Source organism: Heterodontus francisci, chromosome 40 (genome assembly GCF_036365525.1).
Source record: "Heterodontus francisci isolate sHetFra1 chromosome 40, sHetFra1.hap1, whole genome shotgun sequence".
NCBI classification, from domain to species: Eukaryota; Metazoa; Chordata; class Chondrichthyes; order Heterodontiformes; family Heterodontidae; genus Heterodontus; species Heterodontus francisci.
The window spans coordinates 3,572,632-3,644,720 of NC_090410.1; the positions used below are offsets into that span (position 1 = coordinate 3,572,632).

The 72,089-nt window shown below is 44.5% G+C and overlaps 2 protein-coding genes across 2 annotated transcripts; one reads left to right on the top strand and one right to left on the bottom strand.

The window, feature by feature from the left end:
- Positions 1-1,262: 1,262 nt before the first annotated feature.
- Positions 1,263-5,766, top strand: LOC137352980 (enhancer of rudimentary homolog). The gene is made up of 4 exons (XM_068018822.1): positions 1,263-1,347; positions 2,988-3,075; positions 3,991-4,111; positions 5,027-5,766. The coding sequence occupies exons 1-4, from the start codon at positions 1,345-1,347 to the stop codon at positions 5,127-5,129; spliced, it is 315 nt and encodes a 104-aa protein (XP_067874923.1). The 5' UTR covers positions 1,263-1,344; the 3' UTR covers positions 5,130-5,766.
- Positions 5,767-9,492: 3,726 nt separating this feature from the next.
- Positions 9,493-48,435, bottom strand: LOC137353146 (zinc finger protein 541-like). The gene is made up of 16 exons (XM_068019192.1): positions 48,392-48,435; positions 45,810-47,043; positions 45,413-45,587; positions 45,162-45,331; positions 43,247-43,311; positions 40,388-40,562; positions 38,887-39,156; positions 38,076-38,421; positions 32,992-33,055; positions 30,862-31,004; positions 29,853-29,956; positions 28,301-28,376; positions 21,947-22,035; positions 16,012-16,218; positions 14,045-14,229; positions 9,493-10,538 (listed from the first exon to the last, which is right to left on the bottom strand). The coding sequence occupies exons 1-16, from the start codon at positions 48,433-48,435 to the stop codon at positions 10,328-10,330; spliced, it is 3,558 nt and encodes a 1,185-aa protein (XP_067875293.1). The 3' UTR covers positions 9,493-10,327.
- Between the last annotated feature and the right edge of the window lie 23,654 nt (positions 48,436-72,089).

Here is a 72,089-nt window from a genome sequence, read left to right on the forward strand (position 1 = left end):
CTTTTGCCAATCTGTGTCCTCTGGTTACCAAACCTGTAGTAAAACAGTTTCTCCTTATGTAATAAAAGCAAAATACTGCAGATGCTGGAAATCTGAAATAAAAACAAAGTGCTGGAAATACACAGCAGTCTGTGGAAAGAGAAACAGAGTTAACATTTCAGGTCGATAACCTTTCATCAGAACTCCTTACGTACTCTTGTCAAAACTGAACACCCCTATTAAATCTCTCCTTAACCTTCTCTACTCTAAGGAAAACTATCTGAGCTTCTGTAGCCCCTCCACACAACTAAAATCTATCATCCCTGGTAGCATTCTAGTACATCTCTGCCTCCCCTTACAAAGCCTGAAAATCCTTCCTGCAGTGTCTTGTCCAGAATTGGACACAATGCTGCAGCTGAGGCCTAATCAAGTGATTTTTTTTTTGATTTTTAAAGGTATAGCCCAGGATTCTATTTTTTTTTAACTGCCTTCTTAACGTCCTGTCAGCTTCAAAGATTTGTATATGTGAACCCCCAGGTATCTGCTGCAGCTCCCACAAAGATTGTACCATTTCTTTTACAATGCCTCTCCTCATTCTTCCATCCAAAATACATCACCTTTCTGCATTAAATTTCACCTGCCATGTGCCTGCCCATTTCACCAGTCAGTCCTGAAGTCTGCTACTATCCACCTACTTACCAGTTCTGAGTTTCATGTTATTTGCAAACTTTGAAATTGTGCCTTGTAAACACAAGTCCAGGTAACAGCTATCAAAAAGAGCAGTGGTCAAAATGCTGATGCCTAGGGAACACCGCTGTCTATTTTCTGCTGGTCTGAGAAAGAACTATTTATTATGGTACTCTCTGCTTTCTGTCACTTAGCCGGTTTTGTATGGGCACTGCCAATGTCCTTCAACTCCATGGGCTTGAATTTTGTTACGAGTCTATTATGTGCTATGTTGTCAGATGCCTTTTCAAAGTCCAGATACACAACATCAACCGCACTCCCCTCATCCACCCTCTCCATAACTTTATCAAAGAACTCGATAAAGTTGGTTAAACAATTTGCCTTTAAAAGACTTTTCCAAATTCCAATTTATTTTCCCCTGGATTATTCTCTAAAAGTTTGAAAAAGCTTTTTGTAAGAAACAAATGTTGCTAAAGTATCTGTGAAATGTCAAAGATTTTCCAATATAAAGTTATTTTCAACGTGAAACATCAATGAAGTTTCAGCAAATTCAAAACTTTTATTGAACTTTTATTCCTGAAGTTTTTTGGCCTGACGTCACGATGTTTCCGGGTTAAAGGTCGCCGCTTCCGGTCTCCATCTTTTTTCTCGTGAGGCGAAAAACAGCGAAAAAAAAACATGGTGAGAAATTAAAACCCGGGAGAGAAAAGGGGGGAAACCGGGGGCAGGGGGCGAGACTCCTGCCCGGTGGGTGGGTGAGTGAGTGAGCGGGCGGGCGGACGAACAGGCTGGGCCCCGGGGAGAAGCTCCTGATCCCAGGCCCGGAGTTTCGGAACAAAAGCTGCAACAGCGGGAAGCGGGGCTGAGGCTCAGAGCCTGCGAAATAAACCCCCCAATAACCCCCTCCCCATAAACCCCCCAATAACCCCCTCCCCATAAACCCCCCTCCCCATAAACCCCCCAATAACCCCCTCCCCATAAACCCCCCAATAACCCCCTCCCCATAAACCCCCCTCCCCATAAACCCCCCAATAACCCCCTCCCCATAAACCCCCCAATAACCCCCTCCCCATAAACCCCCCTCCCCATAAACCCCCCAATAACCCCCTCCCCATAAACCCCCCAATAACCCCCTCCCCATAAACCCCCCTCCCCATAAACCCCCCAATAACCCCCTCCCCATAAACTCCCCAATAACCCCCTCCCCATAAACCCCCCAATAACCCCCTCCCCATAAACCCCCCAATAACCCCCTCCCCATAAACCCCCCAATAACCCCCTCCCCATAAACCCCCCAATAACCCCCTCCCCATAAACCCCCCTCCCCATAAACCCCCCAATAACCCCCTCCCCATAAACTCCCCAATAACCCCCTCCCCATAAACTCCCCAATAACCCCCTCCCCATAAACCCCCCAATAACCCCCTCCCCATAAACCCCCCAATAACCCCCTCCCCATAAACCCCCCAATAACCCCCTCCCCCATAAACTCCCCAATAACCCCCCCCATAAACCCCCTCCCCATAAACCCCCCAATAACCCCATCCGCATAAACTCCCCAAAAAACCCCTCCCCATTAACCCCCCCAATAACCCCCTCCCCATAAACTCCCCAATAACTCCCTCCCCATAAACTCCCCAACAACCCCTTCCCCCAATAACCCCCTCCCCATAAACTCCCCAATAACCCCCTCCCCCAATAACCCCCTCCCCATAAACTCCCCAACAACCCCTTCCCCAATAACCCCTTCCCCCAATAACCCCCTCCTCATAAACTCCCCAACAACCCCCTCCCCATAAACTTCCCAACAACCCCCTCCCCATAAACTCCCCAATAACCCCCTCCCCCAACAACCCCCTCCCCATAAACTCCCCAGTAACCCCCCAAAATCCCCCTCCCCAATAAACCCCCTTCCCCCTCCAATAACCTCCTCCCGCAAATAGCCACATTCTCACCTCTGGATAAGGAAGTTTCTCCTGCGTTCGCCATCACTGAGGGGGTTTTGCAGGATAACCAGTGAAGAACCTGCCCCTCTAACAGGAGAAACCCAGAACTAAGAGACAGTAGCTTTAAGAAGTGAAATCAAATCAATTAAAAACAAATTTAGGAAAATGTTTTCGCTCAAATTGTTGGAAGAATGGGCCACACTCTCTCAGGAAGCCATCTGAGGTGTTTAGAAGGATGTTAGGGATACAAGGAATGGAGAAAAGGTTGGAAATTGGGATTGGAACGATTGAACTGCTGTGGCTTTGATGGGCTGAGTAGCTTCAAACTGTTCCCACAGCTTTCTATTAATCTGTCGCCTATTTATTTTGTTTCAGTCGCACACCATTTTGCTTGTACAACCTACAAAACGCCCAGAGGGAAGAACCTACGCAGACTATGAATCTGTCAATGAATGTATGGAAGGTATGGCCCTGGAATCTGAATTAAAATACTGGACACCTCTACCATATTAATTTCAGTATTTTAAAATGAATCTTCAGGACCCATTTGTCTATTCAGAAATGGGACATTTGAGTTGGGTTAGTTGGTATCTTGAGAAAATGGTTTAACCATCTTGGACCTTTCTATTATTTACCAAAGTCTGCCAGCCTGCTTTGCAGTTGCAAAGTTATTTTCTTTCCCATCTCAAGGCAGCTCTTGTGGTGGTTTGCGTTTCAAGGGTACTGTTCTTAATGTGTGAGCCAGCACATTTGTCAACAGGCTGTTCTGCAACGGAGGCCTCCAAAATCCATGTTCAGAAATGTTCCAGTCAGTCGTTCTGCAGTGAGCAGCTCAGGAAGCTTGGCTAGTTTCTCTTTTCCCACTGCTTGTACCTGCTTGAATGAGATCAGTGCAGACTGCAATCGGACCTGAGCTATTGATTTTGACTAAGATGTTCCTTAAAACCTTCCTCTTTGACCAAGTTTTTGGTCATCTGTCCTAATCGCTTCTCTTGTGGCTCGGTGTCGGATTTTAACACTACTGTCAAGCACCTTGGGATGTTTTGCTATGTTAAAGGCACTATATAAATGCAGGCTGATGTAGTTTTATCTAGTTTTGCGTGGCTTACTCTGTGCGGCAATTTCCAATTGCTCTAATTTTTTTCCTTTGGGCATGGAGTGTCAGAGGCAAGACCAAATCATTTTCCTTTTGAGAAAACTAACAAATACGTTGTGGCGGGGGGGGGGGGGGGGGGAGGTGTGAATGTGGTGTCTGTTTATCGCTCTCCTTTTGGAGAAATTGCAGTTCAGCAGCACCCAGTGCCGATGTACGAGAGGCTTCAAACTAAAGTTCAAATGTATTGAGGCTCATGCAGAGTTTGTATTTATTCCTTCCCAGGTGTCTGCAAGATGTTCGAAGAGCATTTGAAGAGGATGAACCCAAACAGCCCGTCCATCACGTACGATATTAGCCAACTCTTTGACTTCATTGATGACCTTGCTGACCTCAGCTGCCTTGTGTAAGTGCTGTTGCTGTTTGTTATTTCCTCTGTGCATGGGAGCAGGCCACTCGGCCCCTCGAGCCTGTCTTCCATTCATTTAGATATGGCTGCTCTGTATCTTAACTCCGTGTACCTACCTTGCCTTAACAGATTTTTGGGGGGAGAGTTCCAAAATATCACTATCCTTTATGTAAAGAGTTGCTTCCTGACATTGACCCCTGAACAACCAAGCTCTAATTTGTGCATAGGGGAATTCTTGGCCACAATTGACAGCTCCCAGGATGTCTGCCAGTATTGACGCTTATCTGGGGATCCTGTCTTATCATAGAATCTTACAGTATAAGAGAAAGCTGTTCAGCCCATCATGCCTGTGCCAGTGCTCTGAACAAGCTATCAAATTAGTCCCACCCTGAACGATTGTTAGCTCTCCAAAGAATAGCATTATCATTGCAGAAAGCATTTTTACTTGGTGTATAACAACAGAAATGATTTACTAGTAAATGAACAATTGCACTGTGAATGGCCTCTAAACCCAGATACACGTGAATCTGGTGACTTCAGAACCCCCAGTTTGGAAACCGGTTATAAATTAAACATGCTTCATACTTTTTAATGTAATAATGAACCCTGTGCATAATACGTAACATTCTTGTTCCTAACGTGTCCTGTTTTTCTTGTAAATTGAGAATCATTGTGCACAGATACTGGGGCAGCCTCTGCCAACAATGCAATGTGCTTACTAATTTGGGGTTTGGTTGCAAATCACTGAACCCACTATATTTTTGCATTCAGCCACAGTTGGGAGCTGCTGACTGGGGAGGGGTTGGTGTGGCAGCGAGTGGAGGCTGAATATAACACTTGACCCATTTTTTTTATAAGCTGCAAGTCTGGTAGTGAACGATGAAGCTTTCAAACCCTTTTTCTGTTCTCCAGATATCGAGCAGACACGCAGACTTATCAACCTTACAACAAGGACTGGCTCAAGGAGAAGATCTACATCCTACTCCGCCGACAAGCCCAGCAGGCAGGGAAGTAACTGCTGCCCTGGCCCAGATCAGTGCTCTACGAGGAGAGTAATTGCACCAGTCTTTTTTTTTTAAAGCTCACAGATGTTCCTGTTCAGGTCTTAGGAGCACCTGTGTGTTGCTTCTAGATCTCAATATTTTTGTAGAAATAATTTGATTTATTCCCCCCACCTCCCATTAGAAAGCTTGCTCTTTTGTTTTTTATAAAATCATGCATTGATGTTTTAAAACAGAAACCTAGTTGAATGGAGTGAAGGGCCCTGCCTTGCTCTTATGGCCATCCTAGATGCAGATACTGATGTTGGAAACTTACCTGACTGCTTTTGTCATTTGTGGATGGACTCTTGACATAATGCTGGCCACTAGGCTTATTGGTGTTCAGACCTGAGATCATAAGTTAGTTGAGTGATTTTACAAACACTTTTTCTGTACTCTGTCCCATTGATAGAGCAGTGAGGACAGAACAGAATATTTTGGAAAAGCTCTTTGGGTTAAACATTTTTCCAGAAAGTTAAAACTTCTTGACTGATGTGTTGTTGCTGCAGAGTTGTTTCTATAGGACCAAGTTCTGGTTATCCAGTAGTGGTTTTTTTTTTTTCTTCAGGTTATGGTTTTTGCAAATTAAATGTTCTTGTTTTAATATGAAAACTGCATTTCATCAGCTTCATTTATACATTGCTGTCAAAATGGGATGTTGGCCCGAGTGTGGGCTGAAGGGTCTCTCTCGCTATGCTATCAGGCGCTTCCTCAGAGGGGACATTGCCCAGCGATTCACTCCTTCCTACAGCATGTCAAACACGTGTTCACTGGAGAGGGGAGGAATCTGGCTACATAGTCAGTACTGGTTGTGGAAAGACTGTTTTGCTGTGGGAATTACAGGAAGTTAATGAAAGTGAAAAACAGGTGTTATGAAATGTAAAGCTAGCTCATTTTGGTATAGGTTATGTGGCTGGGGAGCCAGTAAAATCCCCAGCTTGTTCAGAGTTCTGATTTCAGCTGGAAGGCAACAGGGAAGCTTCAGTGGCAGGATTCCTACTTGTAAAGAAATAATAAAATTGCATTTTTATAGTGCCTGTTGCATCCTCTGGTGTCCTAAAGCAATTCACAGCCAATTAAGTATATTTCAAAAATTCAGTAGTTAACTTGTGCATGGCTAGGACCTACTAAGCCGTAAATGGCAAGATAATCTGTTTCTGGTAGTTTTGGTTGAGGGATAAATGTTGTCCAGGACACTAAATGCCTTTGTATGACGGAGGATTTTTCTATGTCCACCTGAGAGGGTAGCATCTCCAATAGTGCAACACTTTCTCAGTGCGGCACGAGAGAACGCACCTGAATTGGGAACTTGAACCCACAAGCTTAAGATTGTAAGTGGTACCATTCACCTGCTTAATAGGTCTGGGTGTCTGATAAGGGCAGGATCAGACTTCTTGGTTTATATAGCCTGCTTGCAGTCACTGCTTGGGGGTCATACTCGAGAGAAAATGCATCCAGTCCCAAATAACCTGAAGCAGTCTCAGCAGAGTTATCTCCACAGCAACACTGCACAATTGGCTATCATTCAGTTCTGCTCAAGCTGGCATCATGAGCACTTTTAGGATGTGTGAATAGTGGCAAATTTACAGGACTGTGTAGCTGTAACTAATTATTTCCAATAACAAGGCAACTTTTGTCTTTAAAATTTGACCAGTAAAAGGTTTTCAGACCACTAATAACTGACTAACCACATTGATGCCACTGCATAAAAGGTCAGTCAGCACCTGAATTGAGACCATTGGTTTTGTGATTTCAGGTGTAAGGAATTGTTGCATTTAAGATGCTAACTGACTGCAGCGTATTTCTAGCAGTTTCTGTTTTTAGACCTGGCTAATCGTTGTTGAGTAACTTGCTTGTGTTATTTCAGGAAGGGAAAACCAACCAGTTGTGCCCTTTCCCCACATGTTTACACGCACACTGCTTTATGCACAAAACTGAAATACTCCAACAGTCAACATCACATTTAATGAAACAATACTGCATACTTTTAAAGAAAGGTAACTCTACAGGGCCTTGTGTGCTTACAGCATTGGTGGGATTTCACCTAATTCTTAAAGATTTTATTTTCCACACAAACAAAACCCCAACTCGATGAAACAAACACTTCAGTGCTGCTAAATAACACTGGCACCCTGCTTTGAGGAGGAATTGAGGTAATCAGATCAGAGAGGGCATCTCCACTCCCTCCTTTTACCAGCTTCTCCCATACAAATGCAGAAACATGTGTGTGGAGTCTTTGTATAAATGCTCTTGTATACAAATGAAAACTGCACTTAGCAAAAAAAAAAAGTTAAATACATCCATTCCTATTGCAATTTTCCAGTAATCTATGAACTGCCTTTTGGATTTGTATCTTAAGGAAAATATACAGCAATGTACAAATATGAAATTAAGAGATACAACTGATATATGAAAGCAAAATCTGTTCCATTTTAGATCTTCCAGATTACGAAAGAGCTGGAAACAAAGTCTGAGTTTGTTTTGTTTAAAACTATTAATTTGGGTGAATTTATGAAGGAAACCAATGGACCATATTCCTGATCTCACCTGTCAAACAGAAATGATTAGGTTTCCGATACTTTCTAGTGCCCAACCCAACTCAACTCAATTATTTTATCGCACATTTTAAAGAGCATTCACATTTTATTATAAACTGTGACTATAATTGAGAAAATGAAAAAACAGATATTGGTTGCTCTGGTGCTTAATATACTCCCAATCTCACTTGTATCAAACATTGCCCTTTCAACCAGTAAAGACCTGTGTTTTAGTCCAGTGTAGACTAATAGGATTCAAATCTATGCTGGCTGGCTGGAGGCTCAGTTTACAGATAATGCTTGGACTGCACAGCATGTCTTAACATATGCAAAGTGTCTCTGTATAGATGCTGATGTTTCCAAAACATACTGGTTTTATTTCAGTGTTTGGCATTTTATTAGTTTTTTTTTAAGGGTTCCAATTTGAATGGATTTGGAACAGCAAGTCTAGTTCTTAGAGAATGGCAGTCTATAGCACAAAGCAGTCTAAATTTGACATGAATTCTGTTGTCTCACACGACATGAACAGGGATGAGGGAACAATAAGACATAACTCAGTAGGAGGCACTCGAAGTTAAAATACCTGGGGTTACTTTCAATCTAAAGTAATTGCCCCTCTCCCATTAAAAAAAAACTTTAAAAGAAATTCTCCTTTGAGGAAATGCTGCCCCCCCCCCCACTTTGAGAAAAGATTTTACAGTGTAATATTGGTTTATAATTTTGTTACATGCCCTACAGCAGCAATCTTCCCTAAATGAACATTAATATGGCAGGCTGCATACATGTTGAGTCTTGCCCACTCCTAGATGCATAGCCAATGGTAGGGCACAAAGTTTGATGCCTTTAAGTCCAGCCACATTTCAAACACAAAAAATAGTCTGTACGTGTAAATCTGACCCAGAGATTTGGCATAAACGCATCTCGGTGATTGTCCTCAATTAAAAAGTACCTGCTGTTCATTCTTGAAGTGACACTCTTGTTGACCAGAGACTGGGAGAAGAGGGCACAGTCTCACACTGGCCCAGCTCCACTTCCTATTTAAAACAGTTCAAACTTCCTGCAAAAATCTTCATCTTAAAAAGGCATATAAAATATGACTGGGGCAATTACCTTTACATTGCCACAAACAAAGTGAAAATATCACCAATATGTCAAAAATGCACATTAAAAATGCAAAGCAAGAGGATAAAAACCATTAAGCATTTTTCAGGGCAGGACAACAACTGAAATGTTACAATTACCCTCAGCAACTCCGAGCAGGAGAGTTAAAGTATTGGCCGTAATTCCTGCTTACTATCTAGGTATTCCTGCTGGAACACTTGTGCACCTCCTAGTAACACTGGGCACAAGTCTTAAACAGGTAGTTTCCCCCATCCTCTTGGTTGCAGTTGGTGCACATTCCCTGGTATACAGCAGAAAAGCGAAACAGGAAACCTCGTCAAATTTAAAAGGAACAAAAACAAAATCTTCTCTGAGGGGCACAGTGCCAGAGTGGAAGATCACATCTGTGCCCCTGGCACACTGGCAGAGGCAAGGATCTTACTCATGACAGGAGATGGCTGAAGTCACCCGTTTCCTCTCTAATCAGCTGGTTACAAGGAATGCTCACCTGCTTACCCATCTTGTGCAAATCTCAGCTCATGGAGACCAAAAATAACTCAAAGCCTTTTTATACCACATAGTTACAGATTGGACATTGCACTGGGTACCAGTTTAGTTAATGCAGTTTATCTACTCAACACTGACCACATCCCCCACCCACCCCCCACCCCCACTTGTGTCGCATTTCCAATGGGAATTTTGAAATGGTGAGTGATGATTACTACTGGCTGTTTATAAACCATACTTGGTTACCTTATGCGATGGTACCCCTGTGCCAACATTCCCCAGGCTAATTGTCTTCCTTTTTCCATTATGCCGTATTTTCTGTTTTGGGAGAATGGATTTCTTTCCTTTAACCCTGTATTTTTCACCATGTCTCTATTATTTCGCTGATTTGGATCACTGATTTTACTTTAAAATCCAGGGTATCCCAGCTTCTACATGTCCATTTCCTGGTTCATGGGACAGCAATAGAACCTAGTCCAATGGTGACTGAAATACAGTAGTTCTGGTGTTTCATACCAGAAATTGTATTTACCTCTCGACCCTCTTTATCTCTACACCAGACCGAGGTCATTATGAGTTGTGGTTTACTGCAACCTTAGCATCTCAGTGTGGGATTAAGCTGGTATCGATCTGACACTACAGGTTTACGGTGTCATTATTGAACTAGGCTTTCTCTATCCCATTCGTAAATCTTATGGCTTATGCCCAACACACAGGTCAGGAATGGTTTTCATCTTGAAAACAGTGTACAATGTAAGATTTAAAACAAAAGACTTTCAGCATTTTCTTTCTGCAGCCTCCAGAATATTTTTGTGCATCATCTGGTCTATACTGTACAAGCTGTCATGAATGGTAACGTGTATCCCATCCCCACCACCAGACAAACCAAATCAAAATACCTAGAACCAGAGATATTTACAGCACAGGGGTGGGTATTGGCTCAGGGTCTGTGCTAGCTCTTTGTACAATCCAAAACTCAGACTACTGCCCTACTATCCCCAAAGCCACCTTTCTACCTCTGCTCATCACTAGATGCTGGTAACGTCTTTATGGTGTGGTAATGTGGTAATATTCTGTAGATTGTTTGGGGTGAAGACCAGGATAGTCTCTTCTGGTTCCTCCTTTATTTCAACTTTCAAACGTATCCTTGATCGTTTCATTTCTGCCTGTCTTTCTTGCTCCTCCTGCTGCCTGTGGCATTTCATGTGAGCATTTCGACTTTTCACTTTGTCAAACACTCTGAAATACACGTATGCATAATAAGAATTAATATCTGATATAATGGGCTATTAGTTTATAAGCCAATGATTGTGGTAATATGACATACAAAGTAGCCAAAAAAAAGCTCTGCTGATAACAGAAGTGGGAAAACCTCAGCTCTTAGTCGACTATGTGACACTGTAGTGTCAAGCACAGCTGTAGAAAGGCAGAACAGATGTGACAGCACGAGATCTCTTATTGTCATTCACAGTCATCTTTGACAGTGCTAGTTCACAGGTTATACCCATATCCTGCTCTGGAAATAAAAGACTTGCATTCCTCTACCATCTTACACAATCTCAGGACATCCCAAAGCACTTTACAGTCAATTAAGTACTTTTGAAGCATAGCCACTGTTGAAATGCAGGAATCACGTCAGCTAATTTGTGATAAAATAATGATGCTGATTGAGAGATAAATATCGGCCAGGATACCGGGGAAAACTCTCCCGTTCTCTTCAAAATAATGACATGGGATCTTTTATGTCCACCCGAAAGGGAAGTCGGGGTCTCGATTTAATGTCTCATCTGAAAGACAGCACCTCCAACATTGCAGCACTCCCTCAGTACTGCATTGGAGTGTCAGTGAAGCTTTTTATGTTCAAGTCTCTGGTGTGGGACCTGAATCCACAACCTTCTGACTGAGGCAAGAGTGTTATCCACTGACCACAGCTGCCCATGTATTTCCCATCATCTGGATCTGGCAGATGCGACATGAGCAAATCCAGTGGCAGCTGCCAAAATCCGCAGGCCTTTGCTGCACTGGAACAAGGCAAGTCCGACTGTTTACATTTCTAAATACAGCCAACGGCAACAGAATCAGGTATTTTACATTCAAAAACGCTTCAGAGTCCTATCATCACGAGGAACTGTTTAAATTCAACCCAATAACAAATATACCCAACATTCATTTCAAATGGTGCAATTGGTAACATTTTGCCACTAAAAAGTACCTTGGCAAACAATGCAACTTGTTTTGCAAAATACTCATTATACAAGATTGCACCAGTATAATGGTTACAATACTTTCTTAACACGAGTCATTTTGCATCCTGTTCACTATGGCCACTGTATTTACCCTCAACTCCTAAACTGCAAACTCCTGTTAGGATGTCTGATGTGGCACCAATTGGATAAAATTGTACTTAATTGGATGGAACATTAGGGGCGAATGGCCAACACAATGTTTAGTTTAGTTTAGAGATACAGCACTGAAACAGGCCCTTTGGCTCACCGAGTCTGTGCCGACCATCAACCACCCATTTATACTAATCCTACACTAATTCCATATTCCTACCACATCCCCACCTGTTCCTATATTTCCCTACCACCTACCTATACTAGGGGCAATTTATAATGGCCAATTAACCTATCAACCAGCAAGTCTTTGGCATATGGGAGGAAACCGGAGCACCCGGAGGAAACCCACGCAGACACAGGCAGAACTTGCAAACTCCGCACAGGCAGTACCCAGAATCGAACCTGGGTCGCTGGAGCTGTGAGGCTGCGGTGTTAACCACTGCGCCGCCACTGTGCCTCAATGTATGAGCGTTAATGTCATAAGTTCTCAATCAAAAATAAGAAACTTGCGTATGTATAATGCCTCATCCAGTCTCAGAAAAGTCTCAAAGTGCATCACATAGAATCAATGACTTTGAAATGCAGTGACTTGCTTTGTGCGCAAATGCAACGGCCACTTTGTGCACAGCAAGATCCCACCAACAGTAACGAGATGATCAACCATGAGATAATTTTGCCGAGATTGGTAGAGGGAAGAATGTTCGCCAGGCCACTCAGGAATAGTGTCACAGGAACTTTAATATCCCAGCTGAACTGACAGGTGGAGCCCCCGTTTCACACTCTTCAGTCCATAAACATCACGCCCAACAGGTGTGTGCCAATATTCATGCTCCATACAAGTCTCCTCCCTCTATACTACATCTCACCCTACTACATAGCAGAGGGCACTAAAAGGGAAACAAGTGAGAAAAATGCCACCTTTTAAGAATTTTTTTTTTATTTAGAGATACAGCACTGAAACAGGCCCTTCAGCCCACCGAGTCTGCTGACCAACAACCACCCATTTATACTAATCCTACATTCCCTACCACATCCCCACCATTCTCCTACCACCTACCTACACTAGGGTCAATTTACCTATCAACCAGCAAGTCTTTGGCTGTGGGAGGAAACCGGAGCACCCGTCGAAAACCCACGCTAATAAGCCAAATTTTCAAGTCATGATTTTGTTCTATTTATCTGTCACGTTGATAAGTACAATTCATGCTGAGAGGAACGAGATAGTGGCAAAGAAATTTCACGCAGTGGACTACACTACTTTTACACTAATTGAAAATGAGTTGTGTCCGTCAAGGATGTGCACGTGAGAATTTCCAGGATCAGCTTATTTGCATATCTACTGGAGTATGGACATAAACCTCATGTTAAAAAGGGGTAAAATGCTAGAGTTGACTGAAATTAAAAGTGCAGCCTTTAAAATGCCAGTCTTGGCTAAAAATAGCAGCAGCAGGCACCAGCTCATTCTTCACTCTCTAAAACATAATGGCTGTACAACTAACTCTTCACAATGCACTCTGCTTAAAGGGGATACTGGCTTAGCATGTTATGTGCCACACATCTCCCCTCAACAATAATTAATAGCGTGCAGGAACCTAAAACCTCATTCTCAAAAGGGTGAGACTACCAACCTGAAACTCTTCTTGCCTTATAACAAAGCCACGTTCTCTTGCTGTGGGAGATGGTGAGTTCAGGGGCATGTTTCTGCTGCAAGGTTGGTAACAATGTCCAGATCATTTCTTTCCCTGAATTAGCCTAGGGTTTTTCGCCTGTCCAGATTACATAACTGCAGATGCGAGGGAAAACTGGGAGTCACATTTAGTTGGGTCATGACTGATTTTCATCCAATAACTCTCATGTTTTTGAACATTTTACTGGTTAAAAGGTACTAAACAAGTGCAAGTTGTCGTTGTTGACTGTCTTGGACCAGCTAGCCTTTTCCTGTCCATCTTTTTGAATTTCTTGCCGATCCCCCAAAACAGGAGGAGGAAGTGGGAAAGACTCTGAGCGAGAGGGAGAGGGAGTGGAGAAGTGGGTGAGGACACACAGCCTTCCTGAGTAGAGGTTAAAGAAAAGGCTGCCCATGGCTTTGGAGTCACGGTGGGACCCAAAACTCATGGGTACTCAACTAAAAAACGATATTAGAGGAACTTAATCTTGTTGTGGCATTTGCTGTGAACAAATTGGCTGCTGTGTTTCCCTACATTACAACAATGACTATATTTCTAAAGGATTTGAAAAGTAAGTGCTTTGGGATGTCTTGCGGTCATGATTGGTGCTATATAAATGCAAGTTATTTCTTTAATTATGAACCTTAACAGTGGTTAACCAGAAAATCACAACTGTTAGCAACATTACAGTATCACTCTGAACTTTCACCCAGACCCCACCACTCACAGCTCTACCTACTTCGTGCATTCTTTACACGGGAAATTCCCCACGGTGAATTTTTTCTCAGTCTTGTCCTGGACTCCCGTCTGACAGTGAACTGATGGAGAAGGACTGGGCTTAGCCCGTACGATTTTCTTCTTTAGCTTTTCCCGGTGCACACTGGTCTGGGAAGGAATGCTTATACTCTGTGAGGCTAAGAACGACTGAGGGGAGGGTGAGAAAAAAAAAAGTTTAGTTGAAAATATTTACCCACAGGTTTTTTTAAAAATAAAATATTACAACCAATGATTATATTTAATATCACTGTTACTAGAATTTCTTTCTTACAAAGGACAATGCAGGGAAAGGACTCTGCAGTCCACCTAGTCAGTTCCAGAAACAAACACCTTTCAATCGCTTGCTCCCCTCAAGTACCTCCTCAATTTTCTCAATATTCTCACATTATTTGCCTGCAGTGCCTCTCTGAATAAGAGACCCTGCCACATTTTCACCATGCTCCACAATAAAGTACATTAATCAGCTGTTTGTGCACCTCCCTCTTCTAAAATCCTTTTGAACAGGCTACAAGCACCCCAGGTTTAGCATCTCATTCGAGGGACAGTAGCTCTGACAATGCAGCACTCCATCAGTACTGCAGTGGAGTCTCAGCCTGGTTCACAGGCTTGAAGACCCAGAGGTGAGTGGCACTAAGCTGGCACCTGTCCCAGACATACAAGAAATTCACTAGCTTTCTGACATGTGCTAGTCTGCTTCTCCCAATGAGAAATTTAAAATGCCCCATTAAAACCACTGATTTTTCTACACTGTTGTCTAATCCCTGCATTTATACAATCTACAACTTCACAGCTGCTACCGGGGGTGGGGGGGGGGGGGCTGATACACAACCCCCACTACATTCTTATATTCTTTTCTATTTCTTAATTCTGTCCATAAAGTCTCCACTGCCTGCTTACCTCTCGTTATATCCTCTTATACAATTGAAGTGATTTCATCTTTAATCAATAAGTACTCCTACCCTTGACCATTTTCTCCATCTTTCCTGTGGACTTTATAACCTGGTATATTTAGTTCCCAGTCCTGATCGTCTTGTAACCATGTCTCAATAATGGCTCCCATGTCATACCTTCCACATTGAATTTGCAATTCAAATTGTTCCTTATACTCCCCATGTTTATATAAAGAATGCTTATTTGACCCACAAACCCTGAGCTGTCCTTGTGCTCTAATGTTTTCCTGATACATTTCTTATTTCTCTCTCCTGGTTTAATTACTTTACATCTTTTAGTCTTACCCGCTCCTGTGGAGCCTAGAGCACAATTTCTGACTGTTAATCTAATCTTTCCCCTTTTGTTTGTTTTCAAACTATTCACTTGAGCCCTGCCCCGATTTACTAGTTTAAAGTCCTTGTGACTGTCCTATTTATCCTTTCTGCTAGGACCCTGGTCCCTGCCCAGTTCAGGTGAAGCCTGTCCAAACTTTACAGTTCCTTCCTGTGCCAGTATCCCATGAAATGGAGTCTCTCTTTCTCACACCACTCTTTTAGTCACATGTTCATCTCCCTAATCTTCTTATCTCTACACCAATCTGCATGTGGTTTAGGTAATAATCCAGATTATAACACTTGAGATCCTGCTCTTTAATTTAGCTGCTAGTTCCTGGCACTCACCAAACAGAACCTCATGCCTAGACTTCCCTATGTTGTTGGTCCCAAAATGGATCACCATAACTGGATTCTCCCTCTCCAGCCACATCCTGAACCCTGGCACCGGGCAGGGAACACAACCTTCAGAACTCCCGGTCATGGCTACAGAGAACAGTATCTATCCCTGCTGACTATACTGTCTCCAACCACTGCCCCCACTTGAATGGTCTCCTGTACCATAGTGCCACGGTCAGTTTGTTCATCCACACAGGCAGTTAAAAACTTCATACCTGCTGTATAAGGACAAAGGCCAAGGCTCTTCCAGCACCTGGGTTCCCCTTACCTGCCTGCATCTTGTCCCCTGACTGGCCCGAGCGTAAATAGCAGCATTTCTAACCAGCTTTTTAATTTCTTTTCCATCGCTGGGACTGTCTGGTTCACATTTTATCTCCTCTTCCTCAAGCAAGTGCGTTCTTTTCCACTCGAATTTTAGCTGTTTCTTCCAGGTGTAGTAATATTCAACACACTGTGCCACGGTCTTTTGTTTTATCTGTAAAACAGCAGGTCCCATGATTGCAACAATCCTGTTCTCTTGTCAGGGCAATTTTCCAAGTGTGTGCTATTAGTGGGGAGTCTTAACCAGAACAATGCACAAAGGGAACACTGTGCATTTTGGATCCAGGACCTCTACAATTTCTCTATGTGCAGAGTGTGCGGTCCCAATGGCAGCATTTGTAAAATCAGCCCTATAATCTATATCAAAGCTGGAACTTGCTGCTCACGAGGACCGCGGGAGGATTTCAAAAGGAAATTGGATGGGCACTTGAAGGAAATAAAATTGCAGGGCTACAGGGATTGAGCAGGGGCGTGAGACTGATTGGATTGCTCCACGGAGAGCTGACATGGACTCTGGGACGAATGGCCTCCTTCTGTGCCTTGGATTCAAAGCCGCCTCCTACTATTCAATTTTAAAATCATTCCTATATTTTACATTTTAAAAAATGTTCTTGCACTTAGTGCCATCATCAGTGCAGATATCCATTGGGTTTTAAACAGGACAGTCTGCATTCTGGCCTGGCAGCTTTTCATGACACGATTTTTAAGAAAAAGATATTCTGTAATAGTGCCTCAACGTTCACTGGTTGGTCTGTCCTACATTCACCGGCTGTTCTGTCCCAATATTCATTGCGAGTCTATCTTGCTATCAGAAACTACCAGTTTTAAAATCTTATTTATAGAATTAAGCTGCCTCTGCAACTCAGCTTAAAAAAGCAGCTTCAATTAGTTACACAGACATCAGTCCTTGCAATGAACTCTTTGTGGAAAATAGTAGAGTGTACTGTGAGCTCACAGGAACGGGACTGGGACAGCCTCTAACTCATTTCATTAAAGCTCATTCCAGCTAATAAATAGGCCAGGAAAAAGGAACAGGAAGATGTTTGTGTTTGAAGGATGAGGTATAAGGAGCTGAAAGGCTTTCTTCATCCAAACCTATCTTGTGCAGAGACTTCCATTCTGTGGACTGGATTTGAACCCAAGTTCCACAAATCTTTAGATGGTGACCTGCTAAAGATCATCTTGTTGCAGCTTCACTTAAAATCCCAACAGCTGCAGTCTTTTTCTCTCATCACTAGGTGGTAGCAGCAAACTGTAGCTGGTGACAGTGAAGTACTGCAGGGAATTCTAAGAGTGAACCAAGAATCTAAAATTGTAGAAACGGAAATTTATAATACACGATTTACTTGATTATATATGCTGCGATTGTTTTTCCAAGGGTGTCCTAGATGTTTGTCTGTAAAACATTTGTAGGCAGAGTAATATTGCACCTTACACTGCTGCCAGTACATGCTGTACATGCCACCCCCACCGGTACCCCCTTCCCACCCACCCCTCCCCCTCGCAACCCCTCTTCCCCCCCCGACCCCCTTCCTCCCACCCACCCCTCCCCCTCCCACCCACCTCTCCCACCGGCATCCACCTCTCCCTGAGCAGGGGCCTTGTGGGCGTCTCGGGAGAGACCAAGGCTAAGGGAGTAAACCCTAACAGAAAATCCGGAGCGGAACCCCGAAGGTGGTCATGTGTCACCTTTGGCATGTTTCCGGCAGTTCCTGCAGCCATACTGGTGCCAAACGTCGTGCTCTGCACTCCTTTGGACCCCACTAGGAAGGCAGAGAGGGGGTTTTGACGCTTGGTCGACTCACAACCTCCATACATCCACCATGGAGAGGTCACTCCATAGTCGCCTCACAGCGACCAAAACAACACGGAAGGCAGCAGTTACGGGTTATAAGTCCAGCTCAATTGGCGTAAAAATTGGGCGCCACGGGTTGCCTTTGTCGGTGGGAGAGGTCATCGCATCTCACTGGACAGCTACCGCCGCCTCAAACCGGGCAGCCCCCGGTCAATAAGGTTTTGTCCTGCCACAGTCTGCCTGCTTCAATGGGTGCTTGCAGCTGAGGGTCATTGCCCGACAAGTGGACTGTAACACCCCACCAAACAGCATGACATAAAAAGGAAAAAGAAGGTACCAGCCCTTCGTTTTGCAAGCTGGAACGTCAGAACTGTGTGTCCTGGCCTGTCGGAAGATCTTACACAAATCAACGATTCTCGGAAGACAGCCATCATTAACAACGAGCTCAGTAAACTCAATGTGGACATTGCAGCACTTCAGGAGACATGCCTCCCTGCGAGCTGATCTCTAAGAGAGCAAGACTACACCTTCTTCTGGCAGGGTAGGGACCCTGAAGAACCAAGACAGCATGGAGTGGGCTTCGCCATCAGAAACTTTGCTCAGCATGATAGAGCCACCCTCAAATGGCTCAGAACGCATACTGTCCATCCGACTGTTCACCGCCTCTGGTCCAGTACACCTACTCAGCATCTATGCTCCAACACTCTGCTCCCCACATGAATCTAAAGACCAGTTCTATGAGGAACGCCATAATATCATTAGTAGCATCCCCAATACCGAACATCTGTTCCTGCTGGGGGCCTTTAATGCCAGGGTTGGGACCGACCATTACTCATGGCCCTCCTGCCTTGGGCGCTATGGCATTGGAAGGATGAATGAGAATGGACAGAGACTGCTGGAGTTGTGTACATATCACAACCTCTGCATCACCAACTCGTTCTTTCATACTAAATCCTGTCACCAGGTTTCTTGGAGGCACCCAAGATCATGTCGTTGGCACCAGCTGGACCTCATCGTCACAAGGCGAGCCTCTTTAAACAGTGTTCAAATTACACGCAGCTTCCACAGTGCGGACTGCGACACCGACCACTCCCTGGTGTGCAGCAAAGTTAGACTCAAACCAAAGAAGCTGCATCACTCTAAGCAGAAGGGCCGCCCGCGCATCAACACTAACAGAATTTCTTATCCACAGCTGTTACATAGGTTTCTAAATTCACTTGAAAAATCCCTTCAAAACATTCCCACAGGGGATGCAGAGACCAAGTGGGCCCACATCATAGACGCCATCTATGACTCAGCAATGACCACCTATGGCAAACGTGTGAAGCAGAATGCAGACTGGTTTCAATCTCACTTTGAACAGCTGGAACCTGTCATAGCCGCTAAGCACATTGCACTGTTGAACTACAAGAAAGCCCCCAGCGAGCTAACATCCGTTACACTTAAAGCAGCCAGAAGCACTGCACAAAGAACAGCCAGGCACTGCGCAAATGACTACTGGCAACACCTATGCAGTCATATTCAGCTGGCCTCCGACACCAGAAACATCAGAGGAATATATGATGGCATTGAGAGCGCTTTTCGGCCAACCATCAAGAAGATCGCCCCCCTCAAATCTAAATCAGGACACAATCACTGACCAACGCAAGCAAATGGACCGCTGGGTGGAGCACTACCTAGAACTGTACTCCAGGGAAAATGTTGTCACTAAGACCGCCCTCAATGCAGCCCAGTCTCTGCTGGTCATGGATGAGCTGGACATACAGCCAACAAAATCGGAACTCAGTGATGCCACTGATTCTCTAGCCAGCGGAAAAGCTTCTGGGAAGGACGGCATTACCCCTGAAATAATCAAGAGTGCCAAGCCTGCTATACTTTCAGCACTCTACGAACTGCTTTGCCTATGCTGGGACAAGGGAGCAGTACCACAGGATATGCGCGATGCCAATATCATCACCCTCTATAAGAACAATGGTGACTGCAACAACTACCATGGAATCTCCCTGCTCAGCATAATGGGAAAAGTCTTCACTCGAGTCGCTTTAAACAGGCTCCAGAAGCTGGCTGAGTGTGTCGACCCTGAGGCACAGTGTGGCCTTTGAGCAGAAATCCACCATTGACATGCTGTTCTCCCTTCGCCAGCTACAGGAGAAATGCCGCAAACAACAGATGCCCCTCTACGTTACTTTCATTGATCTCACCAAAGCCTTGGACCGTGTCAGCAGACGTGGTCTCTTCAGACTACTAGAAAAGATCGATGTTCACCAAAGCTACTAAGTATCATCACCTCATTCCATGACAATATGAAAGGCACAATTCAGCATAGCGGCGCCTCATCAGACCCCTTTCCTATCCCGAGTAGCATAAAACAGGGCTGTGTTCTCGCACCTACACTGTTTGGGATCTTCTTCTCCCTGCTGCTCTCACATGCGTTCAAGTCTTCAGAAGAAGGAATTTTCCTCCGCACAAGATCAGGTGGCAGGTGGTTCAACCTTGCCCGTCTAAGAGCGAAGACCAAAGTACGGAAAGTCTTCATCAGGGAGCTCCTCTTTGCTGACTATGCTGCATTAACATCCCACACTGAAGAGTGTCTGCAGAGACTCATCGACAGGATTGCAGCTGCCTGCAACGAATTTGGCCTAACCATCAGCCTCAAGAAAACGAACATCATGGGACAGGACGTCAGAAATGCTCCATCCATCAATATCGGCGACTACGCTCTGGAAGTGGTTCAAGAGGTTACCTACCTAGGCTCAACTATCACCAGTAACCTGTCTCTCGATGCAGAAATCAACAAGTGCATGGGAAAGGCTTCCACTGCTATGTCCAGACTGGCCAAGAGAGTGTGGGAAAATGGCGCACTGACACGGAACACAAAAGTCCAAGTGTATCAAACCTGTGTCCTCAGTACCTTGCTGTATGGCAGCAAGGCCTGGACAACGTATGTCAGCCAAGAGCGACGCCTCAATTCATTCCAACTTCGCTGCCTCTGGAGAATCCTTGGCATCAGGTGGCAGGACCGTATCTCCAACACAGAAGTCCTCGAAGCAGCCAACATCCCTAGCATATGCACCCTACTAAGCCAGCGGCGCCTGAGATGTCTTGGCCATGTGAGCTGCATGGAAGATGGCAGGATCCCCAAGGACACATTGTACAGCGAGCTCGTCACTGGTATCAGACCCACCGGCTGCCCATGTCTCCACTTTAAAGACTTCTGCAAATGTGACATGAAGTCCTGTGAAATTGATCATCAGTCGTGGGAGTCAGTTGCCAGTGATCGCCAGAGCTGGTGGGCAGCCATAAAGGCGGGGCTAAAGTGTGCGGAGTCGAAGAGACTTAGCAGTTGGCAGGAAAATAGACAGAAGCGCAAGGGGAGAGCCAACTGTGTAACAGCCCCGATAACCAATTTTATCTGCAGCACCTGTGGAAGAGTCTGTCACTCTAGAATAGGCCTTTACAGCCACTCTCTGAAGGCGCTGCTTCACAAACCACTGACCACCTCCAGGCGCTTACCCGTTGTCTCTCGAGACAAGGAGGCCAAAGAAGAAGTAGTACATGCTGTTAACCAAAATGTACTGTCTTAACTGCCATAACCTTCAATTAAACTCTTGCAAATTTCATAGTGCCATTATAAATAGTTTGCAAACTAGTATAAGATGCCAGAGTTTTAGTGCTGGCTGATAAATATTTCCAAGGCCGAGGTGATGCTGTCAGTTAGAATAGGGATCTTTCTCTTGTGTGCCCTAGATTTTCGTCCTGTGCTGATCGGTAGGATGAAATTTCCTTTCTGTTTACAAACTGTAAAAATCAAAATTACTTTCGACAGGATCCCAATATTCAGCACTAACCAAGATTGAGATGGCAGTGTAACTCAGGAAACTAGAAAGTCGGCAGTGCGGAGAATTAAAAATGAGTGGCTTCCATAACACGCAGGCATCCGACTCTGCCAGTTTACTGTCCAAGCAGTAATGTACCAGAGAAGGTGAAAATTACTCCAAAAAAAAAAAATCAATATTGTATAGAGGCTGAAGAATGGGGTTTTTAATTGCCTTTTATACACTGTCTTTGCTATTTGGTTATCTCTTACCATCTTCTGCATGAGAAAGAAATCCTTGTTGTGAAGGCAAATTGCTTTATTGAACATCTTTTTCTCTGCAGTAGTCCACTTTTCAGTACCTAAATTCAAAAGATACACACTGAAGAATTCACAACGTAGAGATAAAATGAAAACTGCAAATGTCACAAGTCTAAAACGGGAACACAAGGCGCTAGAATTACAACAGCAGGCCAGTCAGCATATAGTGAAAAAAGTCTTCAAATTTCAGTGTTCAACTCAAAAGGGTCACGTTCAGATGCTGACTGATCTTGTTATTTGCATCATTTTTTGTTTTCAATACAGAATTGTTACATTCACGTTTTCATTTTTAGCTATTTATGATGTAAATATGCATCATCTTTGTAGTACATCTGACAATTACTAATGACTTTAGTCCTAACCTAGATCACCTGCAGCATGGATGTACCACAGGAATGCACAGAAGAAAGCTGTCCCACTCACCCTGTCTGACGAAGGATATGTATGGTATCCAGGTTCACTCATTTGTTGATGCCTGCCACAGGTTGGTACAGGAATGGGGCTCCAGCACGCAGTGCCATGGAGCGGTACAGGAATGGGGCTCCAGCACGCAGTGCCATGGAGCGGTACAGGAATGGAGCTCCAGCACGCAGTGCCATGGAGCGGTACAGGAATGGAGCTCCAGCACGCAGTGCCATGGAGCGGTACAGGAATGGAGCTCCAGCACGCAGTGCCATGGAGCGGTACAGGAATGGAGCTCCAGCACGCAGTGCCATGGAGCGGTACAGGAATGGAGCTCCAGCACGCAGTGCCATGGAGCGGTACAGGAATGGAGCTCCAGCACGCAGTGCCATGGGGCGGTACAGGAATGGAACTCCAGCACGCAGTGCCATGGGGCGGTACAGGAATGGAGCTCCAGCACGCAGTGCCATGGGGCGGTACAGGAATGGAGCTCCAGCACGCAGTGCCATGGGGCGGTACAGGAATGGAGCTCCAGCACGCAGTGCCATGGAGCGGTACAGGAATGGAGCTCCAGCACGCAGTGCCATGGAGCGGTACAGGAATGGAGCTCCAGCACGCAGTGCCATGGAGCGGTACAGGAATGGAGCTCCAGCACGCAGTGCCATGGAGCGGTACAGGAATGGAGCTCCAGCACGCAGTGCCATGGAGCGGTACAGGAATGGAGCTCCAGCACGCAGTGCCATGGAGCGGTACAGGAATGGAGCTCCAGCACGCAGTGCCATGGAGCGGTACAGGAATGGAGCTCCAGCACGCAGTGCCATGGAGCGGTACAGGAATGGAGCTCCAGCACGCAGTGCCATGGAGCGGTACAGGAATGGAGCTCCAGCACGCAGTGCCATGGAGCGGTACAGGAATGGAGCTCCAGCACGCAGTGCCATGGAGCGGTACAGGAATGGAGCTCCAGCACGCAGTGCCATGGAGCGGTACAGGAATGGAGCTCCAGCACGCAGTGCCATGGAGCGGTACAGGAATGGAGCTCCAGCACGCAGTGCCATGGAGCGGTACAGGAATGGAGCTCCAGCACGCAGTGCCATGGAGCGGTACAGGAATGGAGCTCCAGCACGCAGTGCCATGGAGCGGTACAGGAATGGAGCTCCAGCACGCAGTGCCATGGAGCGGTACAGGAATGGAGCTCCAGCACGCAGTGCCATGGAGCGGTACAGGAATGGAGCTCCAGCACGCAGTGCCATGGAGCGGTACAGGAATGGAGCTCCAGCACGCAGTGCCATGGAGCGGTACAGGAATGGAGCTCCAGCACGCAGTGCCATGGAGCGGTACAGGAATGGAGCTCCAGCACGCAGTGCCATGGAGCGGTACAGGAATGGAGCTCCAGCACGCAGTGCCATGGAGCGGTACAGGAATGGAGCTCCAGCACGCAGTGCCATGGAGCGGTACAGGAATGGAGCTCCAGCACGCAGTGCCATGGAGCGGTACAGGAATGGAGCTCCAGCACGCAGTGCCATGGAGCGGTACAGGAATGGAGCTCCAGCATGCAGTGCCATGGAGCGGTAGGAAGAAAAGAAAGATTTGCATTTATATAGCACCTTTCACAATCACAGTATGCTCCAAAACGCTTTACAGTCAAAGTAGTACTTTTGAAGTGTAGTCACTGTAGTAATGTAGAAAACGCAGCAGCCAATTTGTACACAGCAAACTCCCACAGACAGCAAGGTGATAATTGCCAGATGATCTGTTTTTGTGAAGTTGATTGAGGATAAAAATTGGCCAGGATAATGGAGCTCTGGCAAAGTGATATAGAACGACAGGACAATGGAGCTGTGTATGTGGATCGTGATTGAGGACAGGACTGGACTCAGCCCCTTGACCACCATGGCTCAGCAGCCTGTTAACCCCAAGTAGGCATAGGCATGAAGGATGACCATTCTGGTGTCTGTTTTCACAAAAGCAAGGGACGATACAGATATTGCAATCAGGGAGGAGCAGTGTGAAATATTAGATGAAATTAACAGTGAGAGAATAAGTATTAAGGGGTTTAACATCTTTTAAAATGGATAAATCCCCAGGCCCAGGTGAAATGTATCCTAGACTGTCAAGGGAAGCAAGAGAAGAAATAGCAGAGGCTCTGACCATCATTTTCCAATCCTCTCTGGCTACAGGGCATGATGTCAGAGGACTGGAGGACAGGTAACGTTGTACCATTTGTTTAAAAAGGGAGAAAGGGACAGACTGAGTAATTACAGGCCAGTCAGTCTAACCTTGGAGGTGGGAAAATTATTGGAAAAAATTCTGAGGGACAGTATAAATCTTCATTTAGAAAGAAACAAAAACAAGAAATGCTGGAATCACTCAGCAGGTCTGGCAGCATCTGTGGAAAGAGAAGCAGAGTTAACGTTTCGGGTCAGTGACCCTCCTTCGGAACAAGGGTCACTGACCCGAAAAGTTAACTCTGCTTCTCTTTCCACAGATGCTGCCAGACCTGCTGAGTGATTCCAGCATTTCTTGTTTTTGTTTCAGATTTCCAGCATCCGCAGTATTTTGCTTTTATTCATTTAGAAAGACATGGATTAATCAAATAAAAGCAAAATACTGCAGATGCTAGAAATAGCAGGTCTGGCAGCATCTTTTTTTTTATTCATTCATGGGATGTGGGCGTCGCAGGCCAGGCCAGCATTTATTGTCCATCCCTAATTGTCCCAAAACTGAGTGGCTTGCTAGGCCATTTCGAGGGCATGCAAGAGTCAACCACTTTGCTGTGGATCTGGAGTCACATGTAGGCCAGACCAGGTAAGGACAGCAGATTTCCTTCCCTAAAGGACATTAGTGAACCAGATGGGTTTTTACAACAGTCGGCAATGGTTTCATGGCCATCATTAGACTAGCTTTTAATTCCAGATTTATTAATTAAATTCAAATTCCACCTTCTGCTGTGGTGGGATTCGAACCCATGTCCCCAGAGCAATACCTGGGTTTCTGGGTTACTAGTCCAGTGACAATACCAGTACGCCACCACCTCCCACTGTGGAGAGAGAAGCAGAGTTAACGGTTCAGGTCAGTGACCCTTCTTCAGAACTGGGTCACTGACCTGAAGCGTTAACTCTGCTTCACTCTCCACAGATGCTGCCAGATCTGCTGAGTATTTCCAGCACTTCTTGTTTTTATTATGGATTAATCAAAGACAGTCAGCACGCATTTGTTAAGGCAAGGTCATGTCTGACTAACATGATTAAATTTTTTGAGGAGGTAACAAGGAGGGTTGATGAGGGTAGTGCATTTGATGTAGTCTATATGGATTATAGCAGGGCTTTTGATAAGGTCCTACATGGCAGGCTGGTCATGAAAGCAAAAGCCCATTGGATCCAAGGCAAAGTGGCAAGTTGGATCCAAAGTTGGCTCAGACACTGGAAGCAAAGGGTAGTGGTCGATGGATGTTTTTGTGGCTGCAACGCTGTTTCCAGTGGGGTTCCGCGGAGCTCAGTACTGGGTCCCTTGCTTTTTTATGCTATATATTAATGATTTGGACTTGAATGTGGGGGGCAGGGGGGGGTGGGTGGTGGGGAGATGATTAAGACGTTTGCAGACGATACAAAAATTGGCCTTGTGGATGAGAATGAAGACTGCAGGAGGATATCTATAGACTAGTCAGGTGGGCAGAACAGTGGCAAATGGAGTTCAATCTGGAAGTGAGGGGTAATGCATTCGGGGAAGACTAACAAGGCAAGGGAATACACAATAAATGATAGGATACTGAGAAGTGTAGAGGAACAGAGGGACCTTGGAGTTCATATCCACAGATCCCTGAAGATGGCTGGACAGGTAGATAAAAGGTAGTCAAGAAGGCATACGGGACACTTGTATTCTGTGCCTTGACTAATAAAGGCAAGAGCTGGGAGGTTATGCTTGGACTGTATAAAACACGAGTTAGACCAAAGCTGGAGTACTGTGTGCAGTTCTGGTCACCGTACTATAGGAAAGATGTGATTGCATTAGGGAAGGTAGAGATGAGATTGACGAAGATGTTGCCTGGACTGGAGAATTTTAGTTATGAGGAAAGATTGGATAGACTCGGGTTGTTTTCTTTGAAATATATAAAATTATGAGGGTCTAGATAGAGTAGATAGGAAGGCCCTATTCCCCTTGGTTGAAGGGTCCAAAACCAGGCGGTATAGATTTAGGGTAAGAGGTAGGAGATTTACAGAGGATTCAAGGGGAAATTTTTTCACTCAGAGGTTGATGGGGATCTGGAACTCACTGCCTGAAAGGGTGTTAGAGGCAGAAACCCTCATAATATTGAACAAGTACTTGGATATGCACTTGAAGTGCCATAACTACAAGGCTACAGACCACGAGCTGGAAAGTGGAATTAGGCTGGACAGCTCGGACAGGATGGGCCGAAAGGCCTGCCTCCATGCTGTAAATTTCTATGATTTCTAAGATACCAAATGGTGCCTGTGAACCATACTTCAACATGGAGAAGGATGGGTAAGGGAGGAAAGTTAAAAACAATGAATCCTATTAAGGCTGATTAGCTTATATTTTGTACTTGGATGAATTAGTCCTGCACCCAACATTTAAATTAGAAATAAAAATGGTCAAGTTTTTCTATCCGAAATGCTTCCTCATCACTTAGTAACAGGCCAGAGGGAGATAAAGTCCAGGTGTAGAGCTGAACATAAAGTTTGGAGTGAGAAAAGAACATTCAGCCAATCAAGACTACTCCTTCTATCCATGCATGGACTCTCTTCCTATTCTCATGCAAATCAAAAGGCCTGATAATAGCTTTACACATTCATCTCCTCAACAGGTTTTGATATAATTTATTAATTGACACACAATTTTTGAAACCGAAGTCTGAGGGCTTTCCCTTACCATCTAGCAGGTAACAGACTGCAAACTAAACTTGCCCGATAAGATCAGGTTGGTTTAGATCAGAGGTGTCCAACCTTTTCACATGGAGGGCCACATTACAATTTTTGTCCTACAAAAAGGGGCCAGTGAGAAAATTTTGGAAAGATAAGGGCATTAAAAATTCATTTTACTATCAGAACAATAAGCATGCATTTTTGTGAAGAAGCTTTAAATAAGAAAACTAATCTATTGACTTACTTTCTCGTCACTACGTTGCACACTAATTTAGTGACATACCTAGCATTGTTTTAGCTTGCATATGTACTCAGTCTCTGCCTGCTCACTTGGCATAGCGATGTGGAGTATTCCAGATAGGTGTCCATCTGTCAGGAGTGATCTTGATCTCTCTCCCTTCTTCCCTGTCTGTGTGTGTGTGTGTGTGTGTGTGTGTGTGTCTTTCTCTCTCCTCTCCCTCCCTGTCTGTCTCTCTTCTCCCCCCTGTCCATCTCTCTCTCCACCCCCCTCCCCCCGGTCCATCTCTCTCCACCACCCCCCGCCACCCAACCCGTCCATCTCTCTCTCTCCACTGCCACCGCCCCCCCCGTCCATCTCGCTCTCTCTCCACCCCCCTCCCTGTCCACCTCTCTTTCTTCCCCCCCCCACCTCCCCCCCCCCTCCCCTCTGACCATTACTGGAAGCAGGAACAGCGGTTTCCGAACTGGACAGATTTGGGGTTTTCCGGCAGGTTACAATTTTTTTTTAAAATCCTGCTAGATAGCCATGAATCTGTCTGAAGTTCCGAAACAGCTGTTCCCAGTCCCAGCGCCTGTCAGATGTGATTATGGGTCCAGTTTACATCCACGGGTTGGATAGAAATCTTTGGCGGACCAGATCCTGGCCCACAGGCCATATGTTGGACAACCTTGGTTTTAGATACTAGTCAAGGTGTGACTCTGTGTACTCAATCCTGTACTCACTGGAGCCAGTGAACCACCTCAATGTTTAATCTATCTTCCATGTAAGTGGATTTGCTCTTACCAGTGTAGTGGTAATCTCCTAGGGGGTGACGGGGATCTCGCCTCGCACCTTTCATTAGTAACAAATCCAGGGCAGCCTGCGACAACAAAAAATAAGGAGCTGGAAATAAGATGAATCAGAAAACTGTGCTGTGCAGTATTAACAAATTTGTATCATTCCTCTGGAGCTATTTTGAGAAGAAGGTTAATACATCTTATAATATCAGACCATGAAAATTGATATAAACTCCTTAAGCATTTTTACGATAATAGTGCTATTTTCATGCTGTAATTACAAATGCAACTCAATTCTCCTAAATCCACACATTTTGTTGTGCGGCACTTGAAGCAGGGGCTCTATTTGCAGGGATGGGAGTTGTGGCCTGCTATTTTAAGCACATTGAGGTAGGAATTAGTAGTTTTCAGTCCAGATTCAGTGCTGTGTGCACGTCGCACATGGTCCAACCAAGGGACTCCAGGCCAGAAGGGAAAATGGGGTGGTGGGGGTTAGGACTATTGTGGAGTCAGGGAGCACTCCAGGGGCAGAAATGCATCCCTTGTACCCAGTGTTGTTAAGGCACAAGTAACAGGATATAATTTTATAACATTTGTTTAATTACAATACACCCACCCATATTTATTCTCTCTAATTTCTTTTTTTTTCTTTTGGGCCTCCTTATCTCGAGAGACAATGGATACGCGCCTGGAGGTGGTCAGTGGTTTGTGAAGCAGCGCCTGGAGTGGCTATAAAGGCCAATTCTAGAGTGACAGGCTCTTCCACAGGTGCTGCAGAGAAATTTGTTTGTCGGGGCTGTTGCACAGTTGGCTCTCCCCTTGCGCCTCTGTCTTTTTTCCTGCCAACTACTAAGTCTCTTCGACTCGCCACATTTTAGCCCTGTCTTTATGGCTGCCCGCCAGCTCTGGCGAACGCTGGCAACTGACTCCCACGACTTGTGATCAATGTCACAGGATTTCATGTCGCGTTTGCAGACGTCTTTAAAGTGGAGACGTGGACGGCCAGTGGGTCTGATACCAGTGGCGAGCTCGCTGTACAATGTGTCTTTGGGGATCCTGCCATCTTCCATGCGGCTCACATGGCCAAGCCATCTCAAGCGCCGCTGACTCAGTAGTGTGTACAAGCTGGGGATGTTGGCCGCCTCGAGGACTTCTGTGTTGGAGATACGGTCCTGCCACCTGATGCCAAGTATTCTCCGGAGGCAGCGAAGATGGAATGAATTGAGACGTCGCTCTTGGCTGGCATACGTTGTCCAGGCCTCGCTGCCATAGAGCAAGGTACTGAGGACATCTCTAATAGATGCTGGCTTTGTGCCTCCTTTATCTCTTAATTGCCCTACCTCTACCTTGACTGACCTCTTCCTACTAATTTGCCTATAGAAAGTATTTTTATTCCACTTTACGTTTTAACCCTCTGCCTGCCAGATTTCCACTGTCGGTTCAAATGAGGTTTAAATGGTGCTGAATATAGATGATGCAGAGCAAGGAACGCAACAGAACTCCAATTATGAAAGTTTAGAACAAGCACTATGCATATTCAAAACAACATGGCCAGTTACCAAAATGTCTCCCTGAGTGTCGTGCAGGCAATGCAGAGCTAGCTCCAGATTGGTACCTCCTCCTGGCAGCACACTCGAACAAGCTAAGTTCAACAGGTCTGTCACTGCAGAAAAGTAACAGAAAAGAATCACCATAAGGAACTGTACTTTTCAAGTAGTAAAAATGCAGTAGCATGGTCTGCAGTTTCCTCCCTCTCCACCCTCCATTATACTCTCATTTTCTATCAAAAGTATCAACTCCACCATCCGCAAATGCATTTACACCCTCCACTGGATGGTAACTAGGAGCAAGAACTCTGATTTCACCCCTTTTCAAGACTGTCTATGTATGGAAATTGTTTTAAAAAAACAATGGCATGCTTTTTTAAAAATGCAAATGGCTTATAAGATCCAGAAACAGGTGGGGAAAATAGAATTCTGTTTCAAAAACCAGACTTCCCAGTCCTAAACCAGATGTCCAGAAGTCCAGGCAAAACAATTATAAGAAAAAAAAACCTAGGAGAAGAAATATTTAACATATCCCCTTCTCTCATTACAATTAGATGGGGCTGGGGGGGGGGGGGGGGGCGGGATGTTCTCTCAAAGATTACAAATTAAAGGAAAATTCCACTAAGATCTCCCTTGGCATAAATGAACCAATTTTCAATTTGTTAAATCATGGCACACTTGTGAGCTGTTAATGAGCTCTTCAAATGCACACTTAATTGCAAAAGAATAATTTATAGCAGTTCATGATCAGAAATGGGAACTCTCTAACTGGAGCATGACTGGTTAAGAAGGGTTTCATATTTTGCACCAAGAAATTTAGTTACATCCATCAGTAACTTCACAAAATACAGATAAAGAAGACCATTTAGCCCATCTAGCTCACCCTTGTATAGAAATCCATGATCACAGCATCTACTTACTACTGGATTGACTCCAGAACTTTAGCCTCCACTCACTCGATGTTGCTCAAATAGGACAATAATTTTCCAAAAGAAAAAAAAAATCCCATAAACAAACTCACCTCTCGCCTGAGTGACTTTGTTGGTTTCAATGTCATCCCATGGTTTCCAGACTAGATCTGCCTGGTGAACACTGTCATCAACCAACGACTTATCTTGCAGTAACGGAATTTCTGCCTGGAACCGGGTCCCAATGTTAATGCGCCTAAAACAAGTTACACACAATTTACAGGAGTTATGACATATGTGGAAACACAGGAGCTTGAAATGTTTGAAATATCCCATTTCCAACAATGGAGAACTCGCAATCCTTCGTACACAAAGATCCTAATCTCAACTGGCTTGCCAGTGAGAAGACACCAAAGGAAGAAAAAAATCTCAGGACATGTTACTATGATCAGTATTTTTTCCCCTCTATCATCAATTAAAATGCCCATTAGCATAGTGGCTATGTTACTGGATTAGTAATCCAGAGACCTGGACTAATGATGCAGTGAAATGAATTCAAATCCCACTATGGCTGCTGAGGAATTTAAATTCAGTTAATTAAATAAATCTGAAATAAAAAGCTAGCATGAAATTACCAGACTGTCAGAAAAATCCATCACTAATGTCTGATAGGGAAGGAAATCTGCCATCCTTACCCGATCTGGCCTATATGTGACTTCAGGCCCACATTGATGTGGTTGACTCTTAACTGCTCTCTGACCTGGACTTGCATGCCACTTAACTGTGCGAGGAACAGGAGGAGACCATTTAGCTACGTGTCTGCCATTCAACTGCTGTTGTGGAAGAGAGTTCCAAACTGCTACCTTTGGGCTGAGGTCAGCGGCGGGCGAAAAAAAAAAAAACAGCGGCCTGCCTGCGCCAGCTGCATGTTATGGAGCCGCTGCAATCTTCCGTGCAACGGCTCATTTCAATCGCCAGGAAGGCCTGTCCACCCCCAGCAATGGCATCAGCTGCCTTTCCGCAAGCGCTGACGCCATTTTTAAAGGGCTTAGTGTCCTTCCAATTAATTTCAATATTTAAAGATTTTGCTCCTCTCCCACCACCCCCAGTAATCATGAAAATACATTACTTGCCCTCTCCCCCCACAAAACACTACCTCTGCCCACCTGACCTCCTCCCTCCCACCCCCAGGACATAAACTTTAAGCTCCCACCATCCCCTAAACCAGTGAGATTAATCTGACCCCGCTCCCCCAACCGCACAGAAAAACCTATCTGCTCCACCCTTCCGACCAGCGTGGTGCCTCGTTTCCCCGAACGGGGATCTGAAGGCGTGGGAGTGCCGGCCAGTTGTACAAATGGACGTCGGGAATGGGTAGGTTATTTATTCATTTGTTTACATTTTTTAAAATATGCAGATTTGTCTCCCATCGCTGAGCAGCAGGGGAGGGGGAGGGGAGGGGGGTCACCATGAGGCCCCGTGGTGGGCCTCTGCCGGAGGCATTTTCCGCCCAACCCGCGCCACCAGCCACGACCCCTGACATCAGGGCGAGAACGAAATCCAGCCCTTTGTGTATAGAAAGGTCTGGCTCTAATTTTTAGACTATGTCCTCTAAGTCCTAGACTGATGTCTCAGCACCATCTTCTCAAGGGCAATAAATGCTGACTTTGCCAGCAATGCCCACATCTCATAAATGAATAAAAAAATTGACCAATTCTCAGTCTGTAAACTAGCATAGTGCATGCTAGCAATTTATTCAGCTGGAAGGCGGGTGGGAGATATTCATACATGCGTTTGATCCCCCCCTTACTCATTAACCATATTTTCCAGCAAAGCTCAATGCACTGTAATCAATAGCAGGAAATGGGATAAAGACAAAAAATGCTGGAAACACTCAGCAGGTCTGGCAACATCTGTGGAGAGAGAAACAGAGTCCATGTTTCAGGTTGATGGCCTTTCATTAACTGTTTCCCTCTCCACAGATGCTGTCAGACCTGCTGAGTATTTCCAGCATTTTTGTTTCGATTTCCGATTTCCAGTATCTGCAGTGGTTTGCTCTTCTTGTAGCAGGAATTGGGAAGCCTTCTGCTGGAAGCCAATGTTTTCCACTGTTTCTACGTTGACTCTAACATAATGCAATAAATGCCCTCGCTCCAAAGGAATAAATTAAAATAAGGGCTGTCGTTCTATCTTCTGGATAATCAATGCTGATAAAGTAGACTGAAATTGAATAAAAAACTTACGGTTCTATAGTGACGATAGAGTCATCTTTGACCACAGAGATACCACAAATTCCATCTACACCATCTGGAAAGGACAGAACTATATAAAGAATCCTAGAAAGTTTAGACCTACACACAAAGAAATTCAACAGGACAGTGCACTCTCGTTACTGACATCTAACAATGTGCCTCAAGTTATTGCAATTGTTTGCTGCTAATTTTTTTTTTATGTTTTAATGTGAATTTTTTTTATGTTCATTAAGTTGAAGGATATTAGCACTGGTAGACAGAACACATTTCCATTTTGGCCATTCTGCATGAGAATTAAACTCCGGTGGGGGGGGGGGGGGGGTCACATAAAGCACAGTTTTGATGCATTTTGAACTCCTGCTTTTCCTAAATGGTTTCATAGAATATATGCCGAGATGCCAAAGATGATAGCATAGTGGTAATGTTACTGGACTAGTAGTCCAGATGCCTGGACTAATGCTCCAGAGATGTGTTCAAATCCCACAACAGCTGGGGAAATTTAAATTCCATTAATTAATTAATTGGGAGTAAGATGCTAGTTTCTTTAATAATGATCATGAAACTACCAGATTCTATCTGGTTTACTAATGTCCTCCAGGGAAGGAAATCTGCTGTCTTTACCTGGTCTGGACTACATGTGACTCCAGGCCCACAGCAATGTGGTTGACGCTTAACCACCCTCTGAAATGGCCTAGTAAGCCACTCAGTTGCATTAAACCATTACAGAAGTCAGAAGAATAAAACTGGATGCACCACCAGGCTTCGACCTAGGCACTAGAAATGACAAAGGCACAGCCTGCCTGGTCGACCCTCACTAACTTCTGGGGACTTGTGCCAAAATTGGGAGAGTTGTCCCACAGACTAGTCAAGTAACAGCCTGACAATTGTCATACACACCGAATCATACCTTACAGCCAATGTCCCAGACTCCTCCATCACCATTCTTGGGTTATGTCCTGTCCCACTGGCAGGACAGATCCACCAGAGGTGGCAGTGGCACAGTGGTATACAGCCGAGAGGGAGTGGCCCTGGGAGTCCTCAACATTGACTCCAAACCCCATGAAGTCTCATGGTTATTAGGGCAAACACAAGCAAGGAAACCTCTCGCTGACTACCACCTACTGCTCTCCCTCAACTGATGAATCAGTGCTCCTCCATATTGAACACCACTTGGAAGAAGCACTGATGGTAGCAAGGGCATAGAATGTACTCTGGCTGGGGGACTTTAATGTCCATCACCAAGAGTGGCTCGGTAGCACCATTACAGACCGAGCTGGCCTCCTCCTGAGGTCTGCACTGTCATAGATGCCAGTCTTCAGCCAATTCAATTCACTCCACATATCAAGAAACAGCTAAAGCCACTGGATACAGCAAAGATTATGGGCCCTGACAACATCTCAGCTGCAGTACTAAAGTCTTGTGCTCAAGAACTAGCTGCACCCTTAGCCAAGCTGTTCCAGTACAGCTACAACACTGGCATCTACCCAACAATGTGGAAAGTTTCCCAGCTATGTCCTGTCCACAGAAAGCAAGACAAATCCAATCTAGCCAGTTACTGCCCCATCAGTCTACTCTCAATCATCAGCAAAGTGATGAAAGGTGCTATTAAGCAGCACTTACTCAGCAACAACTTGCTCACCAATGCTCAGGTTCCGGCAGGGCAACTCAGTTCCAGACCTCATTACACCCTTGGTCCAAACATGGACAAAGAACTGAATTCCAGAGGAGAGACGAGAGTGATTGCACTTGACATCAAGGCAGCATTTGACTGAGTAAGGCATCAAAGAGCCCTAGCAAAATTGATGTCAATGAGAATCAGGGGCAAACTCTCCACTGGTTGGAGTCATACCTAGCACAAAGGAAGATGGCTGTGATTGTTGGAGGCGAATCATCTCAACCCCAGGACATTGCTGCAGGAGTTCCTCAGGGTAGTGTCCTAGGCCCAACCATCAGCTGCTTTATCAATGACCTTCCCTCCATCATAAGCTCAGAAGTGGGGATGTTTGCTAATGATTGCATCGTGTTCAGTACCATTTGCAACTCCACAGATAGTGAAGCAGTCCGTGCCCACATGTAGTATGACCTGGACAACATTCAGGCTTGGGCTAATAAGTTTAAGTATCATGCACACATAAGTGCCAGGCAATGACCATCTCCAAAAAGAGAGAATCTAACAATCTCCCCATGCTATTAAGCGTTAAGGAGCATTAAGGTAGATAAGTCCCCAGGGCCTGATGGGATCTACCCCAGAGTAGTGAGGGAGAAAATTGCTGGGGTCTTGACAGAAATCTTTGTATCCTCATTGGCTACAGGTGAGGTCCCAGAGGACTGGAGACTAGCTAATGTTGTTCCTTTGTTTAAGAAGGGTAGCAAGGATAATCCAGGAAATTATAGGCCGGTGAGCCTTACGTCAGTGGTAGGGAAATTATTAGAGAGGATTCTTCGGGACAGGATTTACTCCCATTTGGAAACAAATGAACTTATTAGCGAGAGGCAGCGTGGTTTTGTGAAGGGGAGGTCGTGTCTCACTAACTTGATCGGGTTTTTTGAGGAAATGACGAAGATGATTGATGAAGGATGGGCAGTGGATGTTTTTTTTTTATTTAGAGATACAGCACTGAAACAGGCCCTTCGGCCCACCGAGTCTGTGCCGACCATCAACCACCCATCTATACTAATCCTACACTAATCCCATATTCCTACCATATCCCCACCTGTCCCTATATTACCCTACCACCTACCTATACTAGGTAAATTGGCCATTATAAAATTGCCCCTATCAACCTGCAAGTCTTTGGTGGTGGGAGGAAACCGGAGCACCCAGCGAAAACCCACGCAGACACAGGGAGAACTTGCAAACTCCGCACAGGCAGTACCCAGAATTGAACCCGGGTCGCTGGAGCTGTGAGACTGCGGTGCTAACCACTGTGCCGCCCAAGGATGTTGTCTATATAGACTTCAGTAAAGCCTTTGACAAGGTCCCTCATGGCAGACTGGTACAAAAGGTGAAGTCACACGGGATCAGAGGTGAGCTGGCAAGATGGATACACAACTGGCTTGGTCATAGAAGACAGAGGGTAGCAGTGGAAGGATGCGTTTCTGAATGGAGGGCCGTGACTAGTGGTGTTCCGCAGGGATCAGTGCTGGGACCTTTGCTGTTTGTAGTATATATAAATGATTTGGAGGAAAATGTAGCTGGTCTGATTAGTAAGTTTGCGGACGACACAAAGGTTGGTGGAGTTGCGGATAGCGATGAGGATTGTCAGAAGATACAGCAGGATATAGATTGGTTGGAGACTTGGGCGGAGAAATGGCAGATGGAGTTTAAACCTGACAAATGTGAGGTAATGCATTTTGGAAGGTCTAATGCAGGTGGGAGGTATACAGTAAATGGCAGAACCCTTAGGAGTATTGACAAGCAGAGAGATCTGGGCGTACAGGTCCACAGGTCACTGAAAGTGGCAACGCAGGTGGATAAGGTAGTCAAGAAGGCATACGGCATGCTTGCCTTCATCGGTTGGGGCATAGAGTATAAAAATTGGCAAGTCATGTGCTGCAACTGTACAGAACCTTAGTTAGGCCACACTTCAAATATTGCGTGCAATTCTGGTCGCCACACTACCAGAAGGACGTGGAGGCTTTGGAGAGGGTACAGAAGAGGTTTACCAGGATGTTGCCTGGTCTGGAGGGCATTAGCTATGAGGAGAGGTTGGATAAACTCAGATTGTTTTCACTGGAACGACGGAGGTGGAGGGGCGACATGATAGAGGTTTACAAAGTTATGAGTGGCATGGACAGAGTGGATAGTCAGAAGCTTTTTCCCAGGGTGGAAGAGTCAGTTACTAGGGGACATAGGTTTAAGGTGCGAGGGGAAAAATTTAGAGGGGATGTGCAAGGCAAGTTCTTTACATAGAGGGTAGTGAGTGCCTGGAACTTGCTGCCGGGGGAGGTGGTGGAAGCAGGTACGATAGCGACGTTTAAGAGGCATCTTGACAAGTACATGAATAGGAAGGGAATAGAGGGATACGGTCCCCGGAAGTGCAGAAGGTTTTAGTTTAGACAGGCATCAAGATCGGCGCAGGCTTGGAGGGCTGAATGGCCTGTTCCTGTGCTGTACTGTTCTTTGTTGATATTCAATGGCATTACCGTTGCTGAATCCCCCACCATTAACATCCATGGGGTTACCATTGACCAGAAACTTAACTGGACCAGCAATATGAATACTGTGGTTACAAGAGCAGGGAATTCTGCTGCAAGTAATTCACCTCCTGACTCCCCAAAACCTGTCCACTATCTACAAGGCACGAGTCAGGATGTGATGGAATACTCTCCATTTGCCTGGATGAGTGCAGTTTCAACAACACTCAAGAAGTTTGACACCATCCAAGACAAAGCATACTGCTTGATCGGCACCCCATCCACCACCTTAACTATTTACTCCCTCCACATCCGGCGTACAGTGGGAGCAGTGTGTACCATCTACAAGACGCATGGCTCGACAGCAGCTTCCAAACCCACCACCTCTGCCACCTACCACCACAGGGGCAACAGATACACAGAACACTATCAACTGCAAGTTCCCCTCCAAGTCACTCACCATTCTGACTTGGAAATATATCACCGTTCCTTCACTGTTGCTGGGTCAAAATCCAGGAACTCCCTGCTAACAGCACTGTGGGTGTACCTACACTATGTGAACTGCAGCAGTTCATCACCACCTTCAAGGGCAATAAGGGATGGGTAATAAATACTGGCCTGGCCAGTGACGCTAACATCCCAAGAACAAATATAAAAAAAATTCAGGAGTAGCCACCCAGTGATTTAACTTCCTCTAATAGATATTGTTTTTACATGTTCACGTAAATCTCCTTTGTGCCTTCTGCTAATACACAGTCATTAAACCTTTTAACACAATCTTCATTTTAAATGAGTTAATGACTGCATTAAAATTGTACAGATTAATTTTACACAAACACCTTAAGCAGTGCACTACCAGTGAAATGTAACTGGTTGGAATACAGGTTTAAGCCTTTGTAAAGACAAATTTAGTAAAGCATTAAAAAGAAACAATTTACCTACAACACTGCCCAAGATTCCTTTAGGAGCACATGTATTGTGTGGTGCCTTGCTCCCTGGCAAGGAACAGATCCTGCTAAAGTAAAGTCCTGAACCATGACGGATGGGACTCAACATTGGGGGAGGCGTGTATGGCGGAGGTTGAAAGTTTTTCTCTAGAAGGTGATCAGCTAAGCAAACAGGGGAACGCATATGGCTCTGGTACAACACCATCCCTGGCAGCGCCCCAGTCTGATTTGATGCTGGAGATGGGATAAACAGGGGCTCTGGACGAGATCGCTTCCTTCGTTGTTTTTTGGAGTGGCCTCTACAGTTCACGTTTGCTTGCTTGCCAGTTTCAGAGACCTGCAAAATATAAATCTCCGAAATAATATACATTTTAGTGCAATACTGAGGGAGTTCTGAATTGTCGGGAGGTGCTGTCTTGTATTGTGTGATGTCAGCATAGAAACATTAATGCTTTACAGCATAATTTCCAGGCTCATAAAAGGTTGTGGCTAATACAGTAAATGAAACACTTGTCCCTACACACTGCAATAGTCACAGTTCCAAGTCACTCAAGAGATAAGAAAAGGCACAAATCCTGGAAATCTGAAACCAAAGCAGAACTTCCCTCATCGGCTGTAATGAAAGGTCCTGGCTGAAACTTAAATGTATCTTCCTATTTCAGATGCTGACTAGCCTGCTGTTTGTTTCTAGCAACTTCTGTTTTCACTTCATTTACGTGCTACTTGGGTTGACACTCAAATCTGTCAGCTATTTGTAGGATGGCTGCACTGTACCAGTTTACCTTTACAAGAGCATTCTCACCTGGGCAGGGATATCATCTGAGGACACTACTAAATCAGTCAGTCTTGTTGTGACGAATTTCCTTGGTGTAATCGGTGAATTTTCAGATTTCCCAGGTTTGCTGTCTTTCTTGGAACCAGAAGATTTTACAGGGACAGAGACTGGGATCACTAGAGGCATCGCCACACTTTCCTCTAATGGCTTCTTTAACAGAAGAGCACTGAGTTTATCTTCCAAATATTGAAAGAATAATCCACCATGCTCCGTTTTCTCAATTCCATTATCGGTCACCTAAAGTTAGAATTACAAAATAGTGTTTCTGATTACATACAAATAGCCTGTTATTATGGTTCAAGTTGATAAAATAAAACCTATTGCTATAATCCTCTATATTATATGCATATATAATTTTATTTAAAAAATTCATTCACAGGACATGGGAGTTTCTGGCATTTATTGCCCATCCCTAATTGCCCCGAGAGGTGGTGGCGAACTGCCTACGTGAACTGCTGCAGTACTTCCACAGTGACCTTTTCGTAGTGATCTGGTACAACTGAGTGTCTTGTCTGGCCATTTCAGAGGGCAGTCAAAAGTCAACCACATTGGGTAAGGGCGGCAGATTTCCTTCCCTAAAGGATATTAGTCAGTCAACCAGATGGGTCTTTTTTAAATATCAGTCACATGGTCACCATTACTGATACTAGCTTCTGACACCAGTTTTTTTTGTTTAATTAACTGAATTTAAATTCAAATTTCCCAGATGCCATGGTGGGATTTGAACTCATGTTTCATGAAGTTCAAGATTAACCCAGGCCCCTAGATTACTAGTCCAGTAACATAACCACTTTGCTACCATACCCCTTAATATATCTACATATTTCAATTAATTAGTATGCTATTGGGCTGGGCAGGCTGAAATTCCTCAGCAGTTTCCCACCTTAACTGGTGGAAACCCATGTATCCAATCTGTGCCATTTCCAAAGCATTGTAAGGGGTGGAACCTCAGTCAGTGCATCAGTGAAGTCCAGAACACTGAGTGGGTTGAGTTGTACTAACTTCCAGAATGGGAACTGTGGGCCCCAGTCACAGAAGAAAAAGCAACAGAAACCAAATTGGTTTCTATGTACAACCCGGTCAGCTTTCATGGGCATTTTCCCTGGTACCAATTTCTCCCATGGTGAGATCTGGACTCTCAACCATCTGGGCTGCTATTCTAGTATCATAACTATTAGGCTATCATATCAATCTGCTACACTTCCTGACCAAACAAGTAACTGATTGAACCATTTCTTACACAAGAGCAATTCTGAGATATAATCACAGCTGCAGCAACACTCTTCTGAAACCAAAAGGAACTTCATAAGCTTCAGTAGCTACAGATCCCCATACATACACCTACAGCATCACTAATGCACTCAAAGAGTAATTTAACACAAGAAATAGGAGCAAGAGTCAGCCACTCAGCCCCTTGAGCTTGCTCCATCATTCAGTAAGATTTTCTAAAGTTTATCATTTTCCTAACCTTCTGTGACTTAACATCATCTTCCAATGATTGCTGATTTCCCATTCCTTCTTGTGGACAAGTGTGGCAGTTTAGTCCCTTTAGAAAATGGAAAACACCTTGACACCTCTCGCATCTGAAGTTTTCCCCATTTTCATCCAAATTTTGGGAAGAGCTACTGCTCACCATGTCCCTGCTGTAGATTGAAGATTATGTAAAATCAAGAGAAAAGAAAAACTATTAATGTTGGAAGCCTCAAATACAATGTTTGAAATGCATAGCAGGTCAATCACCATGTGAAGAAAAAGGCTAAAGTTTTGGGTGTAACTGTAAATGAGGATCAGCCAGGTCTGTTGAAGGATTAAACCTGAAATATTAAAAATATCCTCCTTGTTCAGATGCTGATTCATCTGCTGCACACTTCAAGTAAAATCAGGTATCAAGTATAAAATAAAATCTGTACTGAAGACCACAGAGAGCGAGAGTGCACTAATAATAATTACCCAAACAATAAATTAATCTGTAAAATTTAAACAGGTGAATCAATGACTAAGCACGCCAACTGCAGGAATTTGTGCAAAATGGCTTTCACATGTGCCTACATAACAGTAACTGCACTTCAAAAGGAATTTATTGTCTGTGAATATTTGAGGTGTTTCAAAAATCATCTTCTTCTTTGGCCTCCTTATCTCGAGAGACAATGGGTAAGTGCCTGGAGGTGGTCAGTGGTGTGTGAAGCAGCGCCTGGAGTGGCTATAAAGGCCAATTCTAGAGTGACAGGCCCTTCCACAGGTGCTGCAGAGAAATTTGTTTGTCGGGGCTGTTGCACAGTTGGCTCTCCCCTTGTGCCTCTGTCTTTTTTCCTGCCAACTACTAAGTCTCTTCGACTCGCCACATTTTAGCCCCGCCTTTATGGCTGCCCGCCAGCTCTGGCGATAGCTGGCAACTGACTCCCACAACTTGTGATCAATGTCACAGGATTTCATGTCGCATTTGCAGACGTCTTTAAAGCGGAGACATGGACGGCCGGTAGGTCTGATACCGGTGGCGAGCTCGCTGTACAATGTATCTTTGGGGATCCTGCCATCTTCCATGTGGCTCACATGGCCAAGCCATCTCAAGCGCCGCTGACTCAGTAGTGTGTATAAGCTGGGGATGTTGGCCGCCTCGAGGACTTCTGTGTTGGAGATACAGTCCTGCCACCTGATGCCAAGTATTCTCCGGAGGCAGCGAAGATGGAATGAATTGAGACGCCGCTCTTGGCTGACATACGTTGTCCAGGCCTCGCTGCCGTAGAGCAAGGTACTGAGGACACAGGCTTGATACACTCGGACTTTTGTGTTCCGTGTCAGTGCGCCATTTTCCCACACTCTCTTGGCCAGACTGGACATAGCAGTGGAAGCCTTTCCCATGCGCTTGTTGATTTCTGCATCTAAAGACAGGTTACTGGTGATAGTTGAGCCTAGGTAGGTGAACTCTTGAACCACTTCCAGAGCGTGGTCGCCAATATTGATGGATGGAGCATTTCTGACGTCCTGCCCCATGATGTTCGTTTTCTTGAGGCTGATGGTTAGGCCAAATTCATTGCAAACCTGTCGATGAGACTCTGCAGGCACTCTTCAGTGTGAGATGTTAAAGCAGCATCGTCAGCAAAGAGGAGTTCCCTGATGAGAATAAGTTATGTAATACAGGTCTCTCTTTCCTTCTAATTTTTCCTGAGTCATGGCAAGAGAAGTTACCCAAGGCCATTTTACCATATTAGTTTAGTTTATGTTTAGAGATACAGCACTGAAACAGGCCCTTCAGCCCACCGAGTCTGTGCCGACCATCAACCACCCATTTATACTAATCCTACACTAATCCCATATTCCTACCACATCCCCACCTGTCCCTATATATCCCTACCACCTACCTATACTAGGGGCAATTTATAATGGCCAATTTACCTACCAACCTGCAAGTCTTTTGGCTTGTGGGAGGAAACCGGAGGTACAAATTATGGCAAACTGCCCATATAAACTTGGCACTACTGCTTCCTGGGCTACATTTAGACGCCTTCATTACTTCAGTGTGCACAAAATGGTTAATTGCGTAGTAGCTTCTGAGAAAGTGTATCTGGGGAAAATGGTTTTAGTTATATTGTAATCATATTCATATTCTAAAAACACATATCAGTAACATCAAAGTAAAATTCAATGCTTGGTTACCTTTCTTGTCAGTATTCCAAAATCATTACTTGAACAAGTTCTGAGGATTAGGACAGAATGGAAATGTGCTAGGGATCCTCCTGCACCAGCCCCTTTAATGTTGTTGCTACCTTTAGGGCACCTGGACTTCCTCTAAGTCACAATCCTGCACTAAATAATGTGTCTCCGCATGCCCCTGCATTGTTTACATTAGACTCAAGGAGGTTTAGGAGTTACGATCTTGGTATCAATGGTGTTCATTTGGGGTGCACTCTGTCCAAATTATCCCAGACAGTGCTAGTAAAGGAAACTTGGCACTGTGATATCACACTACTTCGTTTTTCTTTATTAGTGTATTATCATTCCTTTATGCATTCCCTCGTGTTCCATACCCACCACATAGGACAGGTTGGTGGTCTGCTCCCAGACCTCTGACTAGATAGATATTTGACAGAATGAGAGTGCCCTATGGGGAAACTAACTTCCCTTTACTCCAAATGCACTGAAATCAACAACTTACTGTTCAGGTGCACATAGGTAGAAACTTACATCCCACTACTCAATAGCACTAAAAACTCTGGAATGTCAGCGTGCTTCACCATGTTCACCGTCCCCTCAAAATCAAAAGAACCAAGCACAGAAGGAGACGCTCATCCTTTCTACATACTTCTTTTTACAAAGAAAAATCTCATACCACAACACTGTTGACGATCCATCGCCCTCTTGTGGCATGCTGGAAAGACTGTAAATATCTTCACCCTGAAAAGTCAAAGCTCATTACATACAGGACAACAGAAGTTTACAAGAGCTTTACAAGCTGGAATGTTTCAGATTGAGGGTTTTGCAGGTTGTAGAATTAAAAAAGCATTAAACAAGGTTAATGTTGCTGAACCTAAAGTGCTGTTCAGAACTTTTATTCTATACTATAAAATATATTTAAATTGGGACTTGTGGTCCCCAAGAGGTCTGAGATTATGAGGTTTATGTCTATCTGGGATCAGATGTTCTGTACACTTCAGGCAGTGTCTTGAAAATTCAGTATTTTCTGTTTGTTGACTTTGTAGCACATTGTGTCCCTTGCACAGTTTTCCTTCAGACAGCTGAGTCTTTTGGAATTTAGGGCAACAAATTACTCAAGAGTGCGGCAAAATTTGTAGGGAGTCCCCAACATCGCGACCATATTTCCAGGGCCTCCCTGCACAGAAAGGTTTCAAAATGGTTACAAAACACATACAGTACTTGTTTAAAAAACGTTGAATGTGTTCTTAAATGTTATGCTAAACGGGAACACATTATGGGTTTGCTCTGATGGTGCCTCAATGTTGTCAGTTTCTGATCTCACACGTACGGAAATATTCAGCTTGCCTGAAAGGGATGGAAAATCATAGGCCAGTCGCCTCATGCCCAGTTTGGAAGGCCTGGGTATTGGTTTTCACCCATCTTGTCTATCAGAGAATGGATCACACGAAGGCATTACAAAACTAAAAAAAAAAACCCACACAATTTAGAACAGAAGGGCTGAAATTCAACTGTTGTGGTCCAGATGCAGAGCGGGTTTGGCTCAGTGTGCTCGACTTTGCTTGCCCTGTGTTTTCTTATGGGCATGAGCTGGAGCTGTGCTGTGCTCTGTGCCAGAAGCTTCATTAGACCATTTGTGCATGTCCTTGCTGCTCCGTAATTCCGATGTGTTGCCCCATTGGCAGGTCAGTGCTGTGCACTTTTAAAATCTGGAGCAAAGCACACTCCTACAGGTACACAATCACCAGAAATAGCTTTAAACCAGCCCATCCTATACTTATGGGGAGATCAGTCTTTATTTTTGTGCAGTTTTTTTCAGCATCATATTGCTTGCTTCTTTGGTTCAGATCAATTTGTCCCTTTTTGTTTGATTTCAACTGTACTGCTGTATTGCTGCCATTCAAGACACTTCACCTGACATAGGCTGTCCTACTTGCCCCTCAACGCAAGAAACAGAAAATGTCCTTTCAAATTTTGCCACCAACAGAGGCACCTGCATATAATTATGTTCTCACCCAGGATATCCAATTCCCAGACCTCTGTACTTCCAACAAAGGACAAATACTGCACTGGGAATGTACGAGCACTATGTAAATGAGGGGACAGTGGAAATCACATGAACGCACCTCAGTTCACTGGCAGTGCAGAGGCACTCATGTTAACACTGTGCTCAAATATAATTTCAGCCCATATTTTCCACTGGCTGACAGCTATCATAGCAAAAAATGCCAGAAAGCTTCCTGCATGGCCATGTGGGTACATGCACAGACTGGTGGGGTACTAAGCCACACACATTGGAAGATCCCTACAGTTGGACACCACACTTGTCCTGGGATAGGAAGAGGAAACATCAGCCAGGGTTCCTGTTCCTGGTGCAGTGCGTGGATGTCAGGTGAAAGTAGGACCAGGCTTGAAACTACTGCCAACATTCACTGTCTAGAGTTACCCATGAAGAACTGAATACTTAGGACAAAGTACTGAGAGCTACAGCCACCTGTAGAACTGTACTCTAGTAAGAGTCAGTGCCTTCAGGAGAGGAGGGAAAAAAAAGAGGAAAAAAGGAAAGCCTAAAGAGAAATTAAGTTAATTACCTGGACACTATCATGAAAAGATGTTTTCTGAAGACAGTCTTCCATACTCCTCGTCAAAGAATTCTGAATAGAAAAGGAGTTCATAGCCACCTGACTAGGAGGAGCAGTGCAATTGGGATCTAACTTCTGTCGCTCCTTTCGAGAAACTGACACACTCTTATTGGATTTACCTGCAACAGTGTAATGCTTTATACATACATCTTTATTAGAGATTCTGCCTCTCTTGTTGCTACAGGGTAGAAGTGACCAACCCTCCAACTGCTCTGACTGTAACTGAAGCTGATTCTGAACAACCTCTTCTTCACACACTGACTGAGGAGGATGTTGTGTCTTGAATGGACTCTTCTTGGATTTCTTGTGACATTCTGAGATACCCCTTAACGCAGGCTGCAAACCAGTTCCTGTCTGGTGCTCTGTACTTTCTGTCTGTTTTGGATAACAAGAGAGAATGTTCTTGGAGAGTTGGCACTGCTTTGTGGATTGAAATTGTAAAAATGGAGGAGTGGTTTCCTGTCTCAGGGAATGCTGCAAATCTTGTGCTAATTCTGAGGGACGATGCAACTGAGATCCATTATTCTGGATCTGGGATGGAATTTTCTGGGCAAGTACATGCTGGGATTGGGTAACTATTACTTGTGATTGACTTACCGAATTTTGGGATTGAGACAGATTGTATTGGGTATCAGAGATCAGCTGAAGCATATGGTTTTGAAATTGGTCTTGGTTCTGCATTGGGGAGGCCTCCTGATCGCCCATGTAGACCTGGGTAAAGAGTGAAGTTGCTATCTGCTGTTGATGTTGCTGGTGCAGAGAGTACTGTTCCTGCAGTACAGCAGTATGTTTCTGTTCAGGAAAGGCTTGCCATTGGTTTAAATTAGCTTTGTAACTCAAAAGTTGTCTGAAGACATTTCCACAAGCATCAAATTCAGACACTGCTGAATTTTCACCCTGGGTCTTTGCAACAGAGGGATTTGACTGAATATCCAAATTCTGTCTTGTAAAGGCCTGGGCAAATGAGTCAAGCTTATGCAAAGCACCACTTGAAAAAGTGGCAGAAACCTCTTCGGGAGGCTGGGAATTGGGGACAATATAAGAATAACTTCCTTTGCTTCCACTGTAAGTTGCCAAGTTGTTAGTCCATACAAGATCTTGACTTGTTTGTTGCCTGGTGGAAACAGTTTCATTTCTGGATAACGTATGATTTGTGCTCACAGCTTGCGGCCAACTTGCAGGTCTTGATGACTCCAAAGTATATTGTGCAGGCTGTGATGGTCTACTGGGAATCACTGAATCCATAACATAAGAGTCTAGACTTTCTACACAAGAGCTGGGGTTTGTTACAGAAAAATGAGGGGAGTTTACTCTGTTGTATGGATCAGTCATGTTACAATTTAAACCAGAAGAATGCTCTCTTTGCATTATGCTATATTTAGTTTGTCTAACGGTGCCTGACCTTTCTGACAAACAAATACTTGGACTTGTAAGCACACTTGCTGTAGCATGGGTTTGTGTGGGATAGTGTAAGGGAATATTGCTTCCACTGGTTCCAGTTTCACATGGTATTTTTTGGCTTATGTTGCTCGTTAGAGGCCTGAGCAGTTCTCGGTTAGGCAGAGAGGATCTGTGAGAAAGAGACTCAACTTGTGGCATTCCCACTTCACACTGAAGGGTCTGAGTATGCCCAGTCTGTGGGTACAACATGGTCTCTGTTGAATCCACATCTTTGGAGCTGCTGTCAGAGAATGGTTCCTTCTGACAATACAATCCATGCTGGACTTCATAGTGACGTCGTAAGGATCGGGAGTCACAATAGCTCTTGTCGCATCCATGCTCCATACAAACATAAGGTTTATTTTTTTGGTGTGTTAGCAAATGCCCAGATCTAAGGAGAGAGTGCAGAAAAAAAGGTTTCTCAAGTTCACCTAATAAAATTTTGCTTCCAACATTTGTTAAATAATAACATGACAATGCACTGCAAACTCATTATCATCTCTCACGGAACTGACCTGTATTAAGTACCATAAATAATCATCAAGCAGATACTTGAAAAGTAATCACATACTCTTGCCCCCCTTTGCATCATAGAGTCAGAGTTATACAGCACAGAAACAGGCCTTTCGGCCCACCACGTCCACACCGGCCATCAAGCCTATCTATTCTAATCCCATTTTCCAGCACTTGGCCCGTAGCCTTGTATGATATGGCGTTTCAAGTGCTCATCTAAACACTTCTTAAATGTTGAGAGTTCCTGCTTCTACCACCCCTTCAGGCAGTGTGTTCCAGATTCCAACCACCCTCTAGGTGAAATTTTTTTTCCTCAAATCCCCTCTAAATCTCCTGCCCCTTACCTTAAATCTATGCCCCCTGGTTATTGACACCTCCGCTAAGTGAAAAAGTTTATTCCTATCTAATCTATCAATGCCCCTCATAATTTTGTACACCTCAATCAGGTCCCCCTTCAGCCTTCTCTGTTCTAAGGAAAACAACCCTACCCTATCCAGTCTCTCTTCATGGCTGAAATGTTCCAGCCCAGGCAACATCCTGGTGAATCTCCTCTGCACCCTCTCCAATGCATCACATCCATCCTATAATGTGGCGACCAGAACTGTGCACAGTACTCCAGCTGTGGCCTAACTAGCGTTTTATACAGCTCCATCATAACCTCCCTGCTCTTATATTCTATACCTCGGCTAATAAAGGCAAGCATCCCGTATGCCTTCCTAACCACCTTTATGTACCTGTGCTGCTGCCTTCAGTGATCGATGGACAAGTACACCAAGGTCCTTCTGACCCTCTGTACTTCCTAGGGTCCTCCCATCCATTGTATATTCCCTTGCCTGGTTAGTCCTCCCGAAATGCATCACCTCACACTTCTCAGGATTAAATTCCATTTGCCATTGCTCTCCCCATCTTAACAGCCCATCTAGATCATCCTGTAATGTAAGGCTTTCCTCCTCACTATTTACGACAAATATTCGTGTCATCTGCGAACTTACTGATCATACCTCCTATATTCACATCTAAATCATTAATGTACATTACAAACAGCAAAAGTCCCAGCACCGATCCCTGAGTCACAGGCTTCCAATCACAAAAACAACCCTCGACCATCACCCTCTGCCTCCTGCCACTAAGCCAATTTTGGATCCAATTTGCCAAATTGCCCTGGATCCCAGGGGCTCTTACCTACTTGACCAATCTCCCATGCAGGACCTTATCAAAAGCCTTACTGAAGTCTGAAGTACCCTATGTTGAAATTAGCATAAACCTGCATCTAGTTTCTCTCTTAACTTCCCTCATTCATTTGCCAAGCTCATCCTGACTATGAGAAAACCCTTCTGCTCCTTTCACCCCATTCTTACAAACTGCTGACCACCCAACTTTTTTGTTGATTTCAATTATGGACCTGGCCAACAAGCAACTCTGACCACAGTCCCAAACAAATCTCATATAGAATTCATATGGCCACTAGCATGAGGTCACTTTGATCCTTTCAATCTGACCTAAAATCAAATGCAGGTTCGAGGTTAAATGGTGTACAAACCTCCTGTGTGATTGAGTAACATTGCTCATGCTATCAGTGGAATCAGTCTGTATAGAAAGCAATCAATAGCCTTTTTGCCTAGTCTCCACTGAGGATTTGGGGTGTTGGCTTACAGTCGAGTAACATAAAACTAATAATTTAAAAAGAAACTGTAGGAAATAATCTATCAGTAAATGCTTACCACTTAATAGCAACAACTTAGATATCATCTCTTTTAACTTTGATGGATAATAAATCTTTTTAACGGACCAAGTCCAGTCTCAGTAACATTTTCCTCCATGCAACTTAATATTACTAAATGAATCAACAGACAATTTAATTCACATAGAAGTTTAGTATTTGGGAATGACTCCTGATGTGGGCAACATTAGTACGGCTTAAGGAGGGACAGGAATGGCAGCTCAATGTTCCTGGTTACAGGGTTTTCAGACGCAATAGGGAGAGGGATAAGAAAGGAGGGGGAGTGGCAATTTTGGTCAAAGCAACAATTACAGCTGTGAGGAGGGATCATATGTTCGAAGGTTCATGAAATGAGATTATCTGGATCGAGCTAAGGAACCAAATAAGGACAATCACACTGCTGGGTGTACTACAGACCCCCAAACAGTCAGAGGGAGATAGAAGAACAGATATGTAGGCAAATCTCTGAGAAGTACAAAAACAACAGGGCAGTAATAGTAGGGGATTTTAACTACCCCAATATTAACTGGGATAGCTTTAGTGTGAAAGGAATTGAGGGAGCAGAATTATTCAGGTGCATTCAGAAGAACATTTTTGGCCAGTATGTACCAAGTCTAACAAGAGAGGGCAGTTTTCGACTTAGTTTTCGACTTAGTTTTAGGAAACAAAGATGGGCAGGTGGAAGGAGTGGCAGTGGGAGAGCATTTTGGTGGCAGTGATCATAATTCAGTTAGTTTTAACAAAATTACGGAAAAGGACATGGATAGAACAGGAGTTAGAGTTCTCAAATAAAAGCAAAATACTGCGGATTCTGGAAATCTGAAATAAAAACAAGAAATGCTGGAACCACTCAGCAGGTCTGGCAGCATCTGTGGAAAGAGAAGAAGAGTTAACGTTTCGGGTCAGTGACCCTTCATCGGAACTGTTCCGAAGAAGGGTCACTAACCCGTAACGTTAACTCTGCTTCTCTTTCCACAGATGCTGCCAGACCTGCTGAGTGGTTCCAGCATTTCTTATAGTTAGAGTTCTCAATTGGGGCAGGGCCAATTTTACTAAGCGGAGAAGTGATTTAGCGAAAGTGGACTGGAAAGTAAATCAGTGTTAGAGCAGTAGGAGGCATTCAAAAGGGAGATTCAAGGGGTTCAGAGTAAACATGTTCCCACAAAGAAAAAGGGTGGGATGGCCAAATCTAGAGCCCCATGGATGTCAAGGAACTTACAGGGTAAGATAAGGTTGAAAAGGAAAGTTTAAGTCCAACACCAAGAACTCAATACTACAGAAAGCAGAGAAGAATATAGAAAGTGAAGGGGTGAAATAAAAAAGGAAATTAGGAAAGCAAAGAGAAGGCATGAAAGAATATTGGCAAGCAAAATCAAGGTGAACCCAAAGATGTTTTATCAATACATTGAGTAAGAAGATAACTAAGGAAAGAATAGGGCCCATAAAAGACCAAAAAGGTAACCTATGTGCAGGGGCAGAAGATGTTGGTATGGTTCTTAATGAAAACTTTGTATCTGTCTTCACAAAAGAGGGGGACAACGCAGATATTGTAGTTAAGGAAGAGGGGCATGAAGTATTGGATGCGATAAACATAGGGAGAGAGGAAGTATTAATGGAATTAGTATCCTTGAAAGTTGATAAATCACCAGCGCCAGATGAAACATACCCCTGTTAAAAGAAGGAAGAGAGGAAATAGCAGAAGGTCTGACCATCATTTTCCAGTCCTCACTAGATGCAGGTGTGGTGCTAGAGGGTTGGAGGACTGCTAACGTTGTACCTTTGTTCAAAAAGGGAGCGAGGGATAGACCAAATAATTACAGGCCAGTCAGTCTAACCTCAGTAGTGGGCAAATTATTGGAATCAGTTCGGAGAGACAGGATAAACTGTCACTTAGAAGGACACAGATTAATCAAGGATAGTCAGCATGGATTTGTCAAGGGAAGATCTTGTCTGACCAACTTGATCGAATTTTTTCAAGAAGTAACAAGGAAGATTGATGAGGGTAGTGCAGTTGATGTGGTCTACATGTATTTTAGCAAGGCTTTTTACAAGGTTCCACATGACAGACTGGTTTAAAAGATAAAAGCCCATAGGATCCGGGGAAATGTAGCAAGGTAGATACAAAAAAAGTGGCAGGAAACAAAGGGTAATTGCCGACGGGTGTTTTTGCGATTGGAGGGCTGTTTCCAGCAGCATTCTGCAGGGCTCAGTACTGGGTCCCCTGCTTTTTGTGGTATATATTAATGATTTTGATGTAAATGTAGGGGGCATGATCAAGAAGTTTGCAGACAATACAAAGATTGGCTGTTTGGTAGATAGTTAGGAGGATAGCTGTAGACTGCAGGAAGATATTGATGGACTGGTCAGGTGGGCAGAAAAGTGGCAAATGGAATTCAACCTGGAGAATTGAGAGGTGATGCATTTGGGGAGGTCAAACAAGGTAAAGAAATACACAATTAATGGGAGAATACTGACAGGTGTAGAGGAAGCGAGGGACCTTGGAGTGAATGTCCACAGATCCATGAAGGTAGCAGGACAGGTCGGTAAGGTGGTTAAGAAGGCATGTGGAATCCTTTCCTTTATTAGCCAAGGTATAGAAAACAAGAGCAGGGAGGTTATACTAAAACTGCTTAAATCATTGGTTAGGACGCAACTTGAGTACTGAGTGCAGTTCTGGTCACCTCATTACAGAACGGATGTAATTGCACTAGAGAGGAAACAGCGGAGATTTACAAGGATTATGCCGGGACTGGAAAAAGCAGCTATGAGTAAAGATTGGTTAGGCTGGGGTTGTTCTCCTTGGAACAGAGAAGGCTGAGGGGAGATCTGATTGAAATGTAAAAAATTGTGAGGGTCCTGGATACAGTGGATGTGAAGAGCATATTTAGTTTAGCAGAGAGGTCAGTGACTAAGGGGCACAGATTTAAAGTGATTGGCAGAAAGATTAGAAGGGAGATGAGGAAATATTTTTTCTCCGAGAGAGTGTTGGGGGTCTGGAACTCAATGCCTGAAAGGGCAGTAGAGGCAGAAATCCTCAACTCATTTAAAAGAAGTCTGGATATGCACCTCAAGTGTCGTAACCTGCAGGGCTACGGACCAAATGCTGGAAGGTGGGATTAGACTGGGTGGCTCGTTTTTTTGGCCAACACAGACATGATGGGCCAAGTGGCCTCCTTCTGTGCCTTAAACTTTCTATGATTCGATCTGTGTGTTCCTGTTAGTTTTTGGTACCACCCCTTTTAGTACTACCGGTGTTTTTTTGTTCTAATGATTCAGGTCAATATTCCTTCTTCAACCAAGACCCATAAATACAGATTAACTGGTCATTCATCTCATGGCAGTTTGTGGGGTGCTGTTAGTGCAGACGCTGCCTGCGGGGACACTGCTGATGCAGATGTTGTTAACCTTACAAGACTGAAGCCTGTTAACTACATGAACATTGGAAGTGCCTAATTTCATTCCACAAATTCAACCTGCATCTGATTTGGAATGAATAAAAAGAAATCTGGCATTAAATTTCATTCTGGGTACACAAAGAAAGTCTATTCTGTTTTTAAAAATAACTAACTCGAATTCCTGAGTTAAATAATGTTCACATACAAGTGGTCCTGTCTCTTAAAGGCCTTATTGCAGATCCTGCAGACATGCCGACGTTCATGACTATGCGTCAGGTAGTGTTTGCTCAGGGCACTGGCACTGCTGAATGACTTTCCACACTGGCTACACTCCTAGACAATAAAGTATAGAAGTGAATTGTCTAGTTTTGCTTCAAATTGACTTCAGTATAAATGTAAAACAATAAAAAAAACAATACTGACAGTTTCTCTTTAATATTTAAAGTACCACTTTTGATCTCCCTAATATATTCCATTATTACAGAACATAAACCAAACTATCAAACCAGAACTTATTATTTTTGACAAAACTCTTGTATGTGTTCAGGTTTCTTGCTTTAACAAAATAGGTAGGTCAAGTATACTGTAGATTACCGCTTGACGCAGCTTTTGTTAGGATTCTAAAACTAAGCTTACTGGAAGAACAAGCACGTACAGTGCTAACCTGGAATGCTTGCTGCGGAGAATGCCTCGTGGGCAGACGCCTTCTCTTCTGCAGACCTCCATATTTCCCTTCACTTTTACTTGTGCCTTTCTCAGGAGTATTTTTTTGAGGGAGAGGACTAACACCTGTAAAACGTCGATAGGAAAAACAACATTATTCAAGTTCTTTTTTGTTGCCGTTTCAACCATTTACAGATGAAATATGCATTTAAATTATAAACTAGCACAGACTAGTCGGGCCGAATGACCAGTTTCTGTGCTACAAATTCTATGTATTATTAAGCCATTCCTGGTGTCAAAAAGGCCCTTTATCAAGAACAGTCAGAGCACAAGCTCAATTGTCAAATAAGACACATCAGGGCTGAATTTATTCCTCCCCTCGCTCCAGCATTAGTTGGGCTGTGTGCTTTTCATTTTGTCAGAAACATAGTCTAAATGATCTCCAATCCAGTAGTGCAGCACTCTGCAGAGAGAAAACCAAAATTAAACTTGCTTGAGGTTTCAGGGGATTGCTAGCTGCCTTGTAGAGATTCTTCAATCTGAAGTGGCAGCCCCGCAACCTCTAACATGTAGTTTCCGTGGGTGGTCTTCAGAGTAGGCATCTGCCAGGCAGAATCCCCAGAAAAAGGCATGGGAAATGTTATCACTTCATTATAATTTAAATGCCGCTGCCTCTTAGAAGCAAGAGTTTCCCAATCAGGCTCTGTGTTTCCTCTGCCTAATGCCCCAAGAACTGGCAAATACAGGGCATTACAGAAAAGAAAATGGGCCCCTATGTTCGATAATGATCTCATTTCCAAACCACTCAGTTGAAAACTGATAGATCTTTAAGGGTGAAACTCCAACATTCTGTGATACTATGCCACTCTGGCATTATACTGCATGCTTAATTTTTTTTTAAAGAATTAATTTTCTCACCTACTGTCTAAGTAAGATTTCCCAGTTGAGCAGTTCCGATCAGTTACCAAGGCTAATCCAAAAATGCAGTACCAATTGGTTTCAGAATGCTTCCCATTGGTGGTAGCACCACAGTGGCCTAGCAGTAAGCACTATCCTTGCTAGGAAGGGAAAAATTAGCCTGCATTCCCACATGTGATCACTTGCCAGTAAATCCATGCTAATAAGTTTGTGTTTCACCAAGACCGCCTAATTCCACCTCCATAATATCTCCCAACTCTGCTCCTGCATCAACTCATTTGCTACTGAAATTCTGATCCATGCTCTTGTTACCTTTAGACTTAACTACTGCAACACACTCATGGCCAGCCTCCCAACTTCCACCCTCTGTAAACTTGAGGTCACCCAAAACTCTGTGCCCATGCCGTGATGCACACAACATCCCATCACCCCTTCCTTGCTGACCTTCATTAGCTCCCTGTTAAACAATGCCTCAATTTTAAAATTCTCATCCCTATCTTTAAATCCTTCCATGGCCTTGCCCTTCCCTATCTCTGTAAACTTTTTGAACCCTACAACCCTCAGATATCTGTGCTCTTCCAATTCTGGCCTCCTGAGCATTCCAATTTTAAACACTCCACCATTGGCAGCCGTGCCTTCAGCTACCAAGGCCCTAAGCTCTGAAATTTTCTTCCTAAACCTCTCTGCCTCACTCTCCTCTTTGACCAAGATTTTGGTCGCTTGTCCTGAATATCTGTGTGCCTCAGTGTCAAATTTTGATTGATAACGTTCCTGTGAAGCACCTTGGGATGTTTTACTGCATTTAAGGAGCTATACAAGTGCAAGATGTTGTGTAGACATCAAGTGGAGACAGAATGGAGCTCAGCTATAATGCCCACCACAAAAAGAATGCTGACAATCACTATTTAGGTTCACATGGATGAGGTACAAGGTAACTCCCACTTGTGGAACTGAACCCTAACCTTTAGGAGAGAGAAATGGAGGCAAAAAGAGTATGTACTGTGAAAGCATTAATATTGCAAATTATATTTATAAATCATTCATATGCAGAGATTTAATTGTAGTTAAGTTCAGGGAAACAATATAGTAAAAAAAGATTTTCACAGCAATTAGCAGCAGTACTACAAACTATGTCACAAAATCTGTGTTGGCTGCTTTTATAATAAAACCCATAGGTAAGAGAGGCAACCTTTGCAGCACCAGCATTCTGACAATAGAACAAATGAGAAAACACCAGACTGGCAAGAACCTTCCAGACAGGAAGGCTGACTTACCTGTTTGAATGAACTACTTGTATATGTTACAGGTAACAGGCTCTCTTTCCTATCATGCTAGTTTTTGATTTCTGCCTTACTATTATGGTCAGCCACTGAGTGGAAGCAAGATGCTTCCACAAATAAGTCATTCAGGCTGCATTCATGCATCTGCTACAGACACTGGGAACGAATAAAGCACATTCACTTTAGAATAGTGTCTGGCTTAGGAAGGCTAAATGAGAGCAAAACCACACAAAGTACAGTTTGTTTACAGAAGTACACAAAAAATTATTTTTTCTAAGTATTGGATAATACAATCTGTTTACCATGTACTGCGTCAGTTTAGATGTCTTGTTAAAGGGTAGACTGGCATTTTTTTTGGTAAAATCCACATCTAAAGATAAACTTGGAGCCTACATTTATAGCAATCTTTTAAACATGATGGGGTACGCTTTCTGCAAGAGTTCTCTGATCTACCACCATAATTTCAGTGGAAACCCTGGAAAACCAGCATCAACGGCTATTTCTGCCATTTCTCAGTGGTTTCTTCCAACACTGTGTAGAGGGAGATCAGAAAACCCTTGTGGAAGTTTCAGGTGCTTAAGCTTAATTTTATTCTGCAGTATTCTTATCTGTTCTTCTGAAGAACTGACTTATGGTAAGGTATTGTTACAACCCTCTGGTATTCTTTATGTGTAAGGCTAGACAGTGAATGTTATCAGACTATTCAACTGAGGAGGGAATCACATGCAAGTTCAGATCCATTTTACATGCAGCATTCCAGCAGGATTTATTAAACTGGGGTTGGGAACTCTGGAGGATTTTCCGTTTCTTAGCCAGGAGTCGCTGAGGCCAAGTGTAGTATCCACTGTTGCTCTGGCTAACTCAGCACAAACAGCATATTGAGTGTGGATCTTCTAGTCTGCATCGCCTAACAGTTCATTAAGCAGTTCCTTTACCAAACAGGGCACCAGGGAACTCAGCACATAAATTTTAATGGGATTATTACCTCAGAATTGTAAAAGTTTTGCATTAGCAATTTTGGCTTGGGATTTACTTAGAACCAGCCTGAAAACAAATTTATCCCAGCAACAAAATAGTTACAATAGCACTGCTGCACTTTTTAAAAAATGCATGCACATTCAAGTACCTAGCAACATGGGTGGAGAATCTGTGTCCGTTGAGTCACTGGGAATCTTTGGGGAGTCACATCCCTTATCTACAGTATACAGGGATAGATCTACATTGTCAGCAAATGGATCGCCAGGAATTTCTGCAGCCTCCAGGTTAGAATCAAGTTCTATACTTGTCATTCCTGCATAAATAATATCATCAGGGTCTGGGATGAATTCTTGTCTCTGGATATTACTTGCAATGGGCAACTCACTGTCTGATAGCAAAGGCAGATGCATGTCAGTTTGGAGAGAGCTTTCATCGGTAAAGCTGTAGCAATCCATAGCTCCTGATTTGGCAGCAAAGTCTTTCTGCAGAATTAAACAGCAGGCAACTAATTTTCACAGCATGAACCTGACCAAAAGCATCCTCTTCTTTTCTGTGTATTGCTGCAGCTTTAATAAAATACAAATACAAGAGTTTAGGGATAGATTAAATTTGGTAGGTCAATAAGGTGAGATTATATACAATTAATTTTCTAGTTTTTCCTCTACATCCCTCTTTCCTTATCATGTATTTAACTTTTCTACTCAAATTTCTCCAGGCCACACATCATTCTCCAGCTGAAATGGACCAACAGCATGCTTTAAAATACCTGTCAGTAGTTGCAACGGGGGTGACACCTCTGATTTCCCTTCTCCTGCTCAAGCAGAGAACTGCCTTGCTTCCATTCTGCACCTCCTGTTTACAGGTAGGACAGGTGAAATTGGGAACTGACTGGGTGAAGAATTGCAGCTACAAATTCACACCCTACCATTGCGCAGGCACAGCCCTAAACTATCAAGTTATCTCCTGCTAAAATTCTTCCATTATCTAACCTGACAGAGAATCTACAATTGTAATGATCTGGGATGTCAAATTATTGTAACCAAGTATGCTTACTCATTTAGTCTTTATTTTTATGATTAATCACAATTCACAAAAGCAGAACACATTAAATCTGCACAAAAAATGGGGTTTGCAGCATTTAATGTCAATCACATTTCATTTGTAGGCTCATGAGTTATAATAAACAGGGCTAAACCTACCCAATGATGAGTTCTTAGTGTCAGCTCTACCCTGGAAGATGCAGAGCAGAGGTCAGGCACTGGCACACAGTGAGGGATTTTTTTAAAAACTCCTAAAGTTCCATTTATGTATCACCTTTGACACAGAAAAGCATTCAAAGGCACTTCACAAATAGGCACTGAGCAAGAGAGAAGTGAGGAGGGGTGTCCAAGGGAAAGCTTGGTCACAGGGATGAGTTTTGAGAGTTCTTAAAGATGGAAAGAGAGTGCTGAAGTTTAGAAAAAAAGAGTTCATAGAGATCGACCAAGGTGACTGGAGATTCTGCAAACAAGGAGCAAAAGTAAGGAGCATTCAGAAAAGGATGGAGTCAAGAGAACCAATAAGAGAGACTCTTTATTGTAAAATCATTTTCTCTTTTAACTATGTTGGACAACAGTACAGTTGAGGAAACAGACAGAAAGAAATCCAGAGCAGGGGAGTTCCCTCCAGTGCCCTGGACTAATATTTATTCCTCAAACATCACTTTTAAAAAAAAAGTTATCTGGTCATTATCTCATTGCTGTTTGTGAGAGTTTGCTGTATGCAAATTGGCTGCCACATTCCCTGCATTACAACAGTGACTATCGTTTAAAAGAACCTAATTGCCTGTAAAGTGCTTTGGGACAGCGAGGCCATGAAAGGCACTATATAAATTCAAGTTCTTTACAACCCATTAAGCAGAGATGTTGGTTTAATAAAATACAGCCCACTTTTCATGAAGGTAAATGTTTAAAGACAGATCAGAGAGGAAATAAAACAAAACACCTCATCTTCCCTTACCTGCGTATTTGAGAATGTTCTGTTGTGTTATATTGTCCCCTTAGAACACAAGAAATAGGAACAGGAATAGGCCATTCGGCCCCTCAAGCCTGCTCCGCCATGCAGTAAGATCATGGCTGATCTGATTGTGGCCTTAACTCCCCTTTCCTGCCTGCCCCCCATAACCCTCGATTCCCTTGTAGATCAAAAATCTGTCTAACGCAGCCTTGAATATATTCAATGACCCAGCCTCCAATGCTCTCTGGGGAAGAGAATTAATTCCAAAGATTAACAACCCTCAAAGAAGAAATTCCTCATCTCTGCCTTAAAAGGGAGACACCTTATTTTGAAACTGTGCCCCCTAGTTCTACATTCCCCCACAGGGGGAACATCCTGTCAGCAGCTACCCTTTCAAGCCCCCTCAGAATCTTATGTTTCAATAAGATCACCTCTCATTCTTTTAAATTCTAGAGTATAGGCACAACCTGCTCAACCCCTTCATCCCAAGGATCAGCCTAGTGAACATTCTCTGAACTGCTTCCAATGCAAGTATATCCCTCCTTAAGTAAGAAGACTAAAATTGTACACAGTACTCTAGATGCGGTCTCACCAATGCCCTGTATAGTTTTAGCAAGACTTCCCTACTTTTATACTCCAAACCCCTTGCAATAAATTCCAACATTCCATTTGCCTTCTTAATCATTTGCTGTACCTGCATGCTAACTTTTTGTGATTCATGTACAAGGACACTGAGATCCCTCTGCACTGCAACATTCTGCACTCTCTCCATGTAAATAATATTCTACTTTTCTATTCCTCCTACCAAAATGGACAATATTTTCCCACATTATACTCCATCTGCCAAATTTTTGCCCACTCACTTAACCTATCTGTAATTCTCTGCAGACACGTTGTATCCTCCTTACAACTTGCTTTCCTACCTATCTTTGTATGATCCGCAAATTTGGCTATAATAGTCAGTCCCTTCATCCAAGTCATTAATATAGATCATAAATAGTCGAGGCCTCAGCACTAATCCCTGTGGCACTCCACTAGTTACAGTTTGACAACCTGAAAATGCCCCATTTAGCCCGACTCTCTGTTTCCTGTTAGTTAGCCAATCCTCTATCCGTGCTAAATATCGCCCCCAACATCATGAGCTCTTATCTTGTGTAGTAACCTTTTATGTGGCACCTTATCGAATGCCTTTTGGAAATCCAAATACACTACATCTGCTGCTTCCCCTTTATCCACCCTGCTGTTACATCCTCAAAGAACTCGAATAAATTTGTCAAACACGATTTCCCTTTCATAAAGCATGTTGATTCTGTCTGATTGCATTATGATTTTCCTGCTACTACAGCCTCCTTTAATAATGGATTCTAGCATTTTCCCAATGACAGATGTTAGGCTAACTGGCCTATACTTTCCTGCTTTCTGTTGCCGCCCCCCCCCCCCACTTTCTTAAATAGAAGTGTTACATTTGCCATTTTCCAATTTGCTGGGACCTTTTCAGAATCTAGGGAATTCTGAGATATTACAACCAATGAATCCACTACCTCTGCAGCCAATTCTTTTAAGACCTAGGATGCAGGCCATCAGGTCCAGGGGATTTCTCAGCCTTTAGTCCCATTAATTTTCCTAGTACTTTTTCTCTAGTGATCGTGATTGTTTTACGTTCCTCCCTCCCTATTGTCTCTTGATTTCCTGCTATTCTTGGGATGCTTTTTGCATATTCTACTGTGAAGAGAGATACAAAATACTTGTTCAAAGTGTCTGCCATTTCCTTGTTTCCCATTAATTCCTCAGTTTCATCCTCTAAGGGACTAACACTTACTTTAGCTACTCTCTTCCTTTTTATTTATTTATAGAAGATTTCATTGTCTTTTTATATTTCTTGCTAGTTTACTCTCATACTCTAATTTCTCCCTTCTTTAAGCCATCCTCTGCTGGTTTCTATAAATTTTCCCAATCTTCTGGCCTACTACTAATCTTTGCAGCATTGTACATCTTTTCTATCAATTTAATACCATCCTTAACTAGCCACGAATGGTGCATCCTTCTCATAGCATCTTTCCTTATTAATGGAATATATCTTTGTTGAGAGTTATGAACTATTCCCTTAAAGCCTCTGCAGCTCTACTGTCTTACCTTTTAACTTGTTTTCCCAGTCCACTTGAGGCAACTCTGTCTTCATAACCTTGTAATTGCCTTTATTTGAGACACTAGTTTCAGGCCCGACCCTCAAGCTGAATGTGAAATTCTATCATGTCATGATTACTCTTGCCTAGAGGATCCCTTACTATGAGGTGATTTGTTAATCCTGCCTCATTACACATTACCAGGTCTAAAATAGCCTGCTCCCCGAGTTGATTACATAATGTATTCTAAGAAACTGTTCCTAATACACTTTATGAACTCATCCTCCAGGCTACCTTTGCCAATTTGATTAGTCCAATCTATATGAAGATTAAAATCACCCCTGATTATTGCAGTATCTTTCCTATAAGCTCCCATTATTTCTCGATTTATATTCTGTCCTACAGTGTAGCTACTGTTAGGGGGCCTATAAACTACTCCCACCAGTGACTTCTTTCCTTTACTATTCGTATCACCACCCAAACTGATTCTACATATTGATTTCCAAGCCAAGATCAATTTTTACTACTGTACTGATCTCATCCTTTATTAATAGAGCTACCCCACCCCCTTTTCCTTTCTTCCTATCCTTCAGTTATGTCAAATACCCTTGAATATTTAGTTCCCAGTCTTGGTGACCTTGCAACCGCATCTCTGTAATGGCTATCACATCATACCCATTTATTTCTATTTGTGCTATCAATTCATCCATCTTGTTATGAATGCTGGGTGCCATTCAGATAAAAAAGATCTATTGATCTCAAACTTGAATAAACTGAACCACTGAGCATCCACAGCCCTTGGGGGTAGAGAATTCCGAAGATTTGTAACCCTGAGTTGGCACTCCCTCAATATTGGAGTGTCAGCCTTGTGTTCAAGTGTCTGCAGTGCAGCTTGAACCCACATCCTAACTCAAATGCAAGACTGCTACTCACTGTGCCACAGGTGACACTAACTTTAAATAGTCTGAGCTATTCTTGTATGCTAGATCACAATGGACCTACACTAGAGGATGCTCTTACTTTCAATCTACAGTTTTTTCCACTCACTGTCAGTACAGCACACATATGAACACCTAGAATCTCATAATAAATAGTACTGGTAAGCAACCACTTGATTTTGTTTTAAAAGGTACAAAGTTTTGCTCAGCCCCATGTTCTCGTGATGGCACTTCCTCATACAAGCTATTAGCCATCAACCATTCTCACCACCACTTCCCACCCCCGCCGGAATTTCACTCAGTTAGCCAATCTTCATGGATGAGTTTACACAGTAACAAACTATTCGACTGTAGGAGTATCACAAATGTACCTGATCTCGTCCTCCCTAGAGTTCCCCACAGTGTACCTACCACCATCCCTACTGAGATCTGCTAACTGAGCACAGGCAGAGAACCAAATTTGGGTCACCTGGTCTAAATAACTCAGTTCCGCACTGGTCAGTGAATTTACCAATTCAGCCAATGGTTATCTGCTAAAAACATTGCATGCTAACACTGGGTAAATATTCTGAATATAAACACTTGCTCTATTTTCTGAAGAATTCTATTATTTACAGGAAAGTCCATCTGATTTCTTAGGCAATGAAACTCAGAAGATGAACCTGCTGTAGATAAGTTTTGGTATTAATAAGATGACATTGGGTATTTTATGATTTTGTCAACAAAGTCAGGGAATTTGTTAACATTAATCATCCAATCTTAATCTAATAAGGAAGAACAAGTAGGTAGGACTATGTTTAAGAGAGCTCGATTTCCGAAGTAGATTTTTTTTAAAAAGCTCCCATTGATTAAAATTTATTAATTTTAAAACACCATTGAATCCATAAATTTAGATATTCTTAAATTTACCTCAGTTAATCAGCTGACATCAGATATTGTAATCTTATTCAAAGAAATCAGCAAGATGGCTGCTGTGGAAAGTGCAAGTGTTACATAAATGCACTTCAGGGTGCTTTTCTGATATTATTAAAATTTTAACTAAACAAGAGTAGCTTTACCCTGAATCTAATACATTCTCATTGAACAGAGGGACATATGAGATGCAACTTGTTTAAGTTTAAAAATAACTCTTTTTGTAATATTTGATATTACAGGGCATTCATTAGCATACAATGCTCAGGTAAAAGGTGACCAAGTTAGCTGTCACAAAGCAGTATATTTTATTAATCCTGATCTGCAAGTGTCATGTCCTGCAGCTACAAATGGTAATTATAGCCCAGTATTTTTCATACAAATCAGTAACTAAGCACAGGCGTGGCTACAGCTACACCATTTAGTCACAAGTTCTAACTTTAGTAGAAAACATTCTGTATGTATTCGCAATCCAGATAAGTGTATTTCACCCATATATTTCCTCAACAAATATCAATCACCATTCAGCAAGTAAGGAAGTAAAACACTAACAATGAACAAAAAAAGCACTTTGCTTTTCCATTTACCAACACGTACAAAAAAAACATTGAGAATGAGTATTGAGATCATATGCGCAATGACACTATTACTCATTTTTTATTTAGAATCATAAAATAGTTATGCCACAGAGGACATTCTGCCCATTGTGTTCGCACCGGCTCTCTTGCAAGAGCCACTCTGCTAATCCCACTCCCCAACCCCTTCTCAAAGCCCTGCAAATTTTCTCTCTTCAGGTGCTTATCCAATTCCCTTTGGAAAGTCGCAATTGAATCTGCCTCTGCCACATGCTCAGGCAGTGCATTCCAGATTGTAACCACTCACTGCGTTAAAAAGTTTTTCTTCATGTTGTTGTCGCTGCTTTTGCCAATCACATTAATAAATAAGATCATAAGAAATAGGTGCAGGAGTAGGTCATTTCACCCCTCAAGCCTGCTCTGCTATTCAATAAGATCATGGCTGATCTGATTGTGGCCTTAACTCCACTTTCCTGCCTGCCCCCATAACCCTTGATTCTCCTAGGTCAAAATTCTGTCCAGTTCAGCCTTGAATATATTCAACGACCCAGCCTCCACTGCTCTCTGGGGAAGAGAATTCCAAAGATTAACAACCCTCAGAAGAAATTCCTCCTTATCTCCATCTTAAATGGGAGACCCCTTATTTTGAAACTGTGCCCCCTAGTTCTTCATTCCCCCATGAGGGAAACATCCTCTCAGCATCTACCCTGTCAAGTCTTCTCAGAATCTTATTACGTTTCAATAAGATCACCTCTCATTCTTCTAAACTCCTTTCAACCTTTCCTCATAAAAGTAACCCCTTCATCCCAGGGATCAGCCTAGTGAACCTTCTCTGAATTGCTTCCAATGCAAGTATATCCCTCCTTGAGCAAAGAGGCCAGTAAATTGGCGTCCTCTGTTCTCAACCCTTCTGCCAATGGGAACAGTTTCTCTCTATCTGTCTAGAGCCCTCAACATTTTGAACATCTCTATCAAATCTCCTCTCAAAACATCTTTTCTCTAAGGAGAACAACCTCAGCCTCTCCAATCTATCCAAGTAGTTAAAGTCCCTCATCCCTGGAACCATTCTCATAATTCTTTTCTGCACCCTCTCTAAAGCTTCACATGGTTCCTAAAGTGTGGTGTCCAGAATTGGATACAATATTCCAGTTGAGGCCAAACCAGTGTTTTATAAAGGTCCATCATAACTTTCTCACTTTGTACTTCATACCTGTTTATAAAGTCTAGGATCCCATTTGCTTTTTTAACCACTCTCTCAACCTGCCCTGCCACATTCAACGATTTGTACACTTGCTCTTCCTACCAAAATGTATCACTTCATGCTTCTCAGCATTAAATTTCATCTGCCACATGTCTGCCCATTCCACCAGCCTGTTTGTGTCCATCTGAAGTTTATCACTTTCCTCCTCACAGTTCACAATACTTCCAAGTTTTGTGTCATCTGCAAATTTTGAAATCAAAATTAAACCAAGCTGGTGACTATTGTTAGATCAGTTAATCCAGAGATTGTAAATCCAAATCAAATTGCGGCAGTTTGAGATCAATTTTTTTTTTAAAAGATCAGAAAATAAAAAGCTGGTTATCAGTGAAAGTGACCACAAAGCTTCAAATTGTTATAAAAAGTCAAAGGGTTCACTAATGTCCTTTAGGGAGGAAAAACTGCAATTTGACCCATACATGACCAGGAGTCCCACACCAGCGTATTAACTCTTAAATGCCCTCGAAGGTGGCCTAACAAACTTCTCACGGCAACCAGGGATGGGCAATTAATGCCGGCGTCCACATCCCAAGAATTCATTAAGAAAAACTAAATATTTAAATTGGACAAAACAAGTCTAATTTAAATGAAAAAAGAGCCAAGTGAGAAAAATGAAATAGCTAATAAATCAATTAACATCCCATTTACAAAACCTACAAGAAAATTAACGAACTACTGCATTTTAAATACTATCAAGGCAGTACTTATTTCAAAAAAATTAAAATGTTGCCAATTAATATTTGATAAAAAATTTAATTTATGAAGAACTTCAGAAAACAAGGCATTTTACATAAATATTTTTAAAGATTTGTGAAATCGCTTATCAGATAAATTGTTTTAGCTTCACTTAACATTTTAAGTAACACTGTATACTTCTCCTCCTTTTGTCCTCTTTATCTCCCTCCCTCCATCCTCACGACAATCCCCTTCTACCTCCACCTTATTCCCACCTCTGATACATGTACCACCCCTCTCCTCCTTTTCTTCTTCCTCCCTCTCAACCACCTTCCTTCCCTTCTCCTCCACCACCACCCTCCTTCCATCCCTCCTCCTCCTCCACCACCACCACCACCCTCCTTCCATCCCTCCTCCACCACCCCCCTCCTTCCATCCCTCCTCCCCCTCCTTCCATCCCTCCTCCACCCACCTTCCATCCCTCCTCCTCCACCATCCTTCCATCCCTCCTCCTCCACCACCACTACCCTCCTTCCATCCCTCCTCCTCCACCACCACCCTCTTTCTATCCCTCCACCACTACCCTCCTTCCATCCCTCCTCCTCCACCACTACCCTCCTTCCGTCCCTCCTCCTCCTCCACCACCACCCTCCTTCGATCTCTCCACCTCCACCACCACCACCCTCCTTCCATCCCTCCTCCTCCACCCCTCCTTCCATCCCTCCTCCTCCACCACCACCCCCCTCCCTCCATTCCTCCTCCTCCACCACCCTCCTTCCATCTCTACTCCTCCTCCTCCACCACCACCACCCTCCTTCCATCCCTCCTCTTCCACCACCACCCTCCTTCCATCCCTCCTCTTCCACCACCACCCTCCTTCCATCCCTCCTCTTCCACCACCACCCTCCTTCCATCCCTCCTCTTCCACCACCACCCTCCTTCCATCCCTCCTCCACCACCACCCTCCTTCCATCCCTCCTCCACCACCCTCCTTCCATCCCTCCTCCACCACCCTCCTTCCATCCCTCCTCCACCACCCTCCTTCCATCCCTCCTCCACCACCACCACCCCCTCCTTCCATCCCTCCTCCACCCTCCTTCCATCTCTCCTCCTCCTCCCCCACCCTCCTTCTCCACCACTACCCACCTTCCATCCCTCCTCCTCCACCACTACCCTCCTTCCGTCCCTCCTCCTCCTCCACCACTACCCTCCTTCCGTCCTTCCGTCCTCCTCCACCACCACCCTCCTTCCATCCCTCCTCCTCCACCACCACCACCTTCCTTCCCTCCTCCTCCACCACCACCACCTTCCTTCCCTCCTCCTCCACCACCCTCCTTCACCACCCTCCTTCCATCCATCCTCCTCCACCACCACCACCCTCCTTCCATCCCTCCTCCTCCACCACCACCCTCCTTCCATCCCTCCTTCCATCCCTCCTCCTCCTCCACCACCACCCTCCTTCGATCCCTCCTCCACCACCACCCTCCTTCCATCCCTCCTCCACCACCACCCTCCTTCCATCCCTCCTCCACCACCACCCTCCTTCCATCCCTCCTCCACCACCACCCTCCTTCCATCCCTCCTCCTCCACCACCACCCTCCTTCCATCCCTCCTCCTCCACCACTACCCTCCTTCCATCCCTCCTCCTCCACCACTACCCTCCTTCGATCCCTCCTCCTCCACCACTACCCTCCTTCGATCCCTCCTCCACCACCACCCTCCTTCGATCCCTCCTCCTCCACCACCCTCCTTCGATCCCTCCTCCTCCTCCACCACCCTCCTTCGATCCCTCCTCCTCCTCCACCACCACTACCCTCCTTCCGTCCCTCCTCCTCCTCCACCACCACCACCCTCCTTCCGTCCCTCCTCCTCCTCCTCCTCCTCCACCACCCTCCTTCGATCCCTCCTCCTCCTCCACCACCACTACCCTCCTTCCATCCCTCCTCCTCCTCCACCACCACCACCCTCCTTCCGTCCCTCCTCCTCCTCCACCACCACTACCCTCCTTCCGTCCCTCCTCCTCCTCCACCACCACTACCCTCCTTCCGTCCCTCCTCCTCCTCCACCACCACTACCCTCCTTCCGTCCCTCCTCCTCCACCACCACTACCCTCCTTCCGTCCCTCCTCCTCCACCACCACCCTCCTGCCATCCCTCCCCTCCTCCACCACCCCCCTCCTCGTTCCCGTCCTCCTCCACCACCACTACCCTCCTCCTCCTCCACCACCGCCCTCCTGCCATCCCTCCCCTCCTCCACCACCCCCCCTCCTCCTCGTTCCCGTCCTCCTCCCTCCACCACTCCCCCTTCCATCCCTCCCCTCCTCCTCCACCACCGCCCTCCTGCCATCCCTCCCCTCCTCCACCACACCCCCCCCCCATCCCTCCTCCTCGTTCCCGTCCTCCCTCCACCACCCCCCTTCCATCCCTCCCCCTCGTTCCCGTCCTCCTCCCTCCACCACCCCCCCTTCCATCCCTCCCCTCCTCCTCCACACCCCACCTCCCCCCCTTCCATCCCTCCCCTCCTCCTCCACACCCCACCTCCCATCCCATCCCTCCTCCTCCACACCCCACCTCCCTCCCATCCCTCCTCCTCCACACCCCACCTCCCTCCCATCCCTCCTCCTCCACACCCCACCTCCCATCCCTCCTCCTCCACCACCGCCCTCCTTCCATCCCTCCTCCTCCTCCTCCACCACCGCCCTCCTTCCATCTCTCCACCCTCATTCCATCCCTCCACCCTCACCACCACCCTCCTTCCATCCCTCCACCCTCACCACCACCCTCCTTCCATCCCTCCACCCTCACCACCACCCTCCTTCCATCCCTCCACCCTCACCACCACCCTCCTTCCATCCCTCCACCCTCCTTCCATCCCTCCACCCTCACGACCACCCTTCTTCCATCCCTCCAACCTCACTCCATCCCTCCTCCTCCACCACCCCCCCTCCCATCCCTCTTCCTTCTCTCTATCCCTCCCACTTGATCCCCGCACCCCTACCTCTCGTCTCCCCTCCCTCCACCACCAAAGATGTCCCTGAGCAATGGAGGTCCCTCACCTGGTAAACAATACAGGCATTGTCTGTGTGTGTGTCTTATGATTGCGAGTGGGTGTGTGGAGAAATCCCCCACTCAGAAGCAACTACTATGTCGGTTAAAAAAAAGCAGCCAATTATCCTTGCAAAACAGCCATGTTGTACTGACCCCCCCCCCCCCCGGCGCCCGCGAGTTATCTGTGTGAGGTGTGACTGCGGCCTGCTATCCCCGGGACCCCACTCCCTCCCCTGACTCCCTCAGCCGCCGCTTTTCCTTCGACGCCTCCGGCCGGGCCGCCTCACACCTTGGCGCCCGCCGCCCCCTCCCGCTCCCTCCGCGCCGCCCCAACCAGTCCCAGCTCCCAGACCCCCCGCCGAATCCCCAACCCCACAGCGACTCAAACCTTCCCATCGCTTCACAGTCCCACCTGCGTCGAATATAAAACGAACCCGCGAAAAATCAATCAATAAATAAATGGTGGAAGGTATCCCTCCTCGCGGGGGAAGAGTCTGGCGCTGCAGGGCCGCTCAATCATTTACTTTGAGGGGAGGCGAGTAACACTTTATTATAGATTTTTGCGCAGCATTTTCCAGGGTTACTTCTTTTACTGTGCTACTGCAGTGTTTTACATTTTAATTAGGTTAAATATATATTTTAAGTGCACGATGGAATTGCAGGTGGAATTATGAAGGATATATAAGTGATCCGCCCCCCCCAAATCCGGAGAATGGGCTGACCCAGGCTGTGAGAGACACGCGCCGCCCGAAGGCCACGTGACGCCAGAACTGGAGCACGTGACGCAGAGCTTGATGCCACGTGATGTAAGGAGTGGGACTTCTGGTGGGAGGGAATGGGAACCATGTGTTTGGAGGGAAGGGGAATTCTGGTGGGAGGGAATGGGAAACCATGTGATGGGAGGGAATGGGAACCATGTGGTTGGAGGGAAGGGGAATTCTGATGGGAGGGAATGGGAACCATGTGGTTGGAGGGAAGGAGAATTCTGGTGGGAGGGAATGGGAACCATGTGGTTGGAGGGAAGGGGAATTCTGGTGGGAGGGAATGGGAACCATGTGGTTGGAGGGAATGAGAATTCTGATGGGAGGGAATGGGAACCATGTGGTTGGAGGGAAGGAGAATTCTGGTGGGAGGGAATGGGAAACCATGTGATGGGAGGGAATGGGAACCATGTGGTTGGAGGGAAGGGGAATTCTGGTGGGAGGGAATGGGAACCATGTGGTTGGAGGGAAGGAGAACTCTGGTGGGAGGAAATGGGAACCATGTGGTTGGAGGGAAGGGGAATTCTGGTGGGAGGGAATGGAAAACCGTGTCGTGGGAGAGAATGGGAACCATGTGGTTGGAGGGAATGGGCATTCTGGTGGGAGGGAATGGGAATTCTGTTGGGAGGGAATGGGAACCGTGTGGTGGAAGGCACTGGAAGTTACGGTGTGGCATTATGAGTCGTGTACCTGAGGCACAGTGGGCCATGGCTCTGTTCTGAATGAAGTAAGTGTAATTTCAGGCATCAATACAATAATTTACCACCTAGAATGTTCTGAGACTTTGTCACAATCTCATGTATCCTAGAATCATAGAATGATTACAGTACAGAAGGAGGCCATTCTGCCCGTCATTTCAAGGGCAACACTTGTGAGGTGCTGTGCTATTAAAACTGCATTCAATGAGATCTGATGTTACAAACTCTATATCCTCTGAGGTTCCAAATCACAAGCCTTATAACGTATGAGGTTCTATGTCATGTAGTATGATGTTACTACTGAGAATTCTGGCCTGTTGCACGTCCCCGATTTTAATCGCTCCAACACTGGGGGCCATGCCTTCAGCTGCCTGGGCTCTAAGCTCTGGAATTCCATCCCTAAACCTCTCCATCTCTATTTCTCCTTTAAGATGCTCCTTTAAACCTACCTCTTTGACCAAGCTTTTGGTCACCTGTCCTCATCTCTCCTTATGAGGCTCGGTGCCAAACTTTGTCTGGTAATCACTCCTGTGAAGCATCTTGGGACACTTAATTACATTAAAGGCACTATATAAATACACGTTTTTGTTGAGAAAATGGTTCTTATCACTGTAATACAATATCAAAAAAATTACAAACCTTCATCGAGTAAAGAATATACTGTGCAGTGCCAATGAATTATGGGCAGCAATTCAGTCAGTGGTGAAGAAAGGACATGAGGATCATTCTGAATGTGGGACAGAATTAAAACTAAAAGAAGGAAAAGAAAGACTTGAAATTCTTCAGCACCTTTCATGATCTCAGAATGTCTCAAAGTGCTTTATAGCCAATAAAATATCAGTCAGTTACTGTAACGTAGGAAATGTGGCAGTCAATTTGTACACAGCAAGCTCCCACAAGCAGCACTGTGATAATAGCCAGATTTTCTGTGACGTTGGTTGAGGGATAAGTATTGGCCAGAACACCAGGGAGAACGCCCCTGCTCCTCTTCTTCAAAATAGTGTCATAGTGCCCCTGATAGGGCAGATGGAGTCTTGATTTAACATCTCATCTGAAAGACAGATATTGTTCTTGTGTTGTTGAAGCCAGGGGTGTCTGTGTGTCGTATGGAATGAGGTAAGGAAATAATGTTTGACACAACCTATTATTGGGAGCACTCTGGACCATTCTGAACAATTGTTGGAAATTTTTTGTTGTCCTGAGATTAGTTGTGAGTGTGGCTTCCGTACAGGACTGTTGTGATTTCTACATGTTTTGTTTTATTATGGGCATCAATTCAAAAAATTAACTGCTGCCAGAGTGGGAAATTTTCTGTGTGCAAATGCCTTCCCAAACCACACATCACAGTCATTTAGTCTGCCAAGATTCACCCTTCCTGGACTAACCTGGAGACTGTTGACTCATTCAAATCCGAAATAAGCTAGATTTCTTTCTGAAAATTTGAGTATTTTCAGACATAACATGTTAAGTGTAACATGCTTGGGAGGAGTAGGTAACTTTAGACCTATAGTTCCCAAAGCTCTTCCACCACTGAGACTTTCCTTGCCTCATGACTGGGTCTGTTGTAGACTAATAATTAACAGATTGATCACTATGATTAGTCGACAACTCCATTATCCTTGCACCATGCAACTACCAGATGGTAGAAGGTGAACTAGATAGACCTTGGTCTTTATGTGCCCAGCACCAACCAACATCACTGGAATCAGATTATATGGTCATTATCTCATTGCTTTTTGTGGAAGCTTGCTGTGCACAAATTGGCTTTTGCGTTTCCTACATTACAACAATGACTATGTAAATGCGAGTCTTTTTTTCACCCTTATAGGGAAGCTTTAATGAGTGAGCTGCCCAGAACATTTTCAGCATCTTCCATTGGTGGACTTAATCATGACAGTGGCACAGGTCAGTGGAATGGTGGTGGGAGGAGGTGCCTAGGTCAGCTTTGTTCTCCAACTCAGGCAGGAAATGACCAGAAGGACATCAAATAATAAAGGCAGAAAATAGCAACCTGTTCTGAACCCAAACACCTCAAGGAGAAATGAGAAGCTATGCATCACATCAGAACAAGATGAAATGTAGATCCAAAGTAGGTTTAGGAAAAGCTCCTACGTCTTTGAAGTGTTATCTATGGATCAATAAATCACAGTTAATTAAATCTGCATGAATTATAACAAACCGAAGGGTAATGGCAAACAGTCTTGCTAATACATCACAGGTTTTCCTGAGGCCAGTATCACAGAAAAAGACTCAGACATAAACTGTAATTCATCTGAGAATTTGAAAATGACAATAGAGGTTGTTCTGTTCTGCAGTTCTTTGATGGGATAACCCTTACTGCTTTGAGGCTTTAGCGAAAGGCAGCTTGAGATGATTCAGACAGTATATTAGAACAAAGAGAACAAAGAAAATTACAGCACAGGAACAGGCCCTTCGGCCCTCCAAGCCTGCGCCGATCCAGATCCTCTATCTAAACATGTCGCCTATTTTCTAAGGGTCTGTATCTCTTTGCTTCCTGCCCATTCATGTATCTGTCTAGATACATCTTAAAAGACGCTATCGTGCCCGCGTCTACCACCTCCACTGGCAACGCGTTCCAGGCACCCACCACCCTCTGCGTAAAGAACTTTCCACGCATATCCCCCCTAAACTTTTCCCCTCTCACTTTGAACTCGTGACCCCTAGTAATTGAATCCCCCACTCTGGGAAAAAGCTTCTTGCTATCCACCCTGTCTATACCTCTCATGATTTTGTACACCTCAATCAGGTCCCCCCTCAACCTCCGTCTTTCTAATGAAAATAATCCTAATCTGCTCAACCTCTCTTCATAGCTAGCGCCCTCCATACCAGGCAACATCCTGGTGAACCTCCTCTGCACCCTCTCCAAAGCATCTACATCCTTTTGGTAATGTGGCGACCAGAACTGCACGCAGTATTCCAAATGTGGCCGAACCAAAGTCTTATACAACTGTAACATGACCTGCCAA

Bases quoted from the DNA above. Each gene is read 5' to 3' on its own strand.
- LOC137352980 (XM_068018822.1), top strand. The intron at 3,076-3,990 runs GTATGGCCCTGG...ATTCCTTCCCAG, and splicing joins TGTCAATGAATGTATGGAAG to GTGTCTGCAAGATGTTCGAA. The intron at 4,112-5,026 runs GTAAGTGCTGTT...TCTGTTCTCCAG, and splicing joins GCTGACCTCAGCTGCCTTGT to ATATCGAGCAGACACGCAGA.
- LOC137353146 (XM_068019192.1), bottom strand. From the start codon at position 48,435: ATGCAGGTTTATGCTAATTTCAACATAGGGTACTTCAGACTTCA. The intron at 45,332-45,412 runs GTTGGTCACTTC...ACACTGTTGCAG, and splicing joins ACAGTCAGAGCAGTTGGAGG to GTAAATCCAATAAGAGTGTG. The intron at 14,230-16,011 runs GTAAGGGGAACC...CCCTCCCCTCAG, and splicing joins AGGGGACAAGATGCAGGCAG to TCGTTCTTAGCCTCACAGAG.